The sequence below is a fragment of the Hyperolius riggenbachi genome, chromosome 3 (assembly GCF_040937935.1).
Source record: "Hyperolius riggenbachi isolate aHypRig1 chromosome 3, aHypRig1.pri, whole genome shotgun sequence".
Taxonomy (NCBI): Eukaryota; Metazoa; Chordata; class Amphibia; order Anura; family Hyperoliidae; genus Hyperolius; species Hyperolius riggenbachi.
Genome location: NC_090648.1, coordinates 123,360,013 through 123,423,474, shown reverse-complemented (window position 1 = coordinate 123,423,474; position 63,462 = coordinate 123,360,013). Strand labels below are relative to the sequence as shown.

The following is a 63,462-nucleotide window of genomic DNA, read 5'->3' as shown; positions in this document are numbered from 1 at the left end:
TCGACTCAGCAGCCCTGAAAAGGCTGGTGTTTCTTTAACAGTTTCACAGTATCAGAACTTTGTTTCTCTTATCCAAGCCTAATTTTTAGCTGCACAGAAGAAAACTGCCCGGGCTTTTTTCCCCTGATGCTGTGCAAAGCATGATGGGATTTCTGATGTTGTTGCTCTCGTTCTGCTGTTTTGGTGCATTTTTTTTTTTTTACATTTTGATTTTGACATTTGAAGCCTAGCGTGTGCAGCTGGGAGGGGTTATCAGGACAAAGGACAGTTGAAACTGTGTCTCCTGCTCCTTGTCACCTCCTTTTAACCAAAAAGATGGCTGCCCCCATGACAAAGATGGCAGCCCCCATGAATCACAAACATTTGCCTGTTCTTTTAAAACAGGGTGGGTAAAAAATTATATTACCCATCTATTCCAATTAACATAACTAATGTAACTTAATGACAGTATGTTTGTTTAGGCTGAAGTTCCCCTTTAAAGTTACTTTTGATCAACCAGCAAATCATTTTTTGACGGGAAATGACATACCCTAGGTGTCTCCTAAAAGATAATAAGACCATATACAAGAGGCATTATTGTGGGGGAAAAAACATTTCTCAGATTTTATTTACATTTGAGCAAAAAGTGTCCAGTCCAGCGTTATTCATACCCTTCTCACTAATCAATAGAAAAGCCTTTATTAGCTATTACAGCAATCAAACGCCTCCTATAATTGCAGATCAGCTTTTTGCATGTCTCCTTAGGTATTTTTGCCCATTCATCTGTAGCAATGAGCTCCAAATCTTTCAGGTTGGAGGGTCTTCTTGCCATCACCCTAATCTTTAGCTCCCTCCACATATTCTCAATTGGATTCAATTCAGGACTCTGGCGGGCCCTGCTTGGCCCACTCGGCCACTCCAAAACGTTAATGTTGTCTGCTAACCATTTCTACACTACTTTTGCTGTGTGTTTTGGGTCATTGTCATGCTGAAATGTCCACTGGTGTCCAAGGCTAAGTTTCTCTGCAGACTGCCTGATGTTGTCGACGTCGTTGAGAATCCTCATGTATTGCTCTTTGTTCGTGGTGCCATTTCCTGTGATTAGGTTCCCTGGTCCATTGGCTGAAAAAAAAAACCCAAAGCATTAGGTTCCCACCACCATGTTTGACAGTGGGGATGGTGTTCTATGGGTTGAAGGCTTCTTCTTTTTTACGGCAAATGAAGGAAACATCATTGTGACCAAACAATTACATTTTTGTTTTATCTGACTATATTACAAAAGACCAAAAGTCTTCTCCTTTGTCTAGATGAGCATTTGCAAAGGCTAAGCGAGATTTTGTGTGCATTATCTGGAGAAGTGGCGTCCTCCTTGGTCTACATCCGTGGAACCCAGCAGTGTGCAGTGTACATTGGATTGTCTGCCTTGCCACCAGCAGAGCCCAGATTCAACATGATGGCCTTGGTGGTGATCCTTGGATTCTTTTTCACCTCCTCACTATCCTCCTGACCAGCACAGGTGTCACTTTTGGCTTTGACCACGGCCTCTGAGATTTTACACAGTGTGGAACATCTTGTATTTTTAATAATACTTAGCACTGTAGCCACTGGAACTTGAAAACATTTAGAAATGGCCTTGTAGCCCTTACCTGAATTTTGAGCAGCCACAATGCGCAGCTGCAGGTCCTCACTGAGCTCCTTTGTCTTAGCCATGACTGTCCACAAACCAACTGCAGAGAGCTGTTGAGTTAATTAAAACAGCTGTTCCCAATCAATCAGGGTAATTAGGATGCTTTAGAACAGCTTGGACTGTTTGGAATGGTATAGAACTTTGGATTTTCCCACAGAGTGTGACAGTTGGTGAAAGGTATGAATAATTTTGGGCTGGGCATTTTTTGCTCAAATGTAAATAAAAGCTGAGAAATGTTTTTTTTTTCCACAATAATGCCTCTTGTACATCGTCTTATTATCTTTTGGGAGACACCTATGTCATCTCCCGTCCAAAAATTACAGTATTGATTGCACACCCATTGACGGAAGTGCTCTGCGAATGTGCAGTATGAAAAAATCTCTACTGCACATCCGCAGAATACTCCCGGCAATGGGAGGTTGATCGACGACGCGCATGTGGCTGTTGACATGCCAGAAGAGGGGCGTTGTAGAGCAGTGTTTCTCAACATTTTATTGGTTTGTACCCCTTATAAAACCCTGTACTCACCAAGTACCCCCTAGCATAGTAAACATTATCACAAGTACCCCTTGACAAATATATATTTAATCGTAGTACATGATTATTGGTTCTAAACAATTTCCAATCATTTATTATTGCTTTTAATTAGTTAATACACTAATTTTAAGTTCAAATAAGATTTATTATTTTCTACAACTCTAAATTTTTTATTCTTGGTTAAGTATATCAAGCCTGAGTACCCCCTGAAACCATCAAAAGTACCCCCTGAGGTACGCGTACCACACGTTGAGAACCTAGGTTGTAGAGGACTGGTGGATCACTAAAGTGACAATGCAGACACAGGGCGGCTGAAGGGGGCTGGTAGATGCCCCAGGTAAGTTAAACTCTTTTTTTTTTTTACTTTAGTTTAGGTTCCCTTTAATTAGTTGCCCACCAGGGAAAGGGTTAAAGCAGAACTGAATGCTAAAAAAAAACAAAGTGTTTCACTTACCTGGGGCTTCTGCCAGCCCCTTGCAGCTTTCCTGTCCCGCGCCGGTCCTCCACGATCCTCCGTTCACCCGCCGCCAGCTAGTTTAGTTATCGTCGTACCATCGACTTGTAAGTCGACAGCAATTCCTCGAGCAACACGTATCTTTCTTCACATTCCAGCCCGCAATAGCGTCCTGCGCTAATAGCGCAGGGAGATACTGCGGGGGGAACGCAAAGAAAAATACGCTTAGCCACAGGGCGCAATTGCTGTCGACTTACAGGTCGATGGTACGACGATAACTATTTGCTGTGTCAACAGTAATGAAACCAGCTAGCGGCAGGAGAACGGAGGATCGTGGAGAACCAGCGTGGGACAGGAAGGCTGCAAGAAGCCCCAAGTAAGTGAAACACTTTCGGGTTTTTTTTTACTATTCAGTTCCGCTTTAAAGTTAAGTCTCCTAAAAAAAATTAGTTTTACTCACCTGGGCCTCCTGGCCGCAATAGCAGCATAGGGGGCAATATTGTGGCTGGGAACGCGAAGAATAACTTGCATTCCCATGCCTGTTGGGTCCTGACGGCGAAACCGGAAGTGGTTGCCAGCGGGGACGGGAGGATCGCAGAGACACGGCGAGGGCACCGATCGGCTGCAGGGGGCTGAGGGAAGCCCCAGGTAAAACTCATTTTTTTAGGAGACTTAAGTGCCTCTTTAAGTAAATTTACTGATATTCTACTACAGCTATGCTACAAACAGTGTATGGTCAGGGGCGTAGCAATAGGGGGTGCAGAGGTAGCGACCGCATAGGGGCCCTTGGGCCAGAGGGGCCCCGAAGGGCCCTCCCTCAACTACGGTATTAGCTTTCTATTGGTCCTGTGCTCATAATAATCACTTCTATAGATGCTTTGAATAGTGGTGATCATTAACACACTGTTCCCCATCCCCTTCTTGCACCTCTGACACTGTAGTTGCCATTGGCAGGTTTTGGTGCGCCGTATCAATTGTCATGTATAGAGTGCTTAGGGGGCCCCATTGTAAAACTTGCATCGGGGCCCACAGCTCCTTAGCTACGCCCCTGTGTATGGTGAATATATTGATATGATAAATATGTTATTCTGTTGATTAAAGCCGTCTATCTAACATACATGTGTGCTATTTTGTCAGAGTATGCTACTTTGCTGCCTGAGACAGGAGCATGGGTGTGATATTCCTATTTGGGATACTGCCAGCCCCCTCTCCCTGTTTCACCTGCTGCTGTGCTTCATCAAAGTCCTGCACTCTGCATAGCCAGGAACTGTTCCCCAGCGTGGGCTCAGACTCCTCCTCCTTCGGGACAAGGCAGATGACAGAAGCGTGCTATTGGAGGGGCACGGCCACAAGGGGGCGGCAGCTGGGGATTACAGGAACAGCTCCGTACAAGAAAGTGACAGAGAAGGGGTAAAACTCAGCCGACAACAATGTAACTTCTGTATACATTACAGCTCCTCATCTCACTTGTCACACGGACCTCTGCCGTGGCCGGACTGGGATCAGTGGCATTATGGTAAGTGACAGCAGCCTGCAGTCCGCGGATCAGAATTATCTATCATTACTTTCACTTTGCTATACCCAGAAGGCTGCAGGGGGCACAAGGCAGAAAGCTGCAGCAGGCTAGAGATATGGAAGCAGGAGCAGAACATATGGATCTGCACTGAGTTGTTACATTTTCCCATTGGATTTTAAACTCTGCTGTACACAGAAGTGCCCTGCCTCAGATTCCTGGAACTCTGTGCTATGCTAAAGCTACATACACGCATGCGATTACCGTCTGCTAAAACAACCGATTACGACTGTTTCAGTTGATGATCGTTATGTGTGTACAGTGGCTGCCAATCAATCTTGCTCGGGAATTGTTAAGGATCCATCCTGTCAGATCCTTAAAGAGAATCTGTATTGTTAAAATCGCACAAAAGTTAACATACCAGTGCGTTAGGGGACATCTCCTATTACCCTCTGTCACAATTTCGCCGCTCCCCGCCGCATTAAAAGTGGTTAAAAACAGTTTTAAAAAGTTTGTTTGTAAACAAACAAAATGGCCACCAAAACAGGAAGTAGGTTGATGTACACATAGAAAATACATCCATACACAAGCAGGCTGTATACAGCCTTCCTTTTTAATCTCAAGAGATCATTTGTGTGTTTCTTTCCCCCTGCAGCTATCTTCCACTGAAGTGTCAGGCTGTTTCTTCCTGCAGAGTGCAGACAGCTCTGCCTGTATGTAATTCTTCAGTATGTGAAAGCCCAGCCAGCTCAGAGGAGGATTTATCCAGCTTGTAAAAGATAATAGAGCAGAGAGAAGCTGCACTAATCTAAATAACACACAGGCAGTGTGCAGAGAGGGGCCTGGAGGGGGGAGATGCATCACAGAACCACAACACTGAAGAACTTGGCAGCCTTCCAGACACAGGCTGACAAGTCTGACAAGAGAGAGATAAGTTGATTTATTACAGAGATGGTGATAGTAGAATGTGCTGCAGTAAGCCAGAGCACATTAGAATAGATTTTGGAACTTGTAGGATGGAAGAAAACCAGATTAAATTTTTGGTACGGAGTCTCTTTAACCACTTGAGGACCCACCCTTTACCCCCCCTTAACGACCAGCGCTGTTGTTGCTGATCTGTGCTGGGTGGGCTCTCCAGCCCCCAGCACAGATCAGCGTGCAGGCAGAGCGACCAGATCGCCCCCCTTTTTTCCCCACTAGGGGGATGATGTGCTGGGGGGGTCTGATCGCTCCTGCCTGCGGGTGTTGCGGGGGGGGGGGGGGCACCTCAAAGCCCCCCTCCGCGGCGAAATCCTCCCCCTCCCTCTCCTACCTGGCCCCCCTGGTGTTCCGGGCTGCACAGGACGCTATCCGTCCTGTGCAGCCAGTGACGGGACGTCCCCTGTCACATGGCGGCGATCCCCGGCCGCTGATTGGCCGGGAATCGCCGATCTGCCTTACGGCGCTGCTGCGCAGCAGCGCCGTACAAATGTAAACAAAGCGGATTATTTCCACTTGTGTTTACATTTAGCCTGCGAGCCGCCATCGGCGGCCCGCAGGCTATTCACGGAGCCCCCCGCCGTGAATTGACAGGAAGCAGCCGCTCGCACGAGCGGCTACTTCCTGATTAATCAGCCTGCAGCTGGTGACGCAATACTGCGTCGCTGGTCCTGCAGCTGCCACTTTGCCGACGCGCGTTATGAGTGCGCGGTCGGCAAGTGGTTAATGACCACCGATGCCCAAAAATGATCGCTAGCAATGCTATTTTCAACTGCTTTAAGCCGTTCTGTATTTGCCACTTGTTGTCCCTCTGCCCTCCCTGCAAAGCAGCAGAACAAATCGCTAGCCTCAAGGCTAGGGATGTGTCTGTACAACATCGTTCCCCCACGATGTCATCTGAGGGATCATTTCCCAATCCCAGATGGGCGACAATTCTTTCAAGTTTATCACTTCTATAGCACTGAAACGCTATCACTGGGAAATCGCCTGAAAATGGTGCAGGCGACTCGTTTGCATCTTTGGGCGATTTTCGGCGATTACCGCAAATCGCCCAAGTAAGAATGGGCCCATAGGGTTTAATTACACTAGCGCTTTCAAAAGCGCTAGCGTTTGAGCGTTTTGCCGAAATCGCCGGCAAAACGCTCAAGTGTGAATGGGCCCTGAGGGCTTGTTTCCATTACAGTGCAGAGCCCCGTGTCTCTCCGCGGCGCATCACTCCCAGCACGGGGGCAGGGCTTGCGATCCCATTCATTACCGAATGGGATTGTGGGCTAATGCACCCTGAAATGCAGCAAACCATGCGCAGACATTCAGCAGTGAATCGCCGCACATGAATGGAAACGGCAGACAGTGCAGGCTATGTGCGTTTCCATAAGATCACATGAAAGCACGCTATAGGGAAACGAGCCCTTTGGCTGGATCCACACTTGTCTATCACTTTTCTGCATCAGTTTTTCTGCATGAGTTGTCCGACAGTGCTGCATTACTGTTCATTGTTTTTCTGCATTTGAAAAACGCATTCAAGTATGAACTAGCCATTGATTAGTTTTCCTTGGCACAGAAAAACTGACGAGTGTGGACAGGCCCTTAACCCACTGCCCATACAATTCTATGGGGTTGGTCACAGTATTGAGTTGTAACTTATTACGTTATTCTAACTCATAAATTCAAACTCCGGCCCGCGGGCCAGATCTGGCCCTCAGAGCCATTCAATTTGGCCCTCAAATAATTTCCCCACGTTGCATTATGTTTGGCCCACTCTAGACCACCAAGGAAACAATATTGGAGCTGAAGCCCTAGAATATCAGGGAAGACATGAGGGGGGAAGAAAGCACTAAACACCAGGGAACTGTATAGGGGAGGGAGAAGGCCATTAAACACCAGGGTACTATGTAGAGGAGGGGGGGAAGGGGCATTAAACACCTGGGAACTTTATAAGGGAAGAGGGGACCACTAGACATTGAGGTTGGCCTGTGACTTGGTCCCAGTGTACAATTTCAGCCCACTTTGCATTTGAGTTTGACACCCCTGTTCTAACTCATTGAATGCAGGCTTTGTATGAAAGTTTTTGGCCAGTCTTCATTGCAGTTCTCTCTCATTATAATGCATGTGTTATGCAACTGACCATTGTGAACCCAGCCTCAGGGTCTGTTTGCAAACTGTTTCAGTTTCATGCTGCTTAGTTTGTAATCTCTACTGTGACCAGTGAACAGGTAATTGCTAAATTGAGAACCAAGACCACTGCAGTGTCAAATAGATGTATGCAGGGAAGAGAACAGTTTGTTAATGATTACAGCCCATGTATAGGTGATCATTAGCAGCATAGCAACCAATGGAGAGCTAAAGCAATTCCATTTTTTTACTTCCTGACATCAGTCAGGAAGTGAACTGTTTGTCCCGGAAAATAATAAATACAATGCATTTATTCTTTTAAACGCGAACTCAATCGCTGGATAAAAAAAACTATTTGTCTGCATTTCGCGTTTTTTCCTATACCTTGCATTGCTGCAAAATCGCCCCGAAAATGGTACATGCAGTGGTTTGGTGAACTGAAAGCAGACAAAACGCGCTGATATGAACTATACCATAAGGATTTATTGCACAAGGTATTTTAGGGCCTTTTTTCAAAATCGCTGGCGCTCAATATAAGCGCAAAATGCCCTAGGTGTGAACAAGCCCTTAGTGGATTCTTTTGGATTGCCGTCATATTGTGTACATGTTGTTAAAATGGAAGAGAGATTGTCACATCTGTGGTCAGCATTAGAGCTAGTGTACACAGCCATTTCACATCAGTAAGCAGTCAAACTAAATTCAGTGTACATTAGCTCTTAAAGTGTTTCTACAGTCACAGAAATTGCACTTCTTGCCATGTGGCGAGGCTGAAATGCAAAAGCCTGTTATTATAGTAAATTGTCTTATTATATCCTTAAGCCTCATCTACACGCGTAGATGAGGCGGCGATGTGGCTTATCAATCGAGCCGCTAATGCGGCTCGATTGATAAGATCCGACAGGACGGATCTCCCCACCACCGATTCCCTGCTCGTTCCCCACGAGGGGACAATGGCAGGGAATCGAGTGGAAGATAAGCGGCGCGGGGACGAGCGGGTATCGAATCCGGCGCACGCACGGGCGAGCGGGGACGCGGAAGAGGCGATCCGGCGGCTAATTGAGCCGCAGGATCGCCCCCTCGTCTACGCGTGTAGATGAGGCTTAAAATTGCTGTTTGTGTGCCAGTCTACTCTTGTCTGAAGCATCTTTTTGCCTTTGCTCCTTTAGAAAGGTCCCGGTTGCCGTGGGTGATGAATTTGTTGGGGGAGGGGGGGCAGGCAGGGTACCTTTGCCACTGGGCCCCATTGGTGCTTAAACTGGCCCTGCAACTAGCGATGGTCCATGCTACTTGTTCCAAGTTCAAACAGGATTATGCAATTTCTGTATGTATTTAGCGTGAAAACAGACCAATGCCATTTCACTTCACCAGTATTCAATTCTTCCATTTTCAAGTTGCTTCCTATTGACCATCCCTTCTACCAGCTGCTATTTCCCTGAGCAGGAACAGCTTCAGTAGACTGGGATACCACTCACACATCTGACAGTCACAAAGTGTGATCAGAAATAATGGTATTGAGCAAACATCTTCTACAGATGAAACTTGAAAATTAGAATTTCTTGCAAAGTCTATGTATTTCAGTAATTCAATTTAAAGAGACTCTGAAGTGATCAAAAATAACTCTTTTTATTTCATAACCCTCTTCAGCAGTATCAGCCAAGATGATTCGCAGCATTCCCGTGGCTGCCTGAGGTATTTATCACCCCCCAAATCCCGGGGCAAAATCCTACGACTTTCAAAGTCGCAGATTTTGCTTCCCGGGGAAGGCAGAGCTTTGGGATGTAGCTCTGCCTCCAGTCCATTCAATCACCGCTGATTGCCACCTCTCCCCACCCCTCTCAGTGAAAGAAGACTGAGAGGGGTGGGGAGAGGTGGTGATTGAATGGACTGGAGGCAGAGCTACAGCCCAAAGCTCTGCCTCCTCCAGGAAGTAACAGAGTATTCTGCCTGGGGGGGAGGGGATCAAGACCTCGGAGATGCAGCGAATCATCTTGGCTGATACTGCTGAAGAGGATTATGAAGTAAAAAGAGGTATTGTTGATCGCTTCAGACTCTCTTTAAGGGCCTGTTCACACTAGGGGCATTTTTGACATGTTTTTAAGCACTGGCGATTTTCAAAATCACCCTGAAAGTGCCTGTGCAATGATTCTGTATGAGAAAGTTCACATCTGAGCGGTTCGTTTCCGATCCGCTCAGAAAAGCGGTGCATGGGCCATTTTTGAGGCAATTCCGCCTCAGTGGAAGCTATAGGAAAACGCAAAACGCTCACAAAATCGCTATGTGCATCGATTGCACTGTACAGGTAGTTTCCGACTTACGAACGACCCACCAATACGAATGGCTGGATTCTCTGTTTCCATGGGAACAAGCCAAAACATTTTTTCAAATTGGACTTGTAGTTTTTGAGAAAATTGATTTTGAAAAATTCAAAGAAAAAAATGACTTTTAAACTTGTATAAGCAGGTACAGAGGGCAGATGTGACACAAAGGGGGACACTGGAGGTACAGAGGGGCACAAAGGAGGTATAGGGGACAGAGATAGCACATTGTTCCGACTTAGGAACAGATTTAGGTTAAGTACGAACCTACAGTCCCTATCTCGTTCGTTAACCAGGGACTACCTGTATTTAGTCTATTCCGGATCAAAGAGTTCACTTCCAAAACGCAATCGTTCTGCAAAAGTGCTTAGAAAAGCACTGAACAAAAACGTCCAACGCACATAAATTGTAAAAAAAGAAAAAGTCCAAAAAACGGCCAACTCATACAGCCACGCAAACGGAACACAATGGGAACGAGGCCTAAAAGGTGAAACTATTATATGAAACCCTTTGCAGGTGTTTTGGATTAATTAGCTGATTAGAGTGTGACACTTTGAGCCTAGAATACTGACATTTGCACAATATTCTGATGGGCTGAGATTTTGAATTTTGGGTTTTCATAAGCTGTAAGCCTTAATCATCAAAATGATAACAAATAATGGCTTGAAATGTATTGCTTTGCATATAATGGGTCCATTTCATATATCAGTTTCACCTTTTAAGTTGAATTACTGAAATAAATTGACTTTTGCACGATATTCTAATTTTCACTTGTAATGTCTGTATAACAATTTAGATTAAAATAAAATTGCTGTTTAGTGCTACTGCAGGAGATTTGTGAGCCATTGTTTATATGATCAGTCCCAGGGAATAATTTTGTACTCATCAGGGGATTACCGTATTATATATTGGGGTGAATGTTATAAATTAACAAATGATGACTTATTTCTCCCATTCAAGTCTATAATGGACACCTTCCAACATGATCCGTTTTAACAAGTACTAAATTCTCTTGTGAACTTTTCACAAGAATAATTTAATTGCATCTTTCAAAATCCTCAAGGAATAGTCAAGTTAGTGAGAGCGCAGTGTTCTCCCCAGGCTCTTTTAGTTGGGTGCTGCACCCGGCGGGCATCAGCTCACTTCCTCCTCTGCTCTAAGCAGAGTTGAGCAGAGAAGCGCCGGCCCTGCATTCTCTCATCTCTCCCCACCCGGCTACCTTTTCATGCCACCCGGCTGGAAAAAAATTCTGGGGAGAACACTGGAGAGTACACAAGATACTCTATGATTGGTACAGATCTCCTTCACTCCTATTTTGTAAGGGCCTGATCTCTTTAGATTTATGCTTTAGGGGCTGCGGTGCCCCGGCCAGCCAGGTCCACTGTTGGTGGGGTTGTCCTGAGGTGCAGGGTTTCTCGGTGGAATGCTTCCGGCTTGCATCCTCTGTCTTGAGGGTTGGATGTATCTCTCGACCTATGGGAAGCCCTTTTCAACAAAGCTGATCCCCTTCTCCCTACATTTAGTAATAAGCTACTGGTTCATTTTTGTAATGCTGCCAAAGAGTGGAAGTCCCTCATCTTTGTCGGCTCCACTGACAAAATTAATTAATATTATTGGATGGAAAAAAATACATCTTCCCTTGCTGAGAAGAAGGATCACTTTGATTGACAATATTTGGTCGCCATGGACTGATGAGTTCTCCCCACCTTGAATTCAGTGTATCTAATGTTTTATGCTTACCTAGCAGTACAGGTGTGATTTCTGCTGCTCTCCCTGTATTTGTTTAGGTCCCATGTCTAATTACCTTGTGCTTCTCTCAATTGTAACACTGCTGAATGATCTCTTGGCTGATAAATCTGACTCACTATACTCTATTGTAGTTTTTTTTTAACTCTTCAATAAAGTTTTCATGTTGAAAAAAAATAATAATTTAATTGCTGCTCAATTTAATTGGGGCACTGTGCATTTAAAAAAGGTTAAAGAGACCCTGAGGTGGTTCTTAGGGGGGCAGATGGGACACAGAGGCATGTTCTCTGCCTCATGACATGTCTCTGTGTCCCCTCACCGCCACTCTCTGCCCCCCTCTGCCGCGCTATAACCCCCTGAGATTAGTGACAATATTTGGTGCTATCTCAGAGGTAAACACAGGGGAGAGGAATTCCCTGTTTAAAATGCCCACCAGGGGCTTTCCTGCAGGGTTTTCTGAGCTGCCATTGGTCAGCTCTCTTTCCCTGGCCATGCTCCCTGCCGCTTCCCTGCCTCCCTGTACGCTGTGAGAGACACAGTTTCTCCTTTCAGCGTTGTGACCCAGAGATCATGAAAGTGAAAGTGGGCCATTGCGGCCTACAGGAGTGGCGGTTTGGGAGGCTACCTGATCCACTCAGCCCCCCGGATCAGGTAGCCAACTTTTTCTATTTTTTAATTTATATGCCGAACTCGAGTTCTCACACATCCAAATATAGTCAGTTGAAACAATCATTCCAGTTGGTACCGGCCAACTGTCATTGGTAAAAATGTACAAAATGATCATTAAACCAACGACCAACAATCCAAGTCCTTCCAAAAGCCAGATCCAACCTGAAAGATTTTTTTAAATGATTGTCGTTAATAAAAGTGTGTGTGTGTGTGTGTGTGTGTGTGTGTGTGTGTGTGTGTGTGTACAGAGATTATTAAAGTGGACCTGAACTCTTGCACAGGACAGAAGGAAAACATATACTGTAGAAATGCACCCTGTATGTATTTAGAGAGTTTAGCCTTTTTCCCCCTCATCTGAGCACAATTTGTAATTTGATCCCTTAGCTGGGTCAGCTGATTGCCACGGCAGAGAGGTAATTGGTAAACACTAGATGTTAACAATGGCCTGATGCACACCAGAGGAGTTTTTCTGAGCGTTTTGAGTTTTTAAATCTGCTGCTAATGTTATCCTATGTGTCTGTGCACACTGGAGCAATGAGGTTTTGTAAAAAAACCCATAGCATTACATTGGGAAGAGCTTTTGAAATCTCTAAAAGCTCTTCCCAATGTAATGCTATGATTTTTTTTTACAAAACCTCATTGCTCCAGTGTGCACAGACACATAGGATAACATTAGCAGCAGATTTAAAAACTGAAAATGCTCAGAAAAACTCCTCTGGTGTGCACCAGGCCACAATGTCTCCCATGAAAGCAGGAAGTTGACATTGCAGATTTATTGCAGGATTTGTATCAGCTGTAACCAATAAATGTTTGTTTCTATAAAGGTTATTCTGCTGTTGCGTATATTTTAGAGCAGAGAGGAAGTTCTGAGTTCTTGTCCGCTTTAAAGAGAATCTGTATTGTTAAAATCGCTCAAAAGTAAACATACCAGTGCGTTAGGGGACATCTCCTATTACCCTCTGTCACAATTTCGCTGCTCCTCGCTGCATTAAAAGTGGTTAAAAACAGTTGTAAAAAGTTTGTTTATAAACAAGCAAAATGGCCACCAAAACAGGAAGTAGGTTGATGTACAGTATGTCCACACATAGAAAATACATTCATACACAAGCAGGCTGTATACAGCCTTCCTTTTGAATCTCAAGAGATCATTTGTGTGTTTCTTTTCCCCTGCAGCTATCTTCCACTGAAGTGTCAGGCTATTTCTTCCTGCAGAGTGCAGACAGCTCTGCCTGTATGTAATTCCTCAGTATGTGAAAGCCCAGCCAGCTCAGAGGAGGATTTATCCAGCTTGTAAAAGATAAGAGAGCAGAGAGAAGCTGCCCTAATCTAAATAATACACAGGCAGTGTGCAGAGAGGGGCCTGGAGGGGGGAGATGCATCACAGAACCACAACACTGAAGAACTTGGCATCCTTCCAGACACAGGCTGACAAGTCTGACAAGAGAGAGACAAGTTGATTTATTACAGAGATGGTGATAGTAGAACGTGCTGCAGTAAGCCAGAACACATTAGAATAGCTTTTGGAACTTGTAGGATGATAAAAAACAGGATGCAATTTTTGTTACGGAGTCTCTTTAAGGAGACAATTTTTTCTAACCCACAGCTCATGCGTAAAAACAGCTTTCAAATAGTATATTCTTTCTGCTTCATTTGCTTTTCAACAGCTGAACCGTTGGCCACTTTTAAATTTATGTTGCTTTATTGACCAGTCGCTATCTTAAAGGACAACCGAGGTGACATGTGATGTGATGAGATAGATCTGTGTATGTACAGAGCAGGGGAGGACTGGGACCTTTTGGCCTGGGGGGAAAACACAAATTAGAGGCCCGTTTCACGGCTTCCCCAGCCCAAAGCCATATCTTTCTTGTGATAACTCATATCATGGACGGTTTTGCGCACATTTTTGTGTTTGCGCGCAATCGCGATTTTTTGTGCACAAGCGTGAATTTTTGCGCAAAAACAATATAGTTTTCGCACTCTAAAACTCACGATTGCGCAAGAAAATTCACGATCGTGCGCAAACGTGAAAATGCGCACAAAAACGGCCGTGATATGAGTTATCACGGTTTAGTGAATCAAGTCCCATACATCAAGCAGTTACATAAAAAAAAAAAATACACGTAGAAGACTACAATCTTTGTGGAAAAAAAAAATGCATGGGCTCCCTCGCCATCTCTCCAGCCAATCTGTTCTCTTGTTATTGTTGCCGGTAATCTGGCCATTCACTTTCAGGCAAGCTCTTCTGCACATGCACAGCGGCGAGCACACTTCTGTTGCAGCAGAAAGCATTCCGTGCCGGCGCAGGTGTACATCACTGCACAGAAAAGCATGGCTGGCAGTGACTGCCCAGATTGCTGGCAGGGATAACGAGAGAATGGAGCGGCCGGGGAGACCACGAACAAGCCCATGCACTTTATAGGGTTGGAGGAAGCCTCAGGTTACGTATAAAACACCACTAATTAACATATCACTCATTTACTGCTACTACCTACCTGGCCACCCAGGGCATCTATCGAAAAAAAGAGCACAGAGAAATTTGGGTACCCAGTAATGCCAATAGTAAAATATCGGTATTTAATAGCATCATTTTGCCATTAAAGTGTAAAATATTGAAGTTAAATACCGATATTTTACTATAGCCAAAGATGCCCATACACAGTACAAAAATCTGTATATTCGATCTAACGGATAAGTCAAACAAAAGGATCTATTCAAAACGGATCTATTTGAAAATAAGTAAAAAAATTCTACCATGTGTGGGCACCATAAACCTAATCTCACACAGAACCCTCCCCCTGACGCCAAACCCTAACCACCCCTCCACAAACTACCTACCTGATGCCTAACCCTAAGACAAAATTCCTACCTGATTCCTAACCCCAACCCCCTGCTGCTGCACAAACTACCTACATCAGTGTTCTCCCCAGAAATCCCCCCCACACACACACACTATGTAGCTGATGCCTATCCCCCTTTCTCCGCACAGTCTGTCTGTCTGTGTCTGATGCCGAATCTTAAACAACCCTCCCCCCCACACACACACACACAAAATGCCTACCTGATGCCTATTGCCTGACCCCCCTGCTGCCCACCCATACAAACTACTGGTTTGACACGTTGACACGGAACACCCCCACACACACTCCAACTACCAGCTTAAGGGCTAACTGTCTGCCTCCCCCCTCCCCTGCCGCCGATCACATCACAAGAAAAAAAAAGTTCTCTCAGGCCAGGGTCAGAATTGCATTATGTGGGGGTGATTAATTATCACAAATAAACTAAGAGGGCACTGGGCAGAGAATTGACAGCAACTCAGCAAGCAACAAAGTGAGTGACAGTCAACAGCAAGTACAAAAACAACATTTATAGAAACCTCCTCTGACGACCTGGACCCGACCTCCTCTCCTGTCTCCTCCACAGCTTAGCTGTTAGCTAGGTGGCGTCTCCCTCTCCCAGCCAGCCAGGACTACGATCCCTCCGACTCCTCCAGCCAGCCCAGCAGAAGGCTCACTCTGACAGGCAGGTACACATGTTGCCTCAGCAGAAGAGTGAGCTGAGCGGCAATGGCTCCAGGCGGGGGGCGGAGTCAAGACACAGCATGCTGACTGCAGTGCACGCAGCCACGCACCAGGGCACGCCACAGCCGTCTCAGCCCCTGATTGGTTAATTTAATTAGAAGGAGAGGATGGAGGCATACGGGCCGGCGGAGCACGTGCATCTTCTATCATCAGCCTCCGGCCGGCCCATACAATAAGTCTGTCTGATACAGGGGGCGGGGCGGGCTTAGTGGCTTTTGAAGTGAGTGGCTGCAGCAAACATCGCGCGAGGCTGCGCACGCATAGTTGCATCACGGACCTGCGGTCTGCACACCTGTCCTGCCCACACACACCGGCCCTAATTACTTAGGATTCAGGCGGCCCGGGGGGCAATTGCCCCCCGTCCCCCCGGGTCAGTCCGCGCCTGGTACAGAGTCCAGCACACAAATAACTATGCTGTGTTCCTTTTTTTTTCTTTCTCTGCCTGAAAGGGTTAAACATCAGGTATGCAAGTAACAGTTTCTGTCCGGGTCGGGACCGGGTCAGACTATAGCATAACCCTCACTGATAAGTAATTACAGCCATAAAACACTTTTCTGTCAGTAAATGGCTTTTGAGAACAGAAGGGTCAATAATTCATAGATTTAAGCTCTAGCATACTTCAATGAAGGTGTCATTGAGCAGAGACAATGAAACAGTAAAAACCTAAAAACTAGATTTAAATATAAAATAAAACTGTGGGATATCTAAAAAAGTAATTTTTAGGAGAAGGTGCATAGATACAATTGTTTTTCTCTTCAGTTAATTTTCACCATTGTTGCTCAGTTATTGTGAATAACCGTTGCAGTGAATGACCGTTGCTGTATGTGCGTACGCACTTTTTAGTTGTGCGACCATCTCTCTTGTGTAGCAGATGTGGTTTGAACAAAAGTCTTGCAAACATGGAAACTGATCTCCAGAGAGTTGAGTCACATCACTGAGTAATTACATATTGCTTGTGTAGCCCTGTTAATGTCAGAGCTCAGCGTTACACTGAGGACTAGGGCATGTTTTGGCCTTCACACCAAAAGAATATCAGATGGCACTCACTACCAGTTTATAGTCTGATCTGTGGCCTGAGTCTGAGTTCATCAGAAACATCCAATTGTGTACAAAAAGAAAAGAAATGGTGATTCATGTCAATTTACCAGCATTACTGGATAGTACCGTAGCTAGTACTGGATTGAAGTGAATGTAGTTAAACAAAAACAGTTTTCACCGCATTTTAATGCAGAGTGTGTTCTGGGCAGAGATGGATTCAGATGTAATCGGGCTCGAGGCAAGGTAATAGATTTGGAGCCCCCTTGTGGTCCTTGTAGGTAAGCTAAAGTGGAGGGAGGCCAAAGAAGGTGGCAGGTGGATCCCCTGACACCCACTAGGCCCCAGGCGCTTGCTTAGGTTGCCTGGTGGCTAATCCTGCTCTGGGCAATATGCAATTTACCAACATGAGACGGAACGTTGCCCATGGAAACAGCATTACTCAATATCTCAAAAATAACACATTTTTCAGGAGCCAATGACAGCGGCTCCTGACCGAGTTACGGGGCTCAGCTGAGCTTCCAGTCGGCAGGGACCTGCCATTGCGTCCTTTGCTCAGGATCAGGCAACATTAAGACTACGCCGCATCAGCCTTAAAGGGAAGGTCCAAGCAAAAAAAAAAAAAAAATGAGTTTCATTTACCTGGGGCTTCTACCAGCCCCAGGTAGCCATCCTGTGCCCTCGTAGTCACTCACTGCTGCTCCAGTCCCCCGCTGGCAGCTTTCTGACTTCGGAGGTCAGGGCCGAATTGCGTAAATTTTTACACATTCCCGCTAGTGCAGAAACATTAACACATACATTTTTACGCGTTAGTGGTGCGTTAGTGGTGCAACGCGTAAATTTTTGTTCCTGCACTAGCTGGAATGCGTAAAAATGTATGCAATGTGGCCCTGACCTCTGAGGTCAGAAAGCTGCCAGCGGGGGACTGGAGCAGCAGTGAGTGACTACGAGGGCACAGGATGGCTACATGGGGCTGATAGAAGCCCCAGGTAAGTAAAACTCATTTTTTTTTTTTGCTTGGACCTTCCCTTTAAGCAACCACAAGTGTTGCATAGTTTGAACTACACGCGGTCCCGAACCGGTTAGGGCCCGTTTCCACTAGCGCGGAAACTGGGCTGAATCCGCAGAGTTTTCCCACAGGCAAATCGCACGGATTAAACTCTGCCATAGGAAGTAATAGCGCCGCCGGCCGAATCGCTTGCGCTAGCTGGCATTTCCATCCGAAGTTGTGTGGGAGGCTGCGAATCCCGTAGGCATGCATGGCATGGCTGATGGGATCCTTCTGCGTACCCGCAGACCCGGAAGTGCCGCCGCGCATCTCGCAGATGCGTGCGGCACAAGTGGGAACGGGCCCTCAAAGATGGTGGTACCCTGCGGGTGCAATATGGTCAAAGCTTTTTTTTTTTTGTATCATTTGGTTCTCCTTTTCCATTAGGAATCACAAACTTCACAGAAAAAACAAACACTTGGTCTTCTGTGTTTTTTGCTGTGTGGTTTTCTGTGCACTTGCAAGCCGCAATCAATGTCATTAGAAGAACTGAAAGCACAAATTGCACTGGAATGTAGCATCCAGCGTACTTGCGCATGAGTGTGAATCAGATTGCGCTAATAGAAATAACAATGTGATTTATAATTTTACATGGGTGTTCTTGTGATAGGGAAATGAATGTGGGTCAGGAAACCGGCTCAAAGCAAAGCGTGCTCTGTGGGGAGGTAGCCTGAGGAAAACCTGCAGAAACCGTTGTACAATCCACTTACAACATTCTAACCACATATGGGGCCATAATGATTGCAGCAAACAGAGACAGTCATCAAGAGCAGGGCTGTAAAATCCTCATGTGAACATTATCATGTTATGGAAAACAAAAGTTTTCCTTCTTAAAACAGAAGGTATTTGTAATTATTCGGGTTGGAGTGAGCTCTGAGATGTCTCTCAGTGCATCAGAGCTGAACAGGCAAATCATTCATTGTTATCCCTGTTAGCTATATACACCTCCAAATCTGCTGGTCAGCTTGTTAATTGTACAGAGCCACAATAATCCAACATGCATAAAGCCTGTTTCTTATTGATTGATCCTCATCAGTGCATGGCATGGATTAATGTGGCTCTATGGGGTAGGACTTGAAACACCCAGAGTTACAGACTATCCAGCAAGCTCTCCTAGGAGTGTGTAAGGGGCTACTATGAGCATCAACCAATCTGAAACAGTCTGTATGCATGTTGGATTGGATTGGCTCTGTACAGTTAACAAGCTGACACATCATTGCATTCCAGCGGTTCTGGAGGTGAGGTTAGCTTGCAGGGACAGCAAAGGATAATTTGCATATTTAGCAGTGATGCATTGTGGGAGACATCATATTCTCACTCCAACCTGAATTATTGCAAAGACCTTCTGTTTTAAAGGATACCCGAGGTGACATGTGACATGAAGAGATAGACATGGGTATGTACAGTGCCTAGCTCACAAATAACTATGCTGTGTTCCTTTTTTTCTTTCTCTGCCTGAAAGAGATAAATATCAGGTATGTAAATGGCTGACTCAGTCCTGACTCAGACAGGAAGTGCCTACAGTCTGACCCTCACTGATAAGAAATTCCCCTTTTTTTCTCGTTCTTGCTCTCAGAAGCCATTTTCTGCTAGGAAAATGTTTTATAGTTGGAATTTCTTGTCAGTGAGGGTCACACTGTAGTCACTTCCTGTCTGAGTCAGGACTGAGTCAGCCACTTACATACCTGGTATTTAACTTTTTCAGACAGAGAATGAAAAAAAGGAACTCAGCAAAGTTATTTGTGTGCTAGGCACTGTACATACACATGTCTATCTCATCATGACACATGTCGCTTCGGGTATCCTTTAAGAAGGCAAACTTTTGTTTTCCATATCATTTTAGTAAGAGGGCTTTTTGGTCCATTGTAGCCCCTTAATCACTCCTAGGAGTTCTGGTTCACCATGAGCTTGCTGGGTAATCCATAACATTGTGTCCAGTTGTACCAAACCTGCATAGATCATGTCACAAGTAAATTGTGCTGCTTTCCCAATGACTTTGCCACCTAGCGCCCATTCAGTGAATAACTGTGGTCAATTAGCAACAGAAAATGCCACAAGAAAAGGAAGTGGTCAATTGCATGTCCTATTTCTTTGCGGTGATTTTTATACATCTCTTGCTGGCTATGGGAACTGTGTTGTATGCTGTTCCTGTTTTAACCTACCTGGCGGTTTATTTATTTTGCCAGGGAGGCTGCAATGTGTTTTTTTTTAAATTAAAAAAAAAATATTTCATGCAGCCAACTGAAAGTTGGCTGCATGAAAGCCCACTAGAGGGCGCTCCGGAAGCGTACTTTCGATCGCCTCCGGCAATCGAAAGTAACAAGATAGGCCGCAATGAGCGGCCTATCTTGTTTCGCTTTCCTCGTCGCCATGGCGACGAGCGGAGTGACGTCATGGACGTCAGTCGACGTCCTGACGTCAGAGCCGCCCGATCCAGCCCCTAGCGCCGGCCGGAACTGTTTGTTCCGGCTGCGCTGGGCTCGGGCGGCTGGGGGGACCCTCTTTCGCCGCTGCACGCGGCGGAGCGGCGGCGATCGGGCAGCACACGCGGCTGGCAAAGTGCCAGCTGCATGTGCTGCTTTTTTCAGAAACAAAATCGGCCCAGCAGGGCCTGAGCGGCGACCTCCGGCGGCATACCCCGAGCTCAGCTCGGGATTACCGCCAAGGAGGTTAATAAGGAGCAACATATGACAGTCTCAATAAAGGTTGTCCGCTTTTTGCTGCTGTTTTTACTTTGAGAGTCCTTGTGAGAGGCGCTATTGGGGAGATGATTGTAACCTGGAAAAATGCTCTCCTATACTCTCTGAGGCCTAGTGCACACCAGAGCGGTTCGGCTGCTGTTTGCGATCCGCTTGCGGGTGCGAATCCGCTAGGGTAATGTATTTCAATTGGCTGATGCACACCAGAGCGGGAGGCGTTTTGCAGAAACGCATACTCCCGGGCTGCTGCAGATTTTGGATTGTGGATGCGTTTCTGCCTCAATGTTAAGTATAGGAAAACCGCAAACCGCTCTGAAAAACGGCACTAGTGGTTTGGCAGGCGTTTTTTGTTACAGTAGCTGTTCAGTAACAGCTTTACTGTAACAATACATGAAATCTACTACACCAAAAACGCTTCACAAAACCGCAAAATGCTAGCTGAAACGCTACAGAAAAAGAAGAAAAAGCGTTTCAAAATCTGTTAGCATTTTGCGGATCTGCTAGCGGTTTTTGGTGTGCACCAGGCCTTATAGAGGATAATTTGTATTAGATTATGTGTGTCACACAGCTGCAGGAGGTACAAAGGTGCTGCAGGAAGGAAACGTGTTTTGTGTGAGGAAAGAGGGGCTGCAAGGGTCAGCTTCCTTTTTGCTTAGTCATATATCTTCATGCAATATATATATATATAAATAGTATACAAAAGACTCCAACAGTGCTGCACTATAATAATACAATCTTAATAAGACAAGTAGTACTAAAAGAAAATGACTGTATAGTAAACACCAGTCATTGGCTCAGAGAACATAGAGAAATAAGGCTTTTGTTACACAGATAGTGGAGCAGTGATTTCCCCACTGAGAAACCATCACATGGCTGCCTGGAACCTGAAGAGACAAAAAGGGGCAGTTTGGTTATAGATGGCAGCACTGTGGCGTAGTGGTTAGCGCTCTCGCCTTGCAACGCTGGGTCACCGGTTCAAATCACAGCCATGTCAAGATCTGCAAGGAGTTTGTATGTTCTCCCTGTGTGTGTGTGTGTGTGTGTGTGTGTGTGTGTGTGTGTGTGTGTGTGTGTGTGGGGGCGGGGGGGGGGGGTTCCTCCTCCAGACACTCTGGTTTCCCCCCACATCCCAAAAACATACAGCTAAGTTAATTGGCTTCCCCCTAAAATTGGCCCTAGACCTATGACTATGGTAAGGATTAGATTGTGAGCCCCTCTGAGGGTCAGTTAAGTGACCAGACAATATACTCTGTACAGCACTGCGTAATATGTCAGCGCTATGTAAATACTGCAAAATAAATAAAATAAATGTATGATGAAGCTCATGCAGCGTACATGTAATAAAGGCGCCTGGAAAAAAAGCTGCAGGGGATTGCCTCTAGAAGAATATCTGTAAAATTACCGATATTCTACTACTTAATTCCAGTAGTAAAATATCAGTAATCTTTCCTATGACCTAATCTAATCCTACTCCTGCATGGAACCCTCCCTCTACTGATGCTTAACCTTTAACTCTCCATTTACTGAGGCCTAACCGCCTGGTAGGGCTTAATGCCTGGTACACACCATGCAATTTCCCATCAGAAACGGGTTGAGTCGATTATTTCCGACATGTCCGATCTGATTTCTGATGGTTTTTCTGATAGATTTTTCTATCATTTCTATACAAAATCGATCAGAAAAACGATTGGTAATCTGATCGGACCTGTCAGAAATAATCATTTTAAGCTATCTGACTTGAAATTGCATGGTGTGTACCAGCGTGACCAAGCGTCATTTAGACGCGAAACGGCCGTCGCTCTCCCACCTAGTGCCTGACACCCACCTCCCTACTGCACAACCTGCTCTACGCCGGGGGACACGTAAGCTACACCCAGCGTTCATTCCACAATTATGTCTGATTGAATAATGTCATATCAAGAAAAGTTTGTACTCAAAATGTGAATTGCCACTATCTTTTGCAAATACAAATTGTTTTTCAAGACGGAAGGTGCACGGACATTTTGCTTTTCCCCTTTTTTCCGATAACAATTGTCAGTTTCTGTATATGTTCTTGTGCGGAGCACACGTCTGAAGGCATATTCTGTTACAAACTGTGGATGTTGCAGGACTGCATAAAGGGATTCACCTGTGTATACCATTTAGCTCACAAAACAATTTTGTGGGAAGTGCCACACCACACACCCCTTTTTGACTTTATACAAGATAACACATAAACCCCCTTGGTAGTGTCTAACCCTTAACCTCGCCCTCGCCATAAAGCCGTGATTAGCGGCTATGATCAGACTTTTTTCTTTTCAGTCAGTGCTATATACCGTATTTTTCGGACTATAAGACACCCCTGGCTATAAGACGCACCTAGGTTTGGAGGACAAAAAAACAGGAGAAAAAAATATATATTAAACCTGGTGCATCCATGGTGAAGGGGCATCTTGTGGATTATGCCCGCTTTGTACCTCATACCCCCTTGTGTCTCCACTTGTCCACCTCTGTCCCCCCTGTGTCCTCCTCTATGCCCTTTTGTGTCATCCTCTATGCCCCTTTGTGTCCCCCTATGTCCTCCTCTGCATGGGCACAGTACAGGGAGTCCCCAACATTGCGGCTAGTTGGAGGTTTGCATTGGCAGGCATTCACAAGTCAGGAACTTCCTGCATTTGGTCTATAAGATGCAGTGACTTTTTCCCCCCACTTTTGGGGGAGAAAAAAATCAGTCTTATAGTCCAAAAAAAATAGTAAATACATTTATAATATGGTAGGACATTAGACTATGACTATGATAGGGATTAGATTGTGAGCTCCTCTGAGGAGTCAATGACATGCAAAGTGCTGCAGAAGATGCCAGTGCTATATAAATACATAATAATAATAAGCCTGGATAATTTGTGTACAATGTTTTTCTATTTTAGGCGACCCGGAACTTGGAGGCGTGTCAGAAGGACACTCAGGAAATAACCCTGCTAATGAAGAATAACGTGGATAAGGTTTTTGAGAGAGAAGGAAAATTAGAAAATCTAGAAGTTCGCTCGGAAGAACTGAAGAGCATGGTGCGTTCATGAGAACATCCCCCTTCCCAGATGTATGGTAGTGTTGTAGAGAGAATGACATACATGGTGTTACACTAAAGCATTGGTAGTAGAAAGTAAAGCAGAAGTAAATCATCCAAGATGGATGGGCTGGAGAACATCTGGAGGCTCTCCAGATCTCCTCCTCTCTGCAGTATTTTGACAATCGCCCACCCTCGGTAATGGCAGAAATGGATCGGAAAGGGTTAATGCTTCTACTTGTTTATCACTGCACAGTTTTGCAATTTCAAAGAAGTTTTCACACCTTCATCTTCCTGCTGAGCCCCCCACCTCTTCCTGCTGAGCCCCCCACCTCTTCCTCCAGCCACCTGCGTTTCAGATGAAGACTGTGCTTGTTATTTCACAACTTCACTCTGCTCCCTAGTCTAATCACGCTCACTGTGAGCTTCTCCTCTTTACCAGGCTGTGCTTCCCTAGCTGCATAGAGACTCTTTTTTTGTTTTGTTTTCTATTAAAGTGAACCTCAGGGCTCGTTTCCACTGTTGCGGTGCGGAATCGCCTGGATTCCACCGCGGACGAAATAGCATGCGGATGCGTTTCTGCATGCGGTTTTCCCCGCTATTTCACATGCGATTTTGCATGGCTAAGAAGCAGGCGAATTTAACCATGTCACTGCCTGTGTAAATTTCCATAACATTACATGCGAATTCGCACGCGAAATTGCGGGGAAAACCGCATGACAAAGCCGCATGCGATTTCCCTGTTAAAAGCATTGCGGGCAATTCGGCCGCATTCCAGCCGCACGCGAAATCTGTCGGCTCTGCCGTGCAGATTTCCCCCGCACACCAAAACGCACCCGCACGACGCACAAGTGGAAGCAATCCCATCCACTTGTATTGCCTATGCGAATCCGCATGCGGTGCCCGCATGCAGATTCGCTATAGTGGAAACGAGCTGAAGTAAGGAAAAAAGTTTCACTTACCTGGGGCTTCCACCAGCCCCCTGCAGCCGCTTTGTGCCCGCGCCATCACTCAATGATCCTCTGGTTTCGTTTTAGAGCGACTGGCCAGGCGCTTCCCTGGCCCCACACGTCCTCATACACACTCCCGCCGCTGGGAGTGTCCAGCGCAGTGCAAGGTTTTTTAGTACTGCGCATGCGCAGGATACTCCCAGCGACAGGAGCGTGAACGAAGCTGCGCGGTGCCAGTGGCCATCAACTGACCAGTTGCTCTAAAATGAAACTGGGCACAGGGAGGCTGCAGGGGGCTGGTAGAAGCCCCAGGTAAGTTAAACTTTTTCCTTACTCTAGTTTAGGTTCACTTTAAATTCCCACTCCATAACACACTCTGAGGCCCCATTCACACCTAAAGACGCAAGCGTCTTGCGTTTTTGTGTGCTGTTTTTTTTTCCTCTCCCGGCGCTCCACTGCAAACTGCGTTTCTGTAAAAATTGCTTTTTTAGCGCTTTTTCAGAGCGGTTTTGTAATTCACTTCCTAACGCAAGTCAGGAAGTGAACTCTTTGACCCCAAAAATAATAAATAAAATGTATTTATTCTTAAACGCAATTGCAGCACAAAGCGATTTTGTGAGCGGTTTTCCTATACATTATAGCAAAAACGCCTCAAAAATAGTACAGGCACCACTTTGCTGAGCAGATCGGTACAGCTCAGCTGTGAACTCTCTCATAGGGAATCGATGCACAAGCGTTTGGGGGCGATTTTGAAAGTCGCCTGTGCTTGAAAAAAGGCGGAAAACGCCCCTAGTGTGAACGGGCCCTGATTCTCTCTCATAAAACACCAGCTCTTCTTGGGCCTGATACGGTAAACTTAGAAAAGTATAAATCCTTTTTCATCTCAGGATTTTTTTGGCTTCGGTTTACCTCATGATTCACTAAAAATAAAAACGCTCAGTGTAATTTGCCTTCTTTAAACAGAAGGTATTTGCGACAATTCAGCTTTAAGTTAGCAACTGTGGTTTCCCATGATGCATCACTCCTGAATATACAAATTATTAAAGAGCTAATGTTCATATTCAGGAGTGATGCATTATGGGAAACCACCGCTGTTCACTTAAAGCAATTGTCGCAAATACCTTTTGTTTAAAGAAGGCGAATTACACTGAGCATTGCTTTTCAGTAGGAGGGCTTTTCAGACTCTTTTAAAAGACAACTGTAATGAGAGGGATATGGAGGCTGCCATATTTATTTCCTTTTTTATCAATACTAGTTGCCTGGCTATCCTGCTGATCCTCTGCCTCTAATACTTTTAGCCATGGTCCCTGAACAAGCATGCAGCAGATCAGGTGCTTCTGACATTATTGTTATATCTGAGAAGATTAGCTGCATGCTTGTTTCCGGTGTCATTCAGACACTAAAGCTGGGTCTACACGGAGCGATGTGTCTTATCAATCGAGCCGCTGATGCGGCTCGATTGATAAGATCCGACAGGTCCGATCTCGCCGCAGCCGATTCCCTGCTCGTTCCCCACGAGCGGACAATGGCAGGGAATCGAGTGGAAGATAGGCGGCGCCGGCGGGGACGAGGGGGGATCGAATCCGACACACAGGGGCGAGAGGGGACGCGGCGGGTACATGCGGGAATGCGGCAGAGTTGATCCGGCGGCTAATCGAGCCGCCGGATCGCTCCGTGTAGATTAGGCTGAAGGCTCTGTTACCACTACCATGTGCGGCCAGTGGGAGCAGACAGTGTAGTGTCCGCTCCAATTGTCCGCCGTGGTCTGGCTGCAGCTCGTTGGGGATGCGCTCCCCAATAGGCTATATGGGGGAACACATCTGCCTGCCTGGAAATATTGCAGACTGCACAGAAGTGCGTCTCGCTTACTGCAAAGGATCCTGGATCCTGTCAAATTAGCAATGGGTGGAGAACAAAAAATGTTGGTTCTCCCTTCTAGTGGGAACAAAGCCTAATGCAGCTAAATAGATTACGGGTATTGTTCAAAAGGAAATGAACATGGCAGCCTTTATATTTTACTCACTACATTTCCAAATCAGATAGTCGATTGGCCACAAAGTCGCCCGATGTAGGGCCACCTTCAGCCAGAGCAGGGGTGCTTAACCGATCATTTTAAAGTGGACCCAAATTAAAAATACAAGATTTCAGAAATAAAATCTATTTTCTAAATTATAATAATAAATAGCAGCCTTTTTTCAGCTGCATGATGACAAATATAAAATATTTTACATTTATTGGAGGAACCCCTCCCTTCCTTTCAAATTGCCGGGACAAAATCCGGCAAACTGGTGGAGTAGATGGTGTCCGGCAATGGAGGAATTGCTAATGGCTGCCCCCAGTATAACCCTAGTTATGAAAAGAGAGGGATGAAAAGCATGCACTGAAATGCTCATAGGTTTGAAGGAGTGTTTATTTATCTTTGTATGTGTCAGAGTGGTACAACTAAATATTTTTAACCACTTTACCCCCGGCGGTACGAATTTCTCCGTCCCTTTTTTCCCTCCTAAAAAACCAGGGACGGAGAAATCCGTACCTTCCTCGCTCCCGTACCTTCCTCGCTAGAGAAATGCACCCTGTATGTATTTAGAGAGTTTAGCCTGACTCCCTCTCATCTGTGACTAATTACAAATTGTAATTTGACCATCTCTTTTTTTGTTACATGACTGCCACGGCAGAGATTGCAGATAAGCTCATTTGAAAGCACAGGCTGTTAACAATATGTCTGCTTCCATCAGTCAAGAAGTAGAAACAGTGCAGATTTATCTTAGGATTTCTATTAGCTGTAACCAAGAAATGTTTTTTGTTTGAGGTCCCTTTCACACCGAGGCGGTGCAGTGCCGTATTTTTACCGCACCACACCGGCGTGCAATGAAAGTCTATGGAGACTTTTATACTGGGATGTTACGGCGCGACGCGATGGAAGTGACATTTTTGCCGCGTCGGAAGTGACTTTTTTTGCCGCATCTCCAACGCAGGTCAAGAACTATGAAAGTCATGTTAGTCTATGGTGACGCATGCATTTGTAAAAATTCACAGACGTGGCGTCACGGCACGCATGTGCGGAAGCGTATTTTAACAATGTGCTTCCATGCACTTCCGCATACCTAAAGCAGGAAGTTGACAGTCACTTCCTGCTTGGACAGTAGCCAGACAGGGAACACCGCGCGTTCTCTGAAGGCCTGTTTTGGGCGGTGCGTGTGAAACCAGCCTCAAGGTTATTATGCTGTTGTGTATCTTTCAGAGCAGAGAGGACGTTCTGAGTTCAGGTCCGCTTTAATTGCAGTATGGCTCTTGCCTTTTTGATTAGTGCTCTGTCCCTGTTGCTGCAGTCTTCCTGTTTCCTGTACCTTTCTGTATTTTATAGTGGAAACAAGCCACAGTTTTATAAGGTATGTGAGGCTCCTTCTTGCTAATGATCCAAACACCCTCTTTATCTACAGGCCAGCAACTTCCAGAAGACGGCCCAGACTGTAGAGCGGAAGACGCGATGGGAGAAGTGGCGCTGGTACATTATTGGTGGAATAATAATTGTAGTGATTGTAGCCATCCTCATCATCATTGTGGCCACTCAGGTGGCTGCATAAGGAACTTCTCTGAGGCTGGTCACATCTCAACCATCCAGAGGTCAAAGCACTGAATTGTGATATGGAGTCGGCTGACTGCTGAGCAGGATTGTATATAAGCCAAAGTGCACAGAGCTCGTCTCCCAGCAGCCAATACACACAGACTATATGGCTGTCCATCTCTGTGTACAGAAAGACTTCTGCAAGCACTGCCAAGTCCAGTAATGTTATGTTATTGTCCTCCCTCCATCCTGAACATCATTATGTGCAAAACATGAAGCAAAGTTCAAGAAATGCAGTTACTAAGTGGTCACTCCGCATCCATGCCTCCCAATGTTTATGTCCTGTGTTTACTTCCTGCCAACAGCGCTGTCTACATTGAGCCCGCCCATGTTTGCATTGTGTTCCTTCCTCAGTGTAAAGGCTCTTATGCACACTTGACTTAAAGAGGAACGCCAGTGGAAAAAAATAATTAAAGTGCTTAATTTTTACATTAATTATGTATAAACGATTTAGTCAGTGTTTGCCCCGTGTAAAATATTTCCTCTCCTTTTTACATTCTGACATTTATCACATGGTGACATTTTTACTGCTGGCAGCTGATGTCAGTGGAAGGAGATTCTGCTTGTTTTTTTGGCAGTTGGAAACAGCTGTAAACAGCTGTTATTTCCCACAATGTAACAAGGTTCACAGACAGGAAACTGTCAGGACCATGGTTCTGACATCACATTGTGGGAGGGGTTTCACCACAATATCAGCCATAGAGAGCCCCCTGGTGATCAGTTTGTAAAAAGGAATAGATTTCTCATGGGAAAGGGGGTATCACCTACTGATGAGGATGAAGTTTGTTTCTTGGTTACGTTTTTTAAGTCAGCTGAGGCGGCCGATGATGACCGTCCCTTATATAGGCTAAAACTATCTGTCCCAGGAGAGGACGTCAGGGTGTGTGCTCCTAATCCATTGATAGCTTTGATGCAATGAATGTGTTTGCATGTCTGCACTATGCATGTTACAGGGCTAGAGTTAGGACACCTATGTTTACCTGGGTACTTCTGCGCAGTATAGGTGACTAAGCATAAGAATGCATTCTTCTGTGAACTAAAACCCTGGCTTTTAATGTAGCTGTAGGGATAACGGTTGTGGCTGGATGAGTAAATCTGTAAATGCATTTGTTTGAACATTTGCATGCGAGAGTGCGAAGGGTTAATAGATTTTTCCTTATATAGGCTAGGTTCACAGTGGGCAGCTGCATAATGAGTTATAATGACTGTGAACTGCATTGGAGACGGGACATAGACTTTAATACAAAGCCTGCAGGCAGCGAGTTACAATAACGCAATCAGTTACAATGCAGTACTGTGAACAGGCCCATAGAATTGTATCGACAGTGGGTTCACATGCAGAATTATTCTGCAACCCAACTAAGCACTGTGAACTAGCCCAAGCAAACCTGAACTGAAAATTAAAAGTCAAAATAAACATACATGTGTCATACTTACTTCCCACATAGTCTACTCATCAGTCTCTTTCTCCTCTCCTGCGTCCTGTTTGTGCACTGTGATCAGTGGAATTCTCTGTTCTCCATTTTAAAAAATAACGATGACCCCGTAACAACTTCCGGGTCAGTAAACTGTTCAACTTTAATATCCCCCACATGGTACATCATGTGTTTGTTTTAAATAATTTTCTTGGTTCAGAGATCCTTTATGGCCTCTTTCACGCTGAACACTGAAAAACTGATGCATTTTAACTGACCAGTTGTTCCATAGCAGTGCATCATGAAAAGTTTTCAGTTAAAACGCATTATAATGTGAACTGACCCATAGGGAAACTTGATCATTGGGCTGCAAATCAATTGTCTGTTATATATAACTGACAGCAACTGATTCTGTGTGAATGGACCCTTAGAAAGCATTAACGTGAACCTGAACTGAGAAAGATTATTTAAAATAAATGCATGATGTACCTGCAAATGAATATTACATACTTACCTCGCTGTCAGTTCCTCTCGGAAGCTCACCATTTTCTTCTTACGATTCCTTCTATTTCTGACAAGATTTTGTCAGAACTGAAATATACCAGTTGCTATCAGTTATATATCAGTTGTTGTCAGTTATAACTGAAAGGACAACTGATGAGCAAGGTAATGTCCATGTTTCCCTATGGCTCAAGTGGGCGATCTTACAATTTAACAGTGTACTGACCAGGAAGCTGTTATGGGGTAATGGCCATTTTCAAAATGAAGGACAGAGAATTCCATTCATCGCAGTGGACAAGCAGGACACAGGAGAGGAAAAAAGACATTGAGGAGTAGACTACACAGGAGGTAAGTATGACTTGTGTATGTTTATTTTGACTTTTAATTTTCAATTCAGATTTGCTCTTAAGAAGCATTTTGCAGATAGCAACTTTAAAAAGGCATAAATAAAAAACTATAAGCTCTGGTCAGTGCTTCGTCTTATGAAAACTCATGGAGTTCTTCTTGCTCATTGAGTTTTATTTGTGAATGTGAATCATTTGCTAGTGTTTAAATAAACGAAACAAGCCCAAACATTGCTATAGGCATTGATTTTCTCCTGTCTCTCTAGATATCCTACTACAGACCCTGAACTCTGATCTGTACACAAACTTGTTTTTTCATCACAGTCCTAGGATAAGTTATGGTGTATCAGCAGATCTACAGCTTGCTGTTGCAGGATGTGGTTCAGTGCCTAAGTGGAGGAAGCCTTGTCTGCTTTCATGTTTGTGCAGACGGTGCCAGCTGGCGTTTGTGCCACTATCCCTCTGTGTGCAGAACTGAATGGCCTGGGAATGGCCTCTTGCCACAGAGCACTGCTGTGTTGTAAGCTCATTGTTGGGATGCCGAACAATCCAGCCCTAATTGTTTGTTTTTTAAAGGAATGCTTACTTTTGTGTTTGCTTGAAGATGATTAACATTAGGCTGAAGAGACAAATGCAGAAGAGATCCAGGGTACTGTCATTCACAGGTATTGGGACATGATCAGGGCCGGATTTAGGGAAAGGCCCCCAAGGCAGGTTCCTAGGGCGCCAGAATGTTTGGGGCGGGTGGGGAGCCGCCTGTGCCATTTCCTATCCCCACGTTGCAAAAGACCGTCCGTAGTTCCATCCTCAGCCGCCCGCTTTGCACACTGCTGCCTGTCATGAGTGTTTGCAGCCAGCGGGCGGCTACAGAGAGGAGTCTGGTGACAAGAGTGGCAGCGGCATTACAGTGGCCAGACCGCATGGAGGGACAACAGCTGCGCCCCCTGCACGGAGGTCTCTCACGCCGCTGGGGCTACACAGATATCAAGTCGGAAACCCCCAGAGCTCAGGCAGAGAGATCTCCGTGCACAAATCAGCAGGGCCACACAGCAGCTGTTTGTCCCTTCTCACCTCCCTTCCGAGGCCGACAGGAAAGCAGTGGGGAGGAAGACCGTGCTTAGCTGCTCGGAAGTTGTGAGTGCAGCTCACATGGTGGGAAGCGCCGAGGCAGAGAAGCATGGCTCTGGGTGCAGCTTTCCCATACACTGCACAGAAGAGGCACCTCAGTGCAGGAAGCTGAAGGATCGGATTTCTGGCTGGGAATACTTCTGCATCCTGTCTGTGACTGCAGCAGCTGCCAGCTTGGGAGTTCCTGTTTGTAAGTAGCTGCTGTGACTGGCTGCATGCTTGTCCCATACCCCTCTAAAGAAGCACCACTGCTCCCAGCATGCCCCCCCCCCCCCCCCCCACAGAGGCACCAGTGCTCCCAGCATGTCCCCCCCAATCCACAGAGGCACCAGTGCTCCCATCATGCCCCCCCCCCCCCACTCCATAGAGGCACCACAGCTCCCAGCATGTCCCCCCCACTCCACATAGGCACCAGTGCTCCCAGCATGCCCACCCCCCACTCCATGGAGGCACCACAGCTCCCAGCATGTCCCCCCCACTCCAGAGGCCCCACTGCTCCCAGCATGCCCCCCTTTCCCACTCCACACAGGCCCCACTGCTCCCAGCATGCCCCCCACTCCACAGAGGCCCCACTGCTCCCAGCATGCCCCCCACTCCACAGAGGCCCCACTGCTCCCAGCATGCCCCCCACTCCATAGAGGCCCCACTGCTCCCAGCATGCCCCCCATTCCATAGAGGCACCACTGCTCCCAGCATGCCCCCCACTCCATAGAGGCACCAGTGATTCCAGTATGCCCCCACTCCATAGAGGCATTACTGCTCCCAGAAAGCCTCCCACACTCCACAAAGGCACCACACCTCCCAGCATGCTTCCCCCCCACTCCATAGAGGCACCACTGCTCCCAGCATGCTCCCCCCCCCCCACTCCACAGCTCCCAGCATGCTCCCCTTACTCCATAGAGGCACCACTGCCCCCAGCATGCCTCCCCCACTCCAGAGGCACCACTGCTCCCAGCATGCCTCCCCCACTCCAGAGGCACCACTGCTTCCAGCATGCATTCCCCCACTCCATAAAGGCACCACTACTCCCGGCATGCCCCCCCCCCCCCCCCCCCCGTAGAAGTACCCTTGCTCCCAGCATGCTTCTCCTCTCCAGAGGTACCACTGCTCCCATCATGCTTTACCCTCCACTCCATAGAGGCACCACTGTGCTTCGTCCCCAATAGAGGTACTGCAGTTCCAAGCATGCTCCTCCTCCATGTAGTATTGGGTTGTCCCCTAGGGCTGACTGGTGTAACCCCCTAATCTCCCCCGGCGGACCACTTTTCATATTGGAGGAGGCCTGTCAGCCAGCTCTGGGGCCCGGGGAACAACCCAATACTATAGGGAGACGGAGAGGCATGCTAGGAACTGTGGTGCCTCTGGAAGGGGAGTTGCATGCTGGGAGCTGTGGTGCCTATGTGGAGGGGAGGCATATGATGAGAACTGTAATGCCTTTATGGAGGGGTAGGGGCATGCTGGGAGTTGTGGTACCTCTATAGAGGAGGGGACATGCTGAAAGCTAAAGTGTCTCTATAGAGGGGGGCATGCTGGGGGATGTTTGCAGTTTGCCCCTATGGAGACACTGACCCTGCCCTGGCTAGACCATTTATTCTTACCCTACCCTGGCAGACATCTTCCCTGTAAACTCCCCTTAGTAGTGGGGAGCCTCTGGACATTCTCTAGAGCCATATCTCCCTATACCCCACTATTCTAGTGCTGTATCCCTCTCTGGACGAATAGGTATCTTCAGTACACAAGCGTGACCGTATCTGTACTGGGCATGTGCAAATAAGGTCCGCACATGCCCAGTAAAATGAAATGCATGGAGGAAAACAGCTACGTGCCTTAGTTCTACTGGGCATGCACCAAACTCGCTTACACATTCCCAGTGTGGACATACTTGTCCTCAGCCATGCTTGCACAATAAAGTAACCTATTCGATCAGAGAGGGACCCAGTGCTAAATGGTGGGATATAAGAGGGGGGTTGTTGTGTTTTGCATTTGTGTATTGATATGGTTGGAGGGGGGCGGCTGGTGACAGTGGGCCTAGGGCGGTAAAAAGTACAAATCCGGCCCTGGACATGATCCCTTGGACAACTATGTAGGGCTGAGCGCTGTACAGACACCTCACTAGCCTACAGGGTGGCTATAGAGAAGGGGGGATGATGAGCTGCGCATGATGGAGCATATCTCAGTGGGGAGGGTAGAACAATGCACTCGGCTTTGACAATTCGGCACTCCAGATCTCGCATCTGCGACGCTTCAGAAAGGGGTGGGGCTGCTGTACACATGTTAGATTCAAGGAAGGAAGGTGGAAGGAAGCTTTATAATAATGAGTGTTTTAAATCACTACAGTTTTAAGTGATTAGTGAACAAGCAGTAAGGATGGATAATACAACCATGTCAACAGTAACGCTATGGGCCGGCCTTAGTGTCCTGAGAAAGACTTGACGTTAGTCTCAGCCCCCCCCCCCCCCCCTAACTTCAGAGAGCAGTCAGCTGCTAAGGAAGTGGGTGCTTGCCACTAGTAAACAGCACTCACTCATCAACATAGAGCAATCACCTGACCCCACCCACCTCCTATCTCCGAGAGATTCACTCTTTGAGTCCAGCACCGCAGCTCAGCAGAGTCTTGTAATACTGTCAAGTTCTTCCCTACTCACTGGGGATTTAAAGCATTTCATCCTTTCCACACCCACCCCAGTATGGTAAATGAGATGCTACTATTTCCAATGTGATGCTAATATTATGCAAATGGTCCAATCTGTTGCAGCGTTTGTGTAATTAGAATTAATTTGTAGTGAAAGAAACATGAGTTGCCTCCCATGCGTTTTTTTTTTATAAGTTGCTATCTCCGTTGCTGTCATGCTCATCCCTTCATTTCATTACTCTCGCATGACCATGAACACACAGGCCCATCAAGACCGTTGGGTCTACTGGGGGATCATAGGATCTATGCGGCGGAGTCATAGAATAAGCATGGAAGACTAGAAATCTTCACTTCCTAAAATAACAGCAATGAAGATTGGTTTATAACGTTTCTGCCCCCAGGCCAACTTTCTTGTTGCCCCCTATCCATGTGTGACAGCGCCCCCTATCCATGTGTGACAGCGCCCCTCCCATTCCACATGAACCTCCCTCCTCAATGTGTATCCTTCACGTACAGCAGCTCCTCTCTTTCATGTACAGCTCAGCAGCATCTCTCCTTTTCCATATGTTGCTTCCCATTTACAGCCTCCCTTTTCAATTTGCAGGCTTCTCTTCCATGCTTAGCAACCCACTGTTCCATGTCCAGCCACCTTCATGGGCAGCAGCCACCCAAGGCCCGGGCCTTCCCTGAAATCTGACCCCCACAGCAATGGCAGCTCCAAAATTCTTTCTACTGCATATATTTAAAGTGAACCAGAGATGAAGCACCCTCATGTATTTCACAATATATTAGTGGGAACATTAGAGAAAACACCTACCCTGCTCTCTGTTTCATTCTTCACTGCTCAGTCTGCTTGTTATCAGCCCTGATAAAATCCCCGACTGACCATTCAGTCTTACTTTGCTCAGGAATCATTAAAGTTGATCTGTCCTCTCTGATGTCTTTTCAAGCCCAAGCCTGCCCCTTGTGGCTCTGCTATAATGACTCAGCTATAATGATTCCTGAGCAAAGTAAGACTGAATGCTCAGTCGGGGATTTTATCAGGGCTGATAACAAGCAGGCTGAGCATTGAAGAATGAAACAGAGAGCAGGGTAGGTGTTTTCTCTAATGTTCCCACTGATATTTATGGTAAAATACATGAGGGTGCTTCGTCTCTGGTTCACTTTAACTTCCATAAGTGAGCATTGTGAGGATAACAACTAGGAAAAAGCAAAAGCATCAAACAGGCTTATAAATACAACTGGCAGTAAGCATAGACAATCCAACGTAGAGAGATATAGTTTAGCCGGGTCTGTCTGCAGCTGAGGTCTGCCATTTATCTTCTGCTCTGTTGGCTGAAGGAATCTGCCGCTGAGGGACTTTGTACTCTTGACTGCTGAAGATTACAATAAACATGCAAAAAGAGGTAAGTGAGCTTAAGTTTAATGCTTTTTCCTATGTACTGCTATTAATAGTAAACAGAAAACCTATAAAGAGAGGTGCATGATCGCTGCCAAGAATATAGCAAGTGTATAGCATCCCCTGACTCCGTTCCGCTTTTTGCCCGCTGCCTGCTAGCCGCCCACATTACTGAATTCTGGAGAGGAAGGCGAGGAAGTGGGAGCTCCAAGGTGAGGGAAGGGGGGGGGATGTCCCCCCTTCCCTGCCGCTGTGCCTGTTGCTCCCCCTTCACTCCGCTGAGTCTTGGGGGCCTAACAGTTTGTCAGCTGGGGATTGAGCTCCGGCAAGCCCCAGTGTAGCGCCGCCACTGCTGCCCCCTGTTATAAACTGTTTTAATCACTTTTTTCCGGCACCAGCAACTTCTTATAGTTGCGTCTCACGGACTGTGAGATAACTGGACTCTCAACACAGCAAGCAGGAGATTTGAGACTTTCTCAGGCTTCTTCAATATTCACGTTATTTATTCAGGAAACAGAAATACAGATAGATACAGTTCATCATATCCTAGCCACGCCAATCTTCATGTTGCGTTACAAGCTTCTTGATTAAACTTCCTGCTGAAGTCAATCAGGTACCTTCTTTCTAACCTACGTTACACTAGACTACCTATGTACAGCATACATTATATCAGATTACATATAGAATGAAAAATACTTAGAGGTTCCAGTCAGCATTGAGAGCTAGTGTGAAAGTAAGAAGCAGAGTGAGCTCCCATCGCTCACTCGGGCTTTAATACCGACTAGAAAAGAGTTAAATATGACATCATCTTCGCCATCCCCTAGATCAGACTATTGGTGGACCCACTCGTGGTGTCATCATACACACCTACTCGATTAATATTCAATGCAGCTTTTGACATACATACAAGAATGTCGGTATTTAGTAAATATAGCTGATGTTTATTGTTCTAGTGGCGTACAAGCTGATATCAGGGAGACCTGTGGCCTTGTCCATAGAACAGCTTCTTGGTATGTTCTAGTTCTGACAGAACTGAAGATTTTCTCTCTAAGAGAAAATCCCCTTAAAGGGCAGGTCTGCTCCTCAAGCCTTTTTGACTAACTCAGTCCAAATAACTGAGGCCTACTTAAATTATAACACCCCCCTCCATCCAGATTGCCATATTATCTCGTCCGAGCACTGGCTGAGTCCATTGCTCTCGCTCCTTACCCCTCCCGCTCCATCATGTAATGCCCATTCCCCCCCCCCCCTCCCCCCTTCCACTATCACCTGGGAAATCGAGTCCTAATCCTTGTAGACAACAGAAATTGTGTGTGTGTACGCACTTTTTCCTCCATCAATCCATGACTAATCTATCCAAATGTATGCTTTCTTATTGCATTGGGAGTGGCTTCTCTCTGTCTTTTCTCTGTGTTGGCCCTTTTCCGTGTTTTGCTGAACAGGAGTTGTATAGCGGTGCATTGACCACAACACTGTAGCAGAAATTTGTAGTTGTCAAAAATATATCTATGCAGATACCTCCGGCGGGTAATGTGACTTGGGCAGCTTTACCAACACACCTTTTGGAAGGTTAGAGCTAGGGGATAGGGTGCAGGGAAGAGAGGAGGATCATTTTATTGGTTAGGGCTAGCAATAGGCATCAGGAAGGCGTTCTTGATTAATCGGGTAAGTTAGGGTTAATCATCAAGAAAGATCAATGAGGATGGTGGTGGAAGAGGCATCAGGGAGGGGGTATCACTGTATTTTTTGGACTATAAGACTGACTTTTTCTCCCCCAAAAGTGGGGGAAAAAGTCAGTCTTATAGTCCAAATGCAGGGAGTTCCTGACTTGTGAACGCCTGCCAATAAGAACTTCTAACATGCCACCAATGACTCCGTGTGCTGTGCCCATGCAGAGGAGGACACGAGGACAAACGGAGGACACAAAGGGTCATAGAGGAGGATAAAGGTAGACTCAAAGGGGCATAGAGGAGGACAGAGGCGGACACATGCAGAACACAAGGGGGACAGAGGAGGACATGGAGACACGAGGTACAAGGGGGCATGAGGTACAAAGGGGGCATAATCCACAAGGCGACCCTTCACCATAGATGCACCAGGTTTAGTATATATTCTTTCCCCTGGATTTTCTCCTCTAAACCTCGGTGCGTCTTATGGTCAGGAGCATCTTACAGTCTGAAAAAACCGGTAATTTATAATAACATTTATAGCCGAATATCAGGGGAAGAAAGATGAAACTGCAACTGAAAACTTTGACAGCAATGACACTGGACATACTGTACCTATAACTCTGGATCTTCCAAGAATATGCCAAGGAAAAGGACTGGTGGCAAGAGGAAGAAATTAGATATATTGGTAGATCAGTTCCATGAACTCCTTCCACAGAAAGGATTCGTTTTTAGAAAATGACTTTGTTATCTAGCTAACTCGTAGGAACCATGCTTTACAGTTACTCTGTAACCAAGGAGACTTGTAAAGAGAATAAACAGATAGTCAGCAGGAAAGAGAACAGGCCTGGGAAAAGTTTGCGTGAGAAGCGGTATGAGCAGAACAAAGCCGACAGCAAACTCGGTCAAGTGCTGCTGGAGACACAGAGGCCTCTGTTACTAAGTCATGTTCCTCAGCACAAGGTTCCCGGGGCCCTCTGGGAGAAGAAGAGTAAACAGGACTCTATAAATAAAAGTATTATATAAATAATGCCTGGGAATGGTATTGTGCTCAAACTTGGAAAGTCATTGATATATATCCTGTTTCACGACACGCTGGATTTAGGTCACAGAGGGCAGGAGGACCCAGAGACTCAAATATGTGCAACTCTCTCACACACTCAACTGGATCTTTTTGTTCGGTATACCAGAGCACACACTATAAAGCCCATAGTGCAAATTCAGTCAAATTATGTTTTATTGCTCTTTGGTCCCAATCAAGAAATTCTCCATTCACTTACTCATTCTGTGATAGGACAAGCAATGCAACATCAAACATATGCTAAAGGGTTCTTGGCTGAGGCGGCTGGTCGGAGCTCTCCTGTTTCTATAGCAACAACCAGTCTAAGCCTTTAGCTGTACAACACCCAGCCCTGAACTAGGGCCCAGGGATTGAGTCCCAATTCTAATGGCAGACAGACTTTGTGCGTGAGTACACACCTTAGGGCAGGGGTGTCAAACTCAAATACAAAGTGGGCCGAAATTGTACACTGGGACAAAGTCATGGGCCATTTTCAATGTCTCCTGGCCACCATACTCCCTTATAAAGTTCCCTGGTGTCTAATGCCCCCCCTTCTGCAACCTCTGTACAGTTCCCTGGTGTCTAGAGGCCCCCACCCTCCCCTCCCGATACAGTTTCCTAGTGTTTAGGGCTTTTCCCCTACCTCCTCCATACGGCTTCCCTGCTGTTCTAGGGCTATACCTCCAATATAGCTTCCCAATACCTGGTGGTCTAGAGTGGGCCAAATATGCAAAGTGGGGAAACCGCTTGAGGGACAAATTTAATTGGCTCTGAGGGCCAGATTTGGCCTGCGGGCCGGAGTTTGACATGTATGCCTTAGGGTAGGCTTTCTCAACCACGAACCCCAGGGTACCTCGAGTGATCTGCAGGGGTTCCTTGGCATTTTTCCCCATCGTGGTGTTGGGGGAAGAATGATAGAGAGCGCATTATATTAGGGGGTACTGTAAAAAAAGCATTAAATTCAGAATAATAATGAGCACATTAATAAAAAAAGCACTAGAATAAGAAGACATTATAATGAAGGTCACTGTAATGAGGGTTAGTGACAAACAGCTACACCTGCTTTTAAACACCATGCCACACAGGGGCGTAGCAATCGGGGTTGCAGAGGTAGCAACCGCATTGGGGCCCTTGGGCCAGAGGGACCCTGAAGGGTTCTCCCTCAACTACAGTATAAACTCTCTATTGGTCCTGTGCTGATAATAATCACTTCTATAGATACTTTGAATAGTGGTAATCATTAACAAACTGTTCCCCATCCCCTTCTTGCACCTCTGACACTGTGGTTGCCATTGGCAGGTTTTGGTGCGCCGTATCAATTGTTATGTATAGAGTGCTTGGGGGGCCCCATTGTAAAACTTGCATTGGGGCCCACAGCTCCTTAGCTACGCCACTGATGCCAGCTGCAAAATAAATTCAGGGGTTCCTCGAGATCCAAAAATTACTTGCAGGGTTCCTCTGGGGTAAAAAAAGTTGAGAAAGGCTGCCTTAGGGGAACCGTGACAACAATTACCGGCTGACAGAGACTCAAATCCTTGCTCAGTCTAAGTTGGTTAGAAGTCCCCTTCATTTGTTCAGTCGCATAGGCTGATAAGTACCCCCATCTCCCTACGTCACAGCATGTTTCCAATTGTAGAATGGCCCCCTTGCCATCAGTGTGATCATGTGCAGCATGTCTGTACTGTGATCAGTACAGACATGTTACCCTAAGTGATCAGCTACAACTGTAAGTATGTTAGGTGCCTATGTAGCGTAGGCTGGTATACTCATCTGTGCGACCTTGTAATGCATGTGCAAAGCAGTGCCTGTTCTTCATAGAGGGGAATAGACCTTCTGCAAGTTCCAGCATGCAGAACAATAGTCATCATGCTGCATCTCCTCAGATGCGAATATACAACTCTGCTATGGGCCCTAAAGGGTGAACTGACTCAGAACTCATATTTCAGGTTTGGGCGTAGATTGAGTTAACATCTATGAGATCTCTGTACCCGAGTATGCGGCTGCAACGTCTTCCACTGCAGATACACAGAGCCATACCCTTCTCATAACAATCTCTTCTGAGTGGAATCTGTCCAGTTAAACAGCTGTATAGTCTTGGCCACCGTGCTGCACATCAGTTTCAGGGCGTTGAAAATCTTCTTATAGCCTAGGCCATCTTTATGTAGAGCAACAAGATTCTCAGAGAGTTCTTTGCCATGAGGTGCCATTTTGTGAGCATGTCGAATGTAGGATTGTTAGTGATAATGTGGTCATGACGACACGTGAGGAGGAGATTAACAAATTTAGGGCCCATGGTTACCTTGATCATACTTTTCAAGTCAAAACCAGGAGGGGAGGTAGACGATTTGGCCCCAGGATACCGTGTGTGTCTGCGTACAGTGCCTGTATTGAGCCCCTTGCTCGCTCCATTAGTAGGCACTGGCATATTCTCCCAACTGTCCGCGAACTCAGGTATCCTCCCCTTATGTCCTTTAAGAGAGCCCCAATAGTACATGACAAAATTGCGACCAAAAAAATCCAACCCCTAGAGGTTGGCAGTAAGGGTATGGTCCCTTGTCTCTCCTGCCCCATGTGTGGTAATGTGGTTAAGGGAGATACTTTTTTTTCATCCTTCGGGTACACCCTTTAAAAAACGAGGTCGGTATAACTGTGACTCATCCTATGTGGTGTACATGATAAAGCAGGGGTCCTCAAACTTTTGCTGTTAAGTGCCGGGTCAACATTATTCAGACTGCTGGGGCGCCGGATCATACATAAAATAATGCGGAAAAACATTACATTAAATCTAGGTATTCATTCCCTCCAATCATGCCCGGAGGAGAACTCCCAGCAGCAGCCCTTCAGTCATGCTGCGCTGAAGAAGGTCTTTGTGCAACAGACAGTGAAGCATACTCAGGTGACAACCTGCAGTCCAATTGGACAGCAGTGTCACCTGATGCTGAATTGGAAGCCAGTGAATGACTGCTTGCTGGCTTCTACAAAGTGTGGATGGGTGGTGCTAGCACTGCTATTCTATATGTGGCCTGTCAATATTTAAAGGTGCAGTGGGCCACATCTATAAGTTATACATTTTGTGTTTGGGGGCAGGGTGAAAAAGCATTGGGGGCTGCATTCGGCCCACGGGCCTTAGTTTGAGGACCACTGTGATAAAGTGTCCATGTGGTCTTGACTATATTGGCAAGACCACACAACAATTGAAGGATTGTATTTCCTCACACAAGTCTCACTCGCAATCCTAACTGCTCTTTAGCAGTGGCTGAATACTTTCATGTGCACTTTCACATGGTGTCACAGTTGAGGGTCACAGTAATTGATGGGGTCCCTACTAATTGGAGAGGGTGTAGCTGAGATCAGGCTTTACTGAAGAAGGAAGCCTTTTGGATTAGGGGATTGCGGACTATGGGGGAGGGTGGTCTTAACAGGGATTATGATTTGAGTTTATGTGTTTAATGCTCTCTGTACATGATTCATCTGGGAAGCGATGTGCATGATTTTTCTTATTTTTGTATGAGATTTTTACTTTATTTCTGTTGACATGTGCTTTTACCCAGTTAGCGGATCTGATCGGAGACATTTACTGCAATTTTTATTTTATATTTTTCTTTTACCCTCACACTGGACACACTGACTTAGGGCCTGGACACACTGTTGCATTTCTAAACTGATTTCAGCAACTTGTGTCAGTGTGTGATATGTGGACACCAGGCAATGCTGGGTTAATAGACTTGCCTATACTGATAATTATTAAGCTACAATAACCACTTCCCCTCCCCTGCAAGGAGTATCTAAATTACTGCAAAACTCCTCGCAGGGACATAGGTACTGCGTCCCTTGCCGCCGTGCACTCCCGCTCGCTCCCGATTGTGAGAGGGGAGATCAGTTCCCATTCATTGATCTAAGTACCCCTGTAAATGATGCCATGTAATTCACAAAAGCTGATACTTACACAGCCACGCATTACTTCCTGTTTGCACACTAATGGTACGCACAGGAAAGTTATGCGTGAGGACATCTTGTGACCAAATAGTAAAATTACACCGACACACTTTTTTTACTTAACAGGTCTATACTTACATTTAAAATTAACCCCTTACCTCCCACACTCCCCAACAGTTATCCAAAGAAAAAATAAATAAATATATATATATATATATATATATATATATATATATATATATATATATATATATATATAGACACAATTAAAAAAAATCACATAAATAGTTATCTTAGGATCTGAACTTTTTTTATATATGTATGTCAAGAGGGTATATTACTGTTACTTTTTAAATTATGGGCTTGTAATTAATGATGGACGCGAAACTGAAAAATGCACCTTTATTTCCAAATAAAATATTGGTGCCATACATTGTACGAGGGAAAAACTGAAAATGTTGCAATAACCGGGACAAATGGACAAATAAAATGTGTGGCTTTTCCCACTGATTTACGGCATCCATCTGAATCCCCATTCAGGGCCGGATTTACCATAAGGCACTGTAGGCACGTGCCTATAGGTGCCTGATGATGGAAAGGTGACTCACTCCCCTCCCCGAGTGCCCCCCTCCTGCCCATGCAGAGTTCTGATAAGAGTGAAAGCGAGAAGTTTTTCACCATGCTCTCTGCATTCCACTGACAAGATTTCCCTTCAGTCAGCGGCACCTCTAGCTACGTAATACTTGGGGGCACCACAAGCTGCTTAATACTGTGTTAACTATAGCTACATTGGGGCACCTCTAGCTACTTAATATTTAGGGTACTTCTGGTTACCTAATGCTAGGGGCACCTGTAGCTAGCTATGAGGAGCAAGGGAAGTAAGGGAGAAGTGACAGTCAGCACACTTGTTTTGCAGTTTGGTGGGGGAGTTGTAAGTTCATGGAGGGTGAAATCTAAGGTGCCAGGACATCTGTGCCTATAGGCTCTTGTGAAGTAAATCCGGGCTTGTCCCCATTCCCTGCTAATGCTCAGCAATGAGGATTTGAATCCTCATTTTGATTTGATTTTTTCCATACTCACAAATCAAAAGCAGTCTATTATTTTCATTAGACTGCTATCCTGCTTCTGAATTTGTGTGCGGGGAAATGGTGAGTATTGTGGCACGTGAAATCAGGCCCTAAGGACGGATGCAAAGTTTGGGTTTGGTTTATGGGAGAAGACTAGCAAGGGGTTAAATGTTTACATAAGGCAGAGAAGAGGGGAAAGCAGTGATTAAGTTATAGGGGATTCAGAAGTTGCGACTGCACCAGGGCCCCTGGAAGGGTGTATATGGGGCCATGTTCCAGCCACTGCTTTAGGCAGGTGCCTGGAGCCTTGTGGGTGTCAAGGGGCCCGGCTGCCACCTTTTTTTACCTCTCTCCTACCTCAGTTCAGACTATAATTGGGAGCTAAAGCTAATCCTTGCCTTGGGCCCCATTTTGTCTTAAAGGACAACTGAAGCGAGAGGGATATGGAGGCTGACTGATTTATTTCCTTTTAAACCATACCAGTTGCCTGGCAGCTCTGCTGATCTATTTGGCTGCAGTAGTGTTTGAATGACACCAGAAACAAACATGTGGCTAATCTTGTCAGATCCAGGGTTGCTTCAGTTGTCACCCACAGAACTTCTGAACTTCAGCTGTCACCCACACAGCACCTGCTAGCTGAGTGGATAATGTATACACAGGTTATACTCCTGCACCCTTGCAGCATCCAGCAAACACAGGAATAACGTGACCGGGGAAAAAGTGTCTCCAAACACTTTAGTACTCCAATAGCAGTTTATATCAGCAGAGCTTATGCAGCGCTCACAAAAACACACACATTATTGCATAAATGTCCACTAGAGTCCAATATAAAGATTCCTCAGCTGTCTTAGCCTTCCAATCCACAGAATAATAGTATAAAATGCACTCACCGACGTTAGTGGCTGATTTAGTCACAGATCAGCAAACAGGCTCTATTAGAAGATTCCACTCCAGTAGTGCTTGCTTCACACTATATGCTTAGTTCACACTATATGCCGTCTCCTGTTCTCTGCCTCTTCCCGGTTATGACTTGGCTGCTCTCACTCCCAATCAGATGCCTCTACCTCTCACACATCTGCTTCCTGGAGAGGGGCGGTACAGGAGACCCCTGCTGGCTGGAGGGGGCAATGCAACCTGAGCTCCAGATGCTCTAGCTCCTAGAACTCTCATTATTACAATAAAACAGTTTTTTTTCTGGTTGCTTAAAACTTCTGGATAACAGAGGATTTACTATATTAGTGTTTATAAAGCTCCAACATCTTCCGTAGCGCTGTATACATCTATAGACTTTTTGGCCAATCGGTTAACAGATTTGATAATTATAAATTTTTATGAAAATCAGTACTGCCAAAGCATGCCCAATTGACAATTCAACTAATTTCGGGTGTAAATTGGATGCATGTATCAATCGGACATGTTGGAAAATCTCTGGATGACATGCTCAATTGGGTGCCTGGTGGTAGCAGCATGATAAATTGCGAATGCTGAACGGGATGGAAACCCCCTGGCCCCTGTCCCCTGTCTCACCGTTTTTTGCCCCCCGGAGCCTGTGCAGTTATGCTTTATCTGTCACGCTGAGTGTCTGTGCCCTATTTCCGCATTCAGGCCCAATGTGACTACTGGCACATAGCATGTGGGACGTATGTGTGACAACATACACACGCTCCACATTCCATAACACCAGTAACCAGGTGGGGGAGTAAATGCGGAAGTACGAGGACACGCACAGACGGCAGCAGGGAAAGTATAACAACTGTACAGACACCAGGGGTGGGGGTGGGGGGGGGGGACAGAAAGCATTAGGGGGACATTGGCATCATAAAGCTGATTCCTGCAAGATTTCAAGATGAAGTTGATCGGAAATCAGCCTGCGATTTATGGCGGCCAACAAATCTCTCTCTGATCTGATTCGATCAGAGATCTGTCTGTCGGCTTCCAAAATCGATAAATATATGGCTACCTTTATCATCACACCGATCACAGTGATTGGTTGGTTGGGGGAGGGAGGGGCGGGTGGAAAAATAAAAAAAAAACACCATATTTATCGCAAAATAAATAAAAAAACAAAACAAAAACAAAAAAAACAACAACCTGGGAGTGACAAAACCCCACCAAAAGAGAGCTCTGTTGGTGGGGAGAAAAGGGGCAGGAGGAATAACTTGTGTGCTGTGTTGTGCGGCCCGGCAGCGAGGCCTTAAAGCTGCAGTGGCCCTTTTTGTGAAAAATGGCCTGGTCTTTATTGGGGTTTAACACTGTGGTCCTCAAGTGGTTAAAGGCCGGACATAGAATCTTGAAACTTATCCTGAATTGGATAGTGAGCCAGAGCAGGGATTTACAGGGAGATGTGGATAGGAAGCGGTGAGAAGAATGGATGAGTCTAGCAGCCACGTTCATAACTGATTGAAGGAGGGCAATGCAGTTCAAGGGGAGGCCAGACAGAAGGGAGTTGCATTAATCAAGGCAGGAGATGCTGAGGGCATGAATGAGCAGCTAGGTAGTGTCTGGGGTCAGGAAGGTGCACATCTTAGAGATATTGTGGAGGTGGACATTGCCGACTCGTGACGGGATGGAGAGGGCCAAATCAATAGTAACATCCAAGCAGCGGGCCTGGGAGGTAGGAAGAATGGTTGTGTTATGGATATGAGGTGGAAATCTGGGAGAGGTGCAGCAGCATGGGTTGGAAAGATCAGGAGCTTAGTTTTGTTTAGGTTAAAGGATACCCGAAGTGACATGTGACATGATGAGATAGGCATGGGTATGTACAGTGCCTAGCACACAAATAACTATGCTGTGTTCCTTTTTTTCTTTCTCTGCCTGAAAGAGTTAAATATCAGGTATGTAAGTGGCTGACTCAGTCCTGACTTAGACAGGAAGTGACTACAGTGTGACCCTCACTGATAAGAAATTCCAACTATAGGACACCTTCCTAGCAGAAAATGACTTCTGAGAACAAGAAAGAGATAAAAAGGGGAATTTCTTATCAGTGAGGGTCACACTGTAGTCACTTCCTGTCTGAGTCAGGACTGAGTCAGCCACTTGCATACCTGATATTTAACTCATTTAGACAGAGAAAGAAAAAAAGGAACACAGCATAGTTATTTGTGTGCTAGGCACTGTACATACACATGTCTATCTCATCATGTCACATGTCACTTCGGGTATCCTTTAAGTTTCAGGAACCTAGCTGACATCCTGGAGGAAATAGTTGAAAGGTATGAGGAGACCTTGTCCCCACTACTATGCTTGTCCATAGGCAAGGCACACTTGTCTTTGTGCTCCACACACACTTGACACTATCTGAACCAAATACGTTTATCTTGGTCTCGTCATCAGACCTCAGAACATGGTTCCACTAATCCTTAGTCTGCTTGTCCTCACCAAACTAATTGTGGGCTTTCTTGTGCATCATCTTTAAAAGAAGCTTTCTTTTGGGACTACAGCCATGCAGACAGGGCCGGATTACCAACCAGGCAACAAAAGCAGCCACTTGAGGCCCCATTCAGAGGCGCCGCCCTATGCCTTTTAGCTTTCGCTATTTTCGCGATCGAAAATAGCGAAACCTAAAAGGCGTAGGGTGGCAGTTTATATATCATTGGAAAGAGGATAAAGAGAGCTTCAAAATGATATGCATCTTTCCATAGTTACATTGTATTACACAGGACGACTTTTCTCCAAAGTCGGCAGCTCGATTCAGCACAATGCAATGAAATATAAGGAACCCAGGGGGATATAATTACAAACATCATGCTGGTAGATGTGAGGATTGTGACGCCGTCGATATGACATATCGAATGCGTCATGGAGTTACGAACGCTAGTCTTCGCAAACCAACCAAACTGACAGTTTTTGGTTTAAATACACTTTTTTTTCCCTTCGCCAAAGGGCTGGAGAAATCTTTTCATGGTCAGTTAATTAGCCTCCTGTTGAAAAGATTCTCTGCCAGCACAGGGGACCCCCTGAGGTGTTTATGACCTCATCCATCAGGTGAAGGGTAGATATCAGTTGACAGAAGCTCATAAATTGTAGCTTTCTCCAGCCTGATAGGCACCGACCCAGCAGGAGTCCGACACATAGCTGCCTTGTGGCCTGAGTTGAAAGGAGACAGGAATGATCCTTATCACGCCATCTGGGCACCCAAAGATTCAACAAAACTGTAGAAACTGTATTTAATAAATAGGCACAGTTTGGTAATATTTCTGGTGTTCCCAAGATCGCAGTTCCCTCAAATTCACGGAGTTTATTAGATTCCACATGACACTGGTCCTGAGAGATTTTCAGCCCTCTGGATCTTTCGGAACCAGTGCCAGTAAGGTGAAAGGGGGGGACGGTGCTATTAGCGATCCAGACTCCTCGTGTTTGGTATTAGCAGATTCACACACTTACGCTGATTGTGAATATTCATTCGGGTTCTTGATATTACTTACGGGCATGCTGAGAGCGGGCAAAATATGAATTGGCCCAAAACCTCTCCCTGCCTAAGGGGGCATTGCCTTATTCAAATTGCAAGGCTGGACTTGTATGTGTCATAACTCCTCCCACCTACAGTGAGGAACAAAACTGACATGATCCAAAAGTCCAGGGTCCTTTACCTTCAATCTGATGCCTAGTAACATCCTGGCAGCCCGCAGAGACACGGGCCACAACCTCCATCTTTGAACTTTCTAACAAAGGCCTGTTGGCCGCATGGCAACCGCCATTTTGGGACTTTCGCCAAAGACTTGCGATTGCCGCATGGACTACCAATAACGGTATTTGAACTGTATATAATCGGACATTCTGTTCCTTTTCTTTCCTTCTCTCTGTCAATCAATCTGTTCTAAAATAAGCTGTGTGTATGTAGTTTAGAAATAAACTAACGATTTTATCGTTCAGTCTTGTGCCTGTTCTGGTCATCTGATTGCTGCTATAACGAATCTGCCCTCTGAAGAGTCAGTCATACTACCGCATTGTTTTATGATTTGCTTATAAATTGTTGATTTGCTAGCTAGGTTGTAAATAACCGTTTCTTCCTTCTAGGATTAGCTAGTACCAGATTTCCTGTGCGAAATCGATAACTTCGTTTCTCGATTATAAATACAATTCGAGATTGCATCATATAGGGACCCAGTAACCTTTCTTTAACGTCACATTGCTCACAGTCTTTAAGCCGTCGGAAGTGATTATTCCCCGAACGGTGACTTGAGCGTGTTGAACGTGATTGGGCTGGCTACCGTATTATGATAGCGTTGGAGACTGTCCGCTCCATACAACCGGACAGTGGTGGCAGTGTATTTACCCGATTTCCAGCGCGAAATCGATATTTTTAGTTTACAGATTGTATATACAATCAAAATTGTACATGTATGGGCACCTCCAACCAATCTTAACCGTTTACTACGCACACAGTGAATTTGCCTCCAGCAGTCTCTAGTGCATGAGACCTGCATGGCAACAGTGGCCTAGTAATACGGGATTGGTGGATGTTTGTCCCATTACATATTGTCGGCAGCTGCGCGACCAATCTTTATTGTCAGTCTGTTCACCGTACTTCCTGCGTATGCTAACGGGAGCAGATTAGACGGGATTGGCACGCTCTGTCGCCCTTTTCTTTCTTCCCTCTGACGATCCAGCAACCGGTCTCGTTGTCCGTCTGCGCCCGTACTTCCTGCGTACGCTAACGGGAGCAGATCTCGACGGGATCGCGGGGCTGGATTGTCACAAGGATGTAATTAATTAGTTGTGGGTATGCTTAAAGGCACTGCTCGGAGTCCCTTTAAGGGCTCTGCCTCGGACACAGGAGACCAGGGTTCGAATCTCGGCTCTGCCTGTTCAGTAAGCCAGCACCTATTCAGTAGGAGACCTTAGGCAAGTCTCTCCAACACTGCTACTACCTATAGGGCGTGTCCTAGTGGCTGTAGCTCTGGCGCTTTGAGTCCGCCAGGAGAAAAGCGCGATATAAATGTTATTTGTCTTGTCTTGTCAAATGATGCCGTGTGCTGCTGATTGTCTTCAGAGCCAGGCTCTCCTCCTAGGTCCCCCTCCTGCTACTGTGCGCTCTGCCGCTGCCCACTCCTTCCTCCCATTCCACAGAGAACCACAGCTGCAGCAAGAATGATAGCAGCAGATGGCAAACGCTCACTCACCTATCCATGATCCAAGCGATAGAGATCCCCTCATCTGAAACCCATCTGTCTCTTCTATAGTGCAGCCACTCACTCTGAACTTCCTGATTCTCAGATCAGACAGGAAGTAGGAAGTAGTAATAGTAGTAGTAACAGATCGACAGCACTCTAGAGGAGACAGATGGGCTCCGGATGACGGAACCTCTATTGCTTGGATCGCAATAGGTGAATGTGAGTCATCTGGTGCTGTCATTCTCCCCCGCTGCGGCTGCCTTCTCTGCTGGACTATCGTATTCACTGGGATGGTGGCTGTCTAGTTTGGGAGTAAATTGGTTGTTCGGTGGTGGGGGTGGTTATGTAATTCTGTCTGGGGAACGGCTTTCGGTTTGGCGGTGTCCAGAGCTTTCTGCTATTGCCAGGCTGGAGATGCAGGGGGAAAGTGCTGCTGCTGTGATATCTGGCCCCCTCTTCACAGGGGTGCCCCAGCCCCTGAGTGCAAATGTCCCAGCCATTCATCTCTCACTCTGCATTTTGCTGCTGCTATTCCCTGCATTGTGCACCCACAGAGGAAAGCGGGCTGTTGCCCATAGCAACCAGTAGCTCGGCTGCCCCGGTGTGTGCGGCATATTGCTGTGCAGCTGCATCTTCTGATTCTATTACGACATGATGAGGGGGGCCCAAATCAGTTACTTTGCTTAGGGCCCCATTTAGCCTTAATCCAGCTCTGCATGCAGACCAATTTGATCAAAATCCTATATAAACAGCGCTACACATTCCATGCATAAATTATGAACTTGATGTCAGTGAATTTTCTTCAAAGCAAATAAATGCACAGTTTCAATTTCACAATCCAAAGACAACGGTGGGCAAGCTTTTCGGCATCAACAGGTCCTGACAACACACAGCGAGCCTCTCCATTACACCCCTTCAGCAGTTAAATCACCACTAGAAAAGACTCTAAGGATTAGGGTGTGTGATTAGGTTATCTAGTACAACTTTGCGAGAGGTCGAAGGGGTAATGGCCTAAGTTAGAGCGTATGCTTGTCAGAAAAAGTGAGTTTTGAGGGAATGTTTAACCTCCCCGGCGTTCTATTGAGATCGCCAGGGAGGCTGCGGGAGGGTTTTTTTTTAATTAAAAAAAAACTATTTCATGCAGCCAACTGAAAGTTGGCTGCATGAAAGCCCACTAGAGGGCGCTCCGGAGGCGTTCTTCCGATCGCCTCCGGCGCCCATAATAAACAAGGAAGGCCGCAATGAGCGGCCTTCCTTGTTTTGCTTAGATCGTCGCCATGGCGACGAGCGGAGTGACGTCATGGACGTCAGCCGACGTCCTGACGTCAGCCGCCTCCGATCCAGCCCTTAGCGCTGGCCGGAACTTTTTGTTCCGGCTGCGCAGGGCTCAGGCGGCTAGGGGGGCCCTCTTTCGCCGCTGCTCGCGGCGAATCGCCGCAGAGCGGCGGCGATCAGGCAGCACACGCGGCTGGCAAAGTGCCGGCTGCGTGTGCTGCACTTTATTTGATAAAAATCGGCCCAGCAGGGCCTGAGCGGCAGCCTCCGGCGGTGATGGACGAGCTGAGCTCGTCCATACCGCTCAGGAGGTTAAAGATTTCAAAGGTTGGAGAGTGGTGGATGTGCTGTGGAACGCCATTCCAGAGGAGGGGTGAAGCACCTACATTTAAATTTGGGGCCTGGCTGGAGTTGTGGCGGATGTATCTTATGCTGGATACACACGTTGCAATTTCCCGCTCGATCCGCGGGATCGATTCGATTATTTCCAACATGTTCGATCTGGCTTCGATCGATACAGTCGTCGATTTTGCATATTAAGTATGCAAAATCGACTGTTGTATCGATCGAAACCCGATCAAACATGTTGGAAATAATCGAATCGATCCCGCGGATCGAGCGGGAAATTGCAGCGTGTGTACCCAGCATTAGTGTCTCTATTTTTCCTGGCTCCAAAGTTAGGAGGTATGATAGTGGGAAGCTTCTGGATGGTACTGAGGCTTCCCAGATCCTTCTCAAGTGCACCTTTGCTGTTCAGAACCCTCTTCTTTTTGTGTGTATGCTCCGATCCCTGTACAAGCTTCCCCATAGTAGGGGGAAAAGCTGTGCACGAGCTGCTTCATTCTACTGGGCATGTGCAGACCTTACTCGTGTATACCCAGAACAGATAAACTCGTACACAGTGAAACCGATCCCGTACCGCTCCCCTTCCAGGTCTTCGCTCTGCACCAGAAATGGATTAAGATGAAATGGGGCCCCTAGACAACATCGCAGTTTTTGCCCACAACTGATGGTCTCCTGGCTTTTTTTTGGTAAGATTTGATGGGGGCTAGCATCCACCAGGCCCCTGGTCTCTCTCCTGGCACTAGAGTACTGCCTAAATTGCCTTGTGGATGATCCGGCTCCGCACTACACCCCTGCTGGCTGGCTGTCTGCTGCTCTAAAGGCCTGTACACACGCTTAACAAAACTGCCTGATTGCTGTCTGACTTAAGTATGTTTTATGTATTATTTATTTATTGTATTTATAAAGCGCCAAGATATTACGCAGCGCTGACTGTCAGATGACAATCAGGCATGTGTACGCGTGCAAACGGCTTGTCGAGCAACTGATAACAGGCGTTTCTAACGATACAACTGTCAGATCTATTCACACGACTATTTGAATAGGCATTATTCCCTCAGGCAGCATGGCCGATCAGACCTCGTAAGTGGTGAAATGCCCACCCCTCATGGTGAGACAGAGCTCTATTGTGATATTGCCCATACATGACATGGCCGCCTGGACTTCCCTATGCCCACCCTGTGGGGGTGTAGTGATGGGCTGGTTGATCTTTGGATTGTTCTAGCTGTAGTAGTAGAGATCTGGGAAGAAGAAGAGAGTATGATGAGTCTGAGCCTGCAGGTGTACTGGGTGCTTCGGCACCATGAGCTGTGTCTTCCACTGACATTCCTTGCCAGCACTAAAGATGTCGCCACTAGTGATACGTTTCAGAATGTAAATCAGGGAGAGGAAAGAATTTACAATGGGCAAACACTGACTAACCTATAAATGAATATTGTAAACAATAAGAAATGTTGTTCATTACGTTATTTTCACTACAGTTCCTCTTTAACCTCAAGAAATAAATGATCGTGTAACAGATTGAGAGTGTGACTCCATAGGCTAAGTCATCATTGTAATTCTCATCATGTCTCATTACTGCATGTTGCCTTTTTGTTCTAATGGCCTCTTCAGCCGTCATCATGCGCCTGTAACTCTGCACTGAGAATGCCACCATTGTGCCCAGTACACAAAGCACCAGTGATTCATGAGAGAGAGAAAGAATGCCCTCACCAACTAGACAGAAATGAACAAAGGCTGAAGTGTGGAGGGAGATCAACTGTGACAAGTTAGTCAAATACAAATATGAAATTGCAAAGACTCCAGAGAAGCTGGACGATCGATTTGAGGCGGGTGTGAGTGACTCCTCAGTAGCATACTGGCACAAAAATAAGCCTTGCCCATCAATACATGCCACACCCCCATTCATTTTGCAGTTTATAAAGAGACCTCTGCAGAAGACTGTGGCCATCTAACGGACTCTTCCCTTTAAACGATGTGTCAGCAAAGTCTACAGACCTTTCCCCTACATCCTGCACCATTTAACGATCCTATTGGTCAACAATCGTTTGCAGTCTTCTGCTGTTATATATGTTACGGCCAGAACCTGAAGTCCGGCCTCTTCGGGTTCTGGATGCCCAAAATGCGAAGTGACCATCTTACTGCAGCCTATGGGAGGAATCAATTGATTCCAGCAGCTCCGTGCTTCTCTCCTCGGCTCTGGCGCCTCCCCCGCCTGCACCCTCCTATTTACCTCTGGCAGCTGGACACACACACACAGAGTTGTTTGTCGCTGCAGGGAAGCACAGTGTGAACGCTGCAAACATTACTTCCGCCAGCACCGGCTCTGCAGTGCCCACCTATAGGAACGAATGGCACAAATCCCTGCAGCGACAAACAACTCTGTGTGTGTGTGTGTGTGTGTGTCCGGCTGCCAGAGGTAAATAGGAGGGGGCAGGGAGAGGAGACAGCGCTCAGGAGAGGAGCATGGAGCCGCCGGTATCAATTAATTCCTCACATTGGCCGCAGTAAGACGGCCACTTCGCATTTTGGCCGGCCAGAAACTGAAGTGGCCAGACTTCGGGTTATGGAAGTGACATATACAGCACATCTTTTAACATCTTCTGTAGTTGATCGTGGGATGGTTGTTCGTTTGTTTCACACGATTTTATTTTGCGCTGTGTACAAGGATTTATAGTCAAGTGGAAAACAGGTAATGTGGCTGCCATTTCCCGCCTGCTTACTTCTGTAGACATTTCTGGTCAGTTAAAGGACAAGATTTGTGTTGTGGGACCACAACTTCTGTCTGCTCACCTGGCTCTACTCCATTGCAGAAGCTAGCTAGGCTCTGCGCCAGTGCAGAAGCTGGTGTATGGTCAGGTATGCAGAACCACACTCACTGTCTGTACCCCTATACCTGGAAACCAAAACCAGCAAAGATACATGTGACAGCTTTCTACAGAATTGTTTTTCGCTCATACACAAACTATAGAAAGGATGGTGTGGCAGCACTGAATGTATCTTTACCCATATGGACACTATATTGTTAATTATGACCCAGGTTTTTTATAAAGGACACCTGAAGTGAGAGGGATATGAAGTCTGCCATATGTATTTCCTTTTAAACAATACCAGTTGTCTGGAAGTCCTGCTGGTCTTTAATGCATCAGCAGTGTCTGAATCCCCCACCTGAAACAAGCATTGGGCAATGCAGTCAAACTTAAAGCGGATCCGAGATGAAAAACTAACTATAACAAGTAACTTGTCTATATATCTTATCTAAAGTTTAGATAGTTTACACAACATATCTAGCTGCAAACAGCTTCAAAAGTTTATGATTATTTACTCCTGTGATACAATGAGGGCAGCCATGTTCTGTTTGTCACATTGTCAGAGGCTGACGGCTGGAGATGCTATCAGCTTGCCTGTGTGTAAATGCAGTCCCCTCTCCTCCTCCCCTCTGAAATCAATGGCTAGTAACCTCCTCCTCCTCCTCCTCCCCAGACTGAGCTCCCATAAGCCCTTGCTACAGTGCCAAGGCACTGTGAAAAGCTGTGGGCGAGGCTTGTTTGTTTCGTTTATAGGGAATTAGAATATTAAAACAAAACGAAAAAGTATTTGGCTTGAGGAATGCCCTATAAACGATATGAAAGGAACACAATTATGCAATGAGTAAAAGTTTATCTCGGATCCACTTTAAAGGATACCCAAGGTGACGTGACATGATGGGATAGACATGTGTATGTATAGTGGCAAGCACACAAATAACTATGTAAGTGGCTCACTCAGTCCTGATTCAGACAGGAAGTAACTACAGTGTGACCCTCACTGATGAGAAATTCCAACTATAAAACACTTTCCTAGCAGAAAATGGCTTCTGAGAGCAGGAAAGAGATAAAAATGGTCAATAGTTCATAAATGGTAGCTCTGGCATACTTCAATGAATGTGTCATTGAGCAAAAGCAATAAAACAGTTAAAACTTAAAAGTATATTTAAACATAAAATAAAACTGTGGAACATCTTAAAAAGTCATTTTTAGGAGAAGGAAGATAGATACAATTGTCCTTTAAATCAATCACCTGATCTACTGCATGCTTGTTCGGAGTTTATGGCTAAACGTATTAGAGGCAGAGGATTGGCAGGGCAGCCAGGCAATGTGCAGAAATAAATAAATTCTACTTGATGAGCCACATCTTTCCTGATTCAATCTCATCAAATATTTTGGGCTATGCCAAAAAATGTGTGAGGACCTCGGCCCTGGAGGACTGGAGTTGGACATCCCTGGCTATAGACTCAGCAGGCACAGTGATATTTTTTCAGGCATAGCAGAGCTATTGTAGTTACTGGAGCAATAAAAAACTGGCAGTCTTCTACATACAACACCCTCATGTTTCTTATAATATGCTTTTATAGAATGGAACAACTTCTCATTATCTCTGCTGAGCTATCTGTACTCTTCATGTTCACATCTGGAGACAATGAGTTCTTTATGCAGCATTTCCAGAGGGAAAAATATAAGTTCAAATTATTGTCTCATGCAATGTCAATTAATATTATGCTAGTTTCATTTTGGATCTGTGAAAGAACGAGTGGCTGGGAGAGAATGCCAACTGGAAAACACTCCATGTTGAAACAGTTTTACTGTGGCTGTCATGGAGGGCTTTAACATGCGTGTGTTTAATGAACAATTTGGACTGCTATTCCTATCGCACCTATCCTGACCTCACACTGGCAATGTGACAGGGCAGCACTGCACCTGCACTGGCTGCATCATTACATTACATCACTCCCTCAAGCACTGTCAGAAGCCAAAGAGAAAAGTATATTTGCCAAGGCAATGAGTGCAGGAAGGTGCAGTGGCTTATGGAGACCTGCTGAGGATTTGGCATTACCAAGCTGTTAGATCTGGGGCACATGCCACAAATCATTAACTAGGTGCCACAAATAACTCCATTTCCTCCATTCAGAGCTGGCAGCAGAGTCATGCTGCTGTAATAGGGAACTTTTAGGGGGGTTAAGTATAACCGCGGGCACTACAGGAGAAGCACTGTTTTTTATGCTGGGTACACACCATGCGTTTTCCTGCTCAATCTGCCGGTCGATTGGGATCGATTAGACTATTTCCGACGTGCTTGATTTGGACTTCGATCATTCCTGCCGTTGATTTTGCATACTTAACATGCAAATCAATGGCAGGAACGATCAAAGCCCAAATTGAGCATGTCGGAAGTAGTCGAATTGATCCCGATCGACCCACGGATCGAGCGGGAAAACGCATGGTGTGTACCCAGCATAACACAGGGCATTACATTAGAACATTATATTGAGATAAAGTGGTCATGTGATTAAGGCTTCTTTCACACGGGGAGGCTGAACTTAACACTTGTCGGGCAGTTCAGTCTCCTGATGCCCTCCATGATTGCCTTTTGGCTGCAATTACATGCAGCCGAATTGCAGCATTTGTAATCCCACGTGTGTGCCATCCTATGCCATGTGGTGGTGTTACTCGGTGGCAAAAAAATGCGACATATCATGTCTGAGCATTGCCAGAGCCACAATCAGATGTGGCATTATAGGGGGGCATCTTTCCGTGTACGAGAATGAAGGGCGCCTCGAAATTTTGGCGCGTAGTTACAGCCAATAGTAAAATATTGTTATTAAATACCGATATTTTACAATAAAAACGTAAGATAACAATATTAAATACCGATATTTTACTATGGCCAAACCTGGATGTGCTGAAATCACCGACAAAAAAGGCTTCACAAACCCACAATACCAGAGTATTGGTAATTGCATAAGCGGAACTCAAATTATTGGCCACTTGTGTCAAATCTACTAATGCCAGAACTTCCAAATGTGGCAGTTTCTTACCAAGACCTTTAAGGACAATAAACACCTTCAGTCAGGGATCAGCGAGACTGTTGTCTGGGGTGAGTGCAGTACCTATACATTAAGTAGTGTAGGTATTAGCTTCATGCAGGACTTAAAAAAATGACCATTAAAGGGAACTGAGCACCCATTTTTCCCTGGAATTTATCCTGGTTTCTAATAGCTATAGGAGCTGCCATGCCCCCCCCCCCCCCATCTCTTCTAGCTGTTCTTATTTATCCAGAAGAAAGGTGTGAAGATAGCATCTGTGACTTCTATAAACTCTTTGATGCACTTGTCCTAATTACCAAGGCCGGCCTTAGGTTTCACAGCGCCCTGAGCGAAACCTGATTTTTGTACCCCCCCCCCTTTTTTCCTCTTCGCACGTGCGCGCGCACACACACGAAAGTAGGCACACACACAGGTCGATATGCAATTCACCTTTTCTTTGGAGATATCTCCTAGGACAGTGGTTCCCAACCTTTATGATGTTGTGACACATCACATATGTACAATAGAAAAAATACTATTATTAACCACGAATGGATGGAAAGAGTGCATTATCCTGAATACACTTAAAAATGAAGGCTGGGACCTTTCAGGGATATTAATAAAAACAATCAGTGGGACAGTTAGCCCCTCCACCCTCCATTTAGAATGAAAGCACAGCACTGACAATTTGCACCACGCGTTGTAGCCACAGTGCGCCCCCCCCCCCCAAAAAAAAGCCCTCAGACTCAGTATCGGTAGGTTGCCAAGCTTAGGTGCCCCCAATATAGGAAGTCAGTTGAAGGTCTCCATCCCCCCCCCATAGGTAGCCAGGCGTAGGTGCCTCCAGTATAGAATTTCATGTGTAGGAGCCCTCTATATAGGAAGCCAGGCGTAGGTGCCTCCAGTATAGGTAGCCAGGCGTAGGTGCCTCCAGTATAGGTAGCCAGGCGTTGGTGCCCTCAGTAAAGATAGCCAGCTATAGGTGCCACCGGTATAGGAAATCAGGTGAAGGAGCCCTCAGCTATAGGCGCCCCCTTGGAAGCCGGCGCCCTGAGCGACCGCTCTGGTCGCTCAGGTCAAAGGCCGGCTATGCTAATTACCCTCCCCCTCTGTTGAGGAAAGGTATTATTTACTCTCTGTTAATGTGTGCAATAGAACATTCTTCCTTCCTTACCTGCCTGGCTGAAATTTCTGAGGTTGGGCAGGCCCAGAAGTAAGCTACTAAAACCTTATATTAAAACTTTTAAATATTAAAAAAAGGCAAAATGGAAGTTTTTTTTAATAATTAGACACATTGTTGGCATGCATTTTTAATGTGTTATTGAGATACCCTGGGTGCTAATAATGGTGCTCAGTTCACTTTAACATATGAGTTAGGATTAGGAAAGTTGTGTCTGTGTGTTGTTCAATGTAATGCTTCACTATTTAGACTAGTAGTAATGCAGGGTGGAACAGCTGCAATAGAAGGGACTTTCTAACTTTGAGTCCCCTGAGAGCTCCTCTTCATCTGTGATGGGGTTTGGCAGTGTCTGAGGTCTAAGTGTGTGTGTGTGTGTGTGTGTGTGCGTGCGTGCGTGCGTGCGTGCGTGCGTGCGTGTGTGTGTGTGTGTGTGTGCGTGCGTGTGTGTGTGTGTGTGTAGGGGACTTCAGTGTTTCTGCAGTGAAATGCAAGCTAGCTCTCCTAATTCAAAACATAAGTAACACTATGGCTAATCCAAAAACATAATGCTATAGGGAGTAAGACTGTGGGACAATGAAGAGCAGATAGGTGAGAATAGGGTAATAGTGCAGGATTGTCCCATGTTAGCTGAGACATTTGGTCAGTTTGCTCTTACAGTGTTTGTCGCACCTCAGCATACATAAGGCAAGAAACCAGAAGCAACTGCAGATGAAAAGAACAAAGAGGAAATCACTGTGGTAGAAGGAAGTGGTGGGGAAATTATGTCAATAGAAACTGAAATGTCAGTTTTTGTGCCCCATGTGGGCTAGAGAAGCAGACCTGAGCTGTCTCAAACATTTGTGACATTCATTTACTGTACAAAGGTGTCATTTAGTCATTATTTTGTGCATGTAATTGCAGGCAGTCCTGTTCTCCACCCTGCCAAGCACAGGCAGAGCAGAGTATAGAGCAGAAACTTTCCCTTTAAGTACAGGATAGAAACATGATACAATGACTTACGCAAAGGGCATGCCACACTTAAGAGCATTTCTTGGCACACAACAGGAAACAGAGGAACTGGCAGGGCCGGATTTGTACTTTTTACCGCCCAAGGCCAATGTCACCAGCCGCCCCCTTTCAGTATAGGTAGCGAGATGACCCTTCCCTCTAGTATAGGTAGCCAGATGACCCCCCCCCCCCTCCAGAATAGGTAGCCAGATGACCCCACCCCTCTTTCCCTCTAGTATAGGTAGCCTAATGACCCCTTCTCTTCCCCCTCCAGTATAGATAGCCAGATTACTCCCTTAATCCCTTCCTTTCCCGCTCCCCTCTTCCAGTACAGCTTGCCTCCACACCGTAGCAGCCATCCGTGTCACTCACTTCTCTGCTTGTCTCCATTGCAGAAGCTTCCTCTTCCCCTCCGTCTCCAATGCTGCCAAAGTCAGAAGCCGCCCCCGCCACAATGCCAACGTGCACAGATAGCATGGCGGCCACTGCACAGATAGCTGGCAGCAGGGTACTCAAGGTCAGGTGCCCGCCTGATCTCCCTGCATTGCAGCATTTGCAAGCTTGTAAATGCTACACCAGTTTAGTCTGCTGCTTTGGTGCCCTTGCTGCTGCGGTGCCCTAGGCCATGGCCTAGACGGCCTAGGCCTAAATCCGGCCCTGGGAACTGGTTGTATTGGAAATTCCTAGCAAATACATTATTAGAAGCACTGAATAGTGCAGATTAGTGGTATTGGTGACGTCTGTGTTTGTCAACATTATTAGCACATACCCCTTTATGAAAGACAGTGGTTGGGTTACAACATCTCAAGGACCCTTTATTTATAAATAAAGCAAGAAAACAGAAGGGATAGATGTACCCAGGCATGTGTGCATTTTTTATTTAAACCTTATATACCCGCACAGTGTCAGCACCACAGCAGAGCAGGGCGTTGATTCACAAATTATTTTTCACCTTGAGGCTACTTACACACCAGGACGTTGCGTTTAGGGGACGTTATAGGGCACATAACGTGCCCCTAACGCAACGCCTGGTGCTCTCTGATGTGGACGTCAGAGTAAGCTGCGTTGTGCAGCTCACTCTGGCGTCCATGATGCCGTGATGCGTACTCTTGGACGCATGCGGCATCACGTTGTCCCGCCCGGCCAATCGCCGCACAGAGCGGCCGCTCCAGGAAGTAAACACTGCACGTCACACCGTGCAGTGAATATTAATTAGCCATGTGCCTGGCCGCTCTCCACTCCTCCCCAACACTACTGAACATGTGCGCACAGTCTAACGCGGCTTAGCCGTGCATAACGCACAGCATGCAGCGTTACAATGTAACACAACGTGGGCACTGTGAACAGCCCATTGATTTTTCATTACTGTGCGGTGGGGCTGCGTTACAGGCTGCACTAATGTGCGCCTGTAACGTCTTACTGTGAAAGCAGCCTAAGGGTACCCGAGATGAATGAAAAGAAGACATTTATACATACCTGGTGTTTCCTCCGGCCCCCATCAGACTGATGGGTCCCTCGCCGTACTCCTCCGCTGCCTGGATCCGCCGATATGGGTCTCAGTAATTTGGCCAGTCGGCGCAGGCGCAGTCCGGCCACACGTTGTGCTCCCATAGCCAGACGCGTTCTGTGCTCACATAGTTGTACTGTGCAGGCACAGAACTCTCCCGGTGATGGGAAGGCAATGTGGGACGCGCGCACTGTCAGCCTGCGCACTACACCCCGAGTTCTGAAATCACCAGAAAGCCCCAGGTATGTATAAATATCTTCATGTCATTCACCTCAGGTTCACTTTAACTGTAAGGAGAACTAATGCATGAGATAAAAAATAAGGAAAGATAATTCATGAGACAAACAGATTAGGAGAGATAAATCATGAGTTAATTCAAATAAGGAGAGATTATTATTATTATTATTTTTTATTTATAGAGTGCTAACATCTTCCGTAGCACTGAGATAAACCATGAATTAAGTAATTAAGGCTCTTTTACACCTGCCCGCTGCGGCACCCCTTGTTACGCTTCCCTGACGCATGGGCCATGCAAGTCTATGGAGACTTGCACACTTAACATAGTGCGACGTGCCAGAAGTATCTAAACTGCTGCCTCCCCGATGCAAAGTCTGCAGCGCGTTGCCACATGATCTGTGCCTACCACATGGATTATTCAGCAGTGCAAGTCAATGGATGACGCAGCAAGTGTAAAGGATGGGAGCACAGTGAGATGCGACATGCATACACAGACCAATGGGAATCCCAGTGACATATTTCCTGCCCAGCAGAGAGCATGTCACTAGCTGGGGGGCGGCACAGTGCATATGACCTTGTCGCCACCTCGTAGCACAGGGTCATACAAAGGCTGGTTTCTGCGGTGAAATGCGGTGCTTGGTGTAAAACTGCCTTAAGGCTGCTTTCACAGTGAGACGTTACAGAGGCACGTTAGTGCAGCCTGTAACGCTCCTCAACGCACAGCAATGTAACTGCAATGGGCTGTTCACAGTGCCCACGTTGCGTTACATTGTAACGCTGCACGTCAATCTAGAGTGCAGCATGCTGCGGCGTTAGAGCGGCTTTGCCGCGTTAGCCTGCTTGCACAGGCGCAGTGATTAGCCACATGGCTAATTAATATTCACTGCACTGTGCTCACGTCAATGGCGGGACCACGTGATGCGGAGTGTTCCGCTCACGTGGTCTCCACCAGCGCATGCGTACTATAGTACACATCACAGATACATCAAAGAGCGGCTCTTTGCTAACGTCCTCTGCCACCACCATGCGTTGCGTTAGGTGCACATTATGCAACCTTAATGTAGCACCTAACGCAATGTCTTAGTGTGAAAGAAGCCTAAAGGGAACCTAAACTGAGAAGGACATAGATTTTTCCTTTTAAAATAATACCAGTTGCCTGACTCTCCTGCTGATTTTGTGTCTCAAATACTTTCAGCCACAGCCCCTGAACAAGCATGCAGATCAGGTGCTCTGACTGAAGTCAGACTGGATTAGCTGCATGCATGTTTCAGGTGTGTGATTCAGCCACTACTGCAGCCAAAGAGATCAGAAGGACTGCCAGGCAACTGGTATTGTTTAAAAGGAAACATCCATATCCCTCTCAGTTTAGGTTCCCTTTAAGTAGAGATACATTGTGAGTTAATGAGTAAGATGAGATAATTCAGAAAAGCTCTGTGAATCAGCCCCCATGCTTCTACATTTCCATTATATACAGTGCAGGTCTAATGCCACTTTTTTTTTTTTTTTGCTCAGGCCCAATACCACTTTAAGAATTTATTACAGTCTTGAAAATAAAGTACAGTCATCAGTGTTATCACATTTCTCTGCATATACCATACACAGCAGTGTGCAACGCCTGGATACACTTCAATGTAAACACACACAGCTGCAGGGTACTCTGCACAGCATCACTACTCTATGGAGCGCTCCAGACCTGCCAGCTGAGCAGCTTCCGCTGCTGCAGAAAATCTACAAAGAAACCTGTAATCATATTTAGCAATTCTATTCAGAATTTGTTTCTATCAAGCTCTTGTGATTTGGAAGAATGTTGAGCACAGTGTTTTGCATTTTGACATGGTGTTTACAATTATGGTTGTAGAAGAAAGAAAACAAATGGTACTATGGATGCATAGATAGCTCACAACATCCAGTCCAGTACAAAACTGCATGCATAGTTCATCATAGTTAATATCAAGAACAGGGCCGGATTTACCATAAGGCACTGTAGGCACATGCCTACAGGCGCCTGATGATAAGAAGGCGGCTTACACTCCTCCCCAAGCGCCTACATCCCTCCTTCCCTGTGCAGAGTCCTAATAAGTGTGTAAATGCGAGGTTTCTCACCCTGCTCTTGGCATTCCACTGACGAGATCTCCCTTCAGTCAGGGGCACCTCTAGCTACTTAGTACTGAGGATACCTCTAGATACCTTATACTTGGGGGCACCTCCTAGCTACTTAATATTGAGGGTACTTCTGGCTACCTAATACTAAGTGGCACCTGTAGCTACCTGTGACGGGCAGAGAAAGTAAGGGAGAAGTGGCAGCTGGGACAGCCAGAATACTTGTGGTGCAATTTGACAAGAGTTTGTAGGTCCATGGAGGGGGGAGTCTAAGGTGCCAGGACATCTGTGCCTATAGGCTCTTGTGAGGTAAATCTGGGCCTAATCAAGAAATACACAATGTATGATCATTGGGTAGTATTATAGGGAACATGAAGTGGGGAATGGGTGATGGTGAAAAATGATCGGCAAGAGTTTATATGAGCAATATACCTACATTAAGAATTAGGTTAAAGAGGATCTGTAACGTCAAAAGATCCCCCTGGGGGGAACTCACCTCGGGTGGGGGAAGCCTCCGGATCCTAATGAGGCTTCCCACGCCGTCCTCCGTCCCTCAGGGGTCTCGCTGCAGCCCTCCGAGAAAGATGACGTCAATATTTACCTTCCTGGCTCCTGCGCAGGCGCTCTGATGGCTGTCGGCTCCGAACTACACGGAAATACCCGATCGCCGTCGGATCTGCTCTACTGCGCAGGCGCAAGTTTCCGGCGCCTGCGCAGTAGAGCGGACCCGACTGAGATCGGGTATTTCCGTGTAGTTCGGAG

General features: G+C 46.1%; 1 protein-coding gene across 1 annotated transcript; it reads left to right on the top strand.

Moving 5' to 3' along the window:
• Positions 1-4,013: 4,013 nt before the first annotated feature.
• Positions 4,014-28,403, top strand: VAMP5 (vesicle associated membrane protein 5). The gene is made up of 3 exons (XM_068272387.1): positions 4,014-4,173; positions 23,257-23,394; positions 27,784-28,403. Exons 1-3 carry the CDS (start codon positions 4,171-4,173, stop codon positions 27,925-27,927), a joined length of 285 nt encoding a protein of 94 aa, XP_068128488.1. The 5' UTR covers positions 4,014-4,170; the 3' UTR covers positions 27,928-28,403.
• The last annotated feature ends 35,059 nt before the right edge of the window (positions 28,404-63,462 follow it).

What these genes read in the sequence shown, in the direction of transcription:
- VAMP5 (XM_068272387.1), top strand. An exon ending in CGGAAGAACTGAAGAGCATG is followed by an intron (nt 23,395 to 27,783) that starts GTGCGTTCATGA and finishes CTTTATCTACAG; the next exon opens with GCCAGCAACTTCCAGAAGAC.